A 72,089-nucleotide genomic window follows, 5' to 3' on the forward strand; every position below is an offset into this window, starting at 1 on the left:
GGCCACGGAGGGGATTGGAACGCCTGAATCACATGATCTGGAGGGCGGGGCCAATACTTTGGGCAATATAGCGTATCTCTGGTAAGAAGCTGGCCCTTTTGGTGGTCTGGAATGTTCAGCACACAAGTTTTATTTCATGTATTAGTAGCTCTATGGGCTATTGGAGGACACTGGTGTGGATGTTATTTTGCACATGATCATGAATCCAATGACCGGGAGGGCTGGCCCAATACTTTTGGCGATATAGTGTATATAGTGCCCACAATCTCTCCGAGTCATAGCTCCAATCAGGAGTGGACTGACCATTTGGAAACTCGGGCACTGCCCGAGGGCCCGGGGTCAGTAGGGGGCCCCATGAGATGCCCCTGGTACCTTTTTCATAGGCTTTTTTGAGTTTGGGCAAGGACACAGGGGCCCCATGATCCCCTATTGCACGGGGGACCCATGAGTTGTCAGTCCGCCCCTGGCTCCGACCTGACATTCGGGCCTCAGCCGGAAGGACATTTTAGTGACTGGACCACTTGAATTCAGTGCCCCAGGTATAGCGTCTAGCTGTGGCAAGGGGTATTTCATACTGGAACAGGCCGCTAGATGGCCCCCTACGCTGACAGGCTCCAGTGCCACACATGAGGAAGACACCGACACGCCCACACAGCACCTGCGCCGCCCTCTGTATTACCTCATCGCCGCACAGCACCCCGGGAGCAAGGCCTTGCGTTGCCCCCAGCCAATTCACCGATTGGTCCAGAAGAGGGGACTCTGGGAATTGTAGTCCCCTCCCCCAATCATCTGTACGGAGCGCTCCGGCTTCCCCGCTGCACGCCGGGAAGTGTAGTTTTCAGCGCAGCCCCGCGGATTCTCTCCTCACCGACATGGCGGACAGGAGGCGGCGGAGGAGACGTGCGTCCCAGGACAGCGAGGAGGAGGAAGAAGAGTCCGGCAGTGAGAGCGCGGGGTCCGGAGAACAGCCGGCCCCTCCGGGGAGAAGTGAGAACCGGGAGGTCGGGGAGACCGTCAGAGAAGGAGACAAGTCCGAGTGTGTAAGTGTGCCCAGGCCGGCAGTGTGAAGGGACGGAGATCCCAGGCCGCCCACTTACTCACACACCTACCTACCTTACTCAGCACCGTGCAGCCAATCAGAACTCAGCTCACACCAGTGCAAGGCAGGCTGTGATTGGTTACTGTGGATACTGCACTGAGTGTTCTGGGTCTTGTCTCTGTAGTGTCAGGATATACAGACAGCTGGGTCTAGTCACTCAGTACAGTGGCCATAGCAACTCTCCTGGCTTCTGATTGGTTATTAGGCCCCATTCAGCGGTTTACGCCTGACACGCATAGGGCAGCCCATTCATTTCAGTATGGCCGCCCTACTTGTGGCAAAGTAGCATATTGTGTTGCACATTTTTTCAATACGGCAAGCTGACATGCGTTTTACGGTGTGCAAAAGATGTGCAACAAACAGTAAAGCGTGGTAAAAAAAAGGGCATGTTTTTGCATGCTGCAAAATGCATGTCAGCTTGCCGTGTTTGGCGTGCCATTAACAATGACTGGCGCACCGAACAACATATGCATTTTTAGCGTGTTTTATAAATGTGCGCAGAAACATACAATTTTTAATGTGTTTATGGAACGCGTAGCTGCCCGGTCACCTGCAGCCAGGGCATTCCCTGCGGGATGATCGTAACATCACTGACCTAATAGGACCACATTACATCAACATCATTGACCTAATAGGTCCACGTTACATCAACATCATTGACCTAATAGGGCCGCGTTACATCAACATCATTGACCTAATAGGGCCGCGTTACATCAACATCATTGACCTAATAGGACCACGTTACATCAACATCATTGACCTAATAGGGCCACGTTACATCAACATCATTGACCTAATAGGGCCACGTTACATCAACATCATTGACCTAATAGGACCACGTTACATCAACATCATTGACCTAATAGGGCCACGTTACATCAACATCATTGACCTAATAGGGCCACGTTACATCAACATCATTGACCTAATAGGGCCACGTTACATCAGCATCATTGACCTAATAGGGCCACGTTACATCAGCATCATTGACCTAATAGGGCCACGTTACATCAGCATCATTGACCTAATAGGGCCACGTTACATCAGCATCATTGACCTAATAGGGCCACGTTACATCAGCATCATTGACCTAATAGGGCCACGTTACATCAGCATCATTGACCTAATAGGGCCACGTTACATCAGCATCATTGACCTAATAGGGCCACGTTACATCAGCATCATTGACCTAATAGGGCCACGTTACATCAGCATCATTGACCTAATAGGGCCACGTTACATCAGCATCATTGACCTAATAGGACCACGTTACATCAGCATCATTGACCTAATAGGACCGCGGTACATCAACATCATTGACCTAATAGGGCCGCGTTACATCAACATCATTGACCTAATAGGGCCGCGTTACATCAACATAATTGACCTAATAGGGCCGCGTTACATCAACATAATTGACCTAATAGGGCCACGTTACATCAACATCATTGACCTAATAGGGCCCGCGTTACATCAACATCATTGACCTAATAGGGCCGCGTTACATCAACATCATTGACCTAATAGGGCCGCGTTACATCAACATAATTGACCTAATAGGGCCGCGTTACATCAACATAATTGACCTAATAGGGCCGCGTTACATCAACATAATTGACCTAATAGGGCCACGTTACATCAACATAATTGACCTAATAGGGCCGCGTTACATCAACATCATTGACCTAATAGGGCCGCGTTACATCAACATCATTGACCTAATAGGGCCGCGTTACATCAACATCATTGACCAAATGGGACCATGTGGTCTTATTAGGTCAATGATGTCATAAGCATCCCTGCCCCTTTTGTGTAAATGCAGCTGTGGGGGTGGTGATGCTCATGACATCATTGATCAATAAGGTCACATGGTCTTATTTGGTCAATGACAATGTATTGTGGCCCTATTAGGTCAATGATGTCAGCATCATTCCCGCCCCCTTTTTGTAAATGTAGCTGTGGGGGTGGGGAATGCCCTGGTGGGGATGCTCATGACATCATTGACCCAATAAGGTCACGTGGTCTTATTTAGTCAATGACATTGATGTATTGTGACGCTATTAGGTCAATGATGTCACGAACATTCCCAACCCTTTGTGTAAGTGCAGTTGAGGGGCAGGTAATGCTCTGGGCACAGTTGATTGGGTGGGAAGAACAGCTTCCTTGAGGATTCTTTCAGGATGCAGTCATTCCCAGGGGTGGACTGACCATTTGGAAACTCTGGCACTGCCCGAGGGCCCGGTTTCAGTAGGGGACCCCATGGGATGCCCCTGGTACCTTTTTCATAGGCTTTTTTGAGTTTGGGGGCAAGGAAACAGGGGCCCCATGATCCCCTATTGCCCGGGGGCCCCATGAGTTGTCACTCTGCCCCTGGTCACTCCCACCCAATCACCTGCAGCAAGGGCACCGCCCTCAAGTGAACAAAGGAGAGGAGATTCTTGTGACCTCTTTGACATAATATGGCCATGTGATCTTATTTGGGCAATTACTTTGTTGTAATATGGCCATATTAGGTCTATGATGTCACGAGCATCCCCGACCCTTTTGTGTAAGGGCAGCTGTGGGGGTGGGGATGCTCATGACATCATTGACCCAATAAGGTCACATGGTCTTATTTAGTCAATGACGATGTATTGTGGCCCTATTAGGTCATTGATGTCACTAGCATTCCTGCCCCCTTTGTGTAAGTGCAGTTGTGGGGCAGGGAATGCCCTGGCCGCAGTTGATTGGGTGGGAAGAACAGCTTCCTTGCAGGTTCCTTTCAGGATGCAGTCACTCCCACCCAATCACCTGCAGCCAGGGCACCCCCCCCCTCACGTAAACAAAGGGGAGGGGATTCTCATGACCTCTTTGACATATGTCCTTGTGACCTTATTTGATCAATATTGTTGTAATATGGCCATATTAGGTCTATGATGTCGTGAGCATCCCCGCCCCTTTTGTGTAAGTGCAGCGGTGGGGGTGGGGAATGCCTTGGCCACAGTTGATTGGACAGGAGTGACAGCTTCCTTGCTAGTTCATCCAGACCCAGAAAGAAGCAATCACTCCCACCCAATCACCTGCAGCCAGGGCACTCCCCCCTTGCATGTACATAAAGGGGAGAGGATTCTCGTGACCTCTGTGACATAATATGGTCATGTGGTCTTATTTGGTCAATTACATTGTTGTAATATGGCCATATTAGGTCTATGATGTCACGAGCATCCCCGCCCCTTTTTGTGTAAGTGTGTGGGGGCTTCCTGTGACCTCTTTCACCTAATATGGGCACTTGGTCTTATTTGGTCAATGCCGTAGATGTAATGTGGCCAGTTTAGGTCAGTGATGTCAAGAGCATCCCTGGCCCTTTATTTAAGTGCAGATGTGGGGGTGGGGAATGCCTTGGCCACAGTTCATTGGACGGGATTGACAGCTTCCTTGCTAGTTCATCCAGACCAGAAGGAAGAGATCACTCCCACCAAGTTACCTGCAGCTAGGGCATTCCCTGCCCCCACAGCTGCAGGTACACAAAGGGGCAGGGATTCTTGTGATCTTTTTGACCTAATATGACCATGTGGTCTTATTTGGTCAATGACGGGTTAGGTTAATAATATCACAAGCATCCCCGCCTCTGTGTTCAGGCAGCGCATTACTCTTTGGACCATGCATTTGATCAATTCTGAGTGTTTGTTTGGTGTAAGGAGGGATGTGTGATCTCTAGAGCAAGGAAATCTGGAGGAATGGAGCAGAAGCTTCAAACAACCAGTAATATTTCAGCTCTGTCGGGGCACACAACAGAAGAGGCTAACTCTGGGAATTTAAAAAATAAAAATCAATACACCTCTGCGGTGGGTCCTGTGAGGCACTGCAAGAGTGAAAGTAGAAGGTAAGGCAAACTGTAACTGTTCTTAAAAATGTTTTTTTTCCTACCTTTCCTAACCTGTATAAAAAAAAAATCTGTATATATGCCTGTTTTCAATATGGTCTGGTCACTGATCTAGCAGCTCTGGCTCCCATAGCAGAAGCAGCATAAAAAGCAAGGATCATTACTAAAAATGGGAGCTGTAATGTATGTGTTTTTTTTGTTTTTTTTTAAATGCCAATAAAGCTGAACTCCGGGTAAAAAAAAAAAAACTTTCTTCTAAATACACTACTCAAAAAAATTTAAAGGAACTCTTTGAGAACACATCAGATCTCAATGGGGAAAAATATCATGCTGGATATCTATACTGATATGGACTGGGTATTGTGTTAGGAATAAAAGAAATATAAAATCAAGCGCTGGGTATAGAGTATATAGTAGCTGCTAGCATCAAAAGGTAGCTCGAGAACCTATACACAATAAACGATATAGAAGCTGCTAGCATCAAGTTCTGCTAGTTCTCCAGATCGTTTAATGTGTTAGGAATGTAAGGATGCCCCATCATTTGATGGAAATTAAAATTATCGATCTACAGAGGACTGAATTCAAAGACACCCTGAAAATCAAAGTGAAAGAATGTTGCAGCAGGCTAGTCCATTTTGCTGAAATTTAATTGCAGCAGCTCAAAATGGTAGTTTGTATGGCCCCCACATGCTTGTATGCATGTCTGACAACCTTGGGGCATGCTCCTAATGAGACAATGGATGGCGTCCTGGTGTGTTTCCTCCCAGATCTGGACCAGGGCATCATGCAAAACTTGTGAAAAAGACACAGAGAAAAAATGTCAGTGGCCTCCACCTGTAAAACCATTCCTGTTTTGTGGGTCATCTCATTGTTGCCCATCTAGTGCACCTGTTAATTTCATTAACACCAAAGCAGCTGAAACTGATTAACAACCCCCTTGTCTACTTAACCGACCAGATCAATATCCCAGGAGTTTAATTGACGCTATACTCTGATTAAAAAGTGTTGCTTTCATTTTGTTGAGCGGTGTATATATCTTAACTCCTTAGCAGCAAGCATACGCAAAAATGTGGCCTCTCAGAAGCTGGGCCTTGAGCCCCAAGGAGCCACATATTTGCGTATCCAATGTAAACAAAACGTGCCGAGAGCGCGCACTCCCGGCACATTTACCAGCGCCTCACGAAAAGCTCCCGACCTCTACTCGCAGTCGGGAGCTTTCCAATCATGTGATCGCCCTGACAGGGTATGTATACTCAGTGTTTTTTTTTTTTTTTTTCCCTCAAAAAATAGGTGCAAAAACTCCCCCTTTGAGTCACCCCTTTGTTCCACCTTCTACCCCTTTGAGCACTGCCCCTTGGTTCCACCCTCTAAACATCTCCCAGTACCACTTTTTAGAGAATACACAACCAAGTATCATTTTGTATGGAACTTGTTAATAACAAGAACAGTAATAAAAATAGATCACCTGCAGCCAGTAACAATAGACCCCCACAACAAAATATCACCCTGGATTAGATCCCCAACAGCAACAACAGATCACCAATCAGCAAGCAACGATAGACCTCCCCAGCAATGAGAGATTCCTTCCAGTGACAACAGATCCCCCAGCAGCCAACATCAATAAACCCTCCAGCACACCCCAGCACCCTTTGTCATTACGTTCATTCAGTGCTGGAGGTGCCGGAACTGCGTTCCCACGTGTTCCTGCTGAAAAAGTTGTGTGTATATACTTGCTTTGTGATTCAATTTTATGTGTTTATTTTGTGAGGATTAATTTTCTTGACTATATATTTTTCTTGACAATTTTATATATATATTTATTATTAGCGCAGCACCAATTATTTTTCACTTATATACTTGCCTATTCTGAAGTTGCTTCGGTCTGGTCACATGATCGGGTCCCTTCAATGTAGAGAGGTAGCAACAACGGCTGCAGAACCTGAATGATGACATCACCCATAGGCATACTATGGGGCAACTGTTATCAGCTGTCCCTCCTCCACACTGAAGCCAGTCATGTGTCTGGGGCAGCTTCCGAATAGGTAGGTATACACATCTTTTCTTTCACAGGGTATATAGAATAGTCTTAGAATTGGGGTGGGAACCTTAGTTATAATTTGACTGGAATTACACTTCAGTGGCTGCAAAGGATATAAATCCATTTTGTGGGCATCAGTTGCCTTTGCTGAAATTACCTTGTAAAAGCAGTAGTGACATCACTGCACTGTACTTTATCTGTGCAAAACTGTGGGAGGGGCCTGCAGGCTCCACCCACCATAGGCCACCTATAGAATGTGGAGGAGACAAGACTCTGCACAAGGAGAGAGAGCAGCATTGACCGGTCTTTATTACCGGAAGCTCCTGGACAGAGGGAAAGTTTCACACTTGATTACTGCATAGATCTGAATGAAGTACACAAAGCACTCCAAGATTGGTAAATCCAACACAACAAACACTTTACTCCTGCGCTAGGAAAGGACTCAGTAGACCCAATAGGAATGTTCTGGAATTTTCTGGAATATGCACTGCTTGCTGCCCTCAACAGACCGGGGTGGTCCAAATACACTGGATACAAATGGAGAAACAGAAAAAGGGCGCACTGACCTAGTGCATTATCGTTTAAAATAATTTACTGAAGAAACAAAAATAGGTATCATACTCACAATGGACATATTAACACAGGCATGTCAAACTGAACAAGATGTATGATCCAAACAACATCGATACGATGGAACCCTGGCTCTGAGGAAGAGGTTGTGTCCCCGAAACGCGTTAGCCAGTTGGTCATCCAGGGTTCCATCGTATGGACTCAGATGTTGTTTGGATCATACATCTTGTTCAGTTTGACATGCCTGTGTTAATATGTCCATTGTGAGTATGATATTTATTTTTGTTTCTTCAATAAATTATTTTAAACGATAATGCACTAGGTCGGTGCGCCCTTTTTCTGTTTCTCCATTTGACTCCCAAGATTGGTGGCTTTTTGCAGAGTTCAGCTTTAAAGGTGAACTAATCCTTTAGGAAAGGTGTATCAAACTGGCGGCCCTCCAGCTGTTGCAAAACTACAAGTCCCATCATGCCTCTGCCTTTTGGGAGTCATGCTTGTAACTGTCAATCTTGCAATGCCTCATGGGACTTGTAGTTTGGCAACAGCTGGAGGGCCGCCAGTTTGACACCCGTGCTTTAGGAGAACTTAATCTGGGAAGCATAACATTTGTTCATACCTTCCAGATAGTTTTTCCTGCAGTGTTGGGCAGCCCTCATATACAGCAGGTTTACAAGCTGAGTGACAGGCCTCTTCAGTAAGTGGAGAAGCTGTCCGGATGGTGGATGCACTCATGGGATACAGTGTAGCATGTAGCTGTAGAAGCCTTTTGTGCAAGGGGGGGGGGGGGTATTCTGTGGTGTCTGCGCAGGCTGCTTATAGAGGCCCACTAAACAGGGGAAGTGTGATTCCTCTATAGGCATACACTTGTGCCTGTATTGGATGCAATGTTGTGTTTCATTGTCGAGATCTACTTTCTGCAGTATGGGAGACCACTGGCCTCTTCAGTATTCTACACTTACAGAAGGGGAGTGACATCCGGGTATAATATGTGGCTTTATGTGATTCTGACACATAAAAGGTAGCGGTAATTTGTAAACTGTTCATAAATTGCCGTAACAGGGAATACAAGGAAAATACGTTTTCTTTTCAGTATCAATGTACTGGAAATAAAGAAGCGAGGTGTCTGTATAGTGTGTGAGAGAACTAGAGACTGTGACACTGACACAAACACTGCCAGCATTGCATGGTGGACCAGATTTGGTTCCCTTTTAGGGTTCTTGCTCAGGGGTTGGCCAAGCTTGTTAAATGTAAATGCAAACGCACACAGTCTCCCATAGACATGAATGGGTTTTCTGCTGCTGTACTTGGTATGTGTTGGTGCTATCGTAAACATGAGTACAGCTTACGGCCTATTTAGGATGTAACGTGATGAAAATCGGACCTACCCTCACCCCCAAACAGCCTCTCCCCTGTGATGGTATGTGTGGAGGTGGTTCTTGCATGCAGCTGCTGTCATTTTTTTTTTTAATTTGCATAATGAGTGAATAAAATTAATAAACTACAAGTCCCATGTGCCATCACAGCAGGAGGATTTGAAGTTTTTAATAGAAGGCGTGTCATACCAACACTCATAGTCCATTGACACTTTCTCCAGCTCTTTGGATAATGGTCCATACCTCAGTACAAACAAGTAGCTGGAGGAAGAGCCTTGAATCACGGTTGCAACCCTTTGCAGGCTCATTTCCCCGAAAATAATAATAAAAATATTAAATGCATTTTTTGGTGCAAATGTGTGCATTTATTTATTTTTATTTTTTTATTAAAGGTGGACTTGTCTTTTAATGTGTTGCAAAATATTTTGTAAATGAGCTGCATATTAGTATATTTCATGTACAACCCTCAGAATTATCCATACATAGAACTGTATTGTTTTTAACTTTTAAACCTACACTTCTACTTGCAAAGATTTACGCTGTTTAGTTCTAAATGCACAGATGTGCAGAACTTTTAAGATTCACATTTGGGAAACAAAATATTTTGGCACCTGTCAGGAGTCAGGAAGAAAAGGAATAAAAGCTACAATAATTTTAATGATCTGGTGGTGAAGTTATTATTGAAAATTGTAGGAGTTTAACAGCAAATACACCAAACCTTTATAGGCATGGAATTGCATTTTTCTTTAATAATTATTGTTTCTTTTCTTTTAAAGGAAAGTGAAGATGGTATTGAAGGAGATGGTAAGTGTCATGTTCTGCAAGTAATTCAAGTATTTGAAGTCCAATTTTCTATATAGTACGAAATAAAGGAGTAGGTGCGGAGTGCACATCGCTTTTTTTTTTTTAAGCTATGTTTGGAAACTTCTGAAGTTTGTAAGTTGTTGTGTTTTTTTTGTTTTTTTTTTAATTTCGGAACCTAGAAGATCTTCGGTATATCAATTTAACTCTTCAGTCTTCTATAAAAGTAAATTCTTACTAGCCCATGTTACATCTGCAATCCTTCTGTTGGTGCAAACCCACCAGTGGCGGGATGGCTATGTAAGACATGTTTTATAAAGAAACAAAAAACTGCGCTAAAAAATATACGTGCCAAACAAGATACATGAATAATATTCAAATAATTGCTGCCACTTCTAATAAAATAGGATAACAAGAAACTTCAAATTGATTCAGTAGCGCAAAATAACACATACATTAATCTCAAAATAAAACTCTTAATGTGAAAAAGAAGATGAGTGAGATCTTGGTGTATTGGAGAAGGCGAGTGTCATTGAGTGGGAGGTGATCCTCTTCTTTTAGGATATACATCTTTAAGCTACTCAGCCAACCATGAGAATGGGGGACATGGTGGTCTGGTGAGTGCACGCCCAAAAGGGGGAACACTATATCTATTTTGCACACGTGGTGATTTGTGTTGGAGAATTGGAAGACTTTGTGGGCCTATTAAGGACTTTTTCACATTAAGAATTTTATTTTGTGAGTCTATTAAGGACTTTTTCACACTGAGTTTTATTTTGAGATTAATGTATGTGTTATTTTGCGCTACTGAATCACTATGATGTAAAACATGTTGACTGTTGAAACACTTACCTCTTTGCATGTGTGTTTTTGGCTGGATGTGTGTGGCGATGATCTTTTGCTACTCAGTTCGGCAACAAAATAGCAGCACCTCGCTGATCCAGCCAGCGAGAGAGTGACAAATAAAAAGCAGATAGTGTTGCCTTGCACATTTAGAGATCCTGTCTCTGGCGAATTCTTGCTATATTGCCTAATTGCTCTTAAGTCTCTAACATCAACTCTGTGGAACTTTTGTTTACCAGTTCTCCATGCAAAATTTCTTTAGAGAGTAAAAGGGGGCTTCCAGATTCCAATAAACCCTCCTGCCCGCAGACCCACCGCAACCACCATCCAGGGCTGTGGGGAAGAGATCCTTGTCCTTATCAACATGGGGACAAGGTGCTTTTGCGGTGGGTGGCGGAGCCCCTGTACCCTAAAGCATTCCTCCCATGTTGATGGCATGTTTGAGGAGTGGAGGGAGGTGCTCAATTTCCCCCACTTTCCTGGCCTCCAGGGCTGCCCACTCCTAAACAACCAGTACATACCACATGCCTTGACCACTACTTAATTACTGCTTGCATTTAATTATTTCCTTCTGTGATTTCCTTATTTATGTGGTATTTACAAAGCATATTTGCGGTAAATACCTCATACTAGCAATAGTGAATTGACATTTTTGGTAACACATGCAATATGTGGTTGCGTGGCTGACATAACGCATACAATACCCATTGGGCAGCACAGTGGCTAAATGGTTAGCACTTCCGCCTGGCAGTACTGGGGTTGTTGGTTCAAATCCCAACCACGGCACTACCTACCTGGAGTTTGCATGTTCTCCCTGTGCCTGCATGGGTTTCCTCCGGATACTCCGGTTTCCTCCCACCCTCCAAAGACATGCTGGTAGGTTAATTGGATCCTGTCTAAATTGACCCTAGTATATGTATGTATGAATGTAAGTTAGGGACCTTAGATTGTGCGCCCCTGGAGGGTTAGGGACTGATGTGAATGTACAACATATATATGTAAAGCGCTGTGTAATTGACGGCGCTATATAAGTACCTGAAATAAATAGCGAATTGTCTCCTGTATAATCAAGTGTCTGATTTGAGGTCTGCAATTCTGTATTGGCGATTAGTCCTTAATAGTTTCTGCTGCCTATGTAAAATATGTGGAATATTAAAAATATATATTTGAAAAATACTTGAATACATATCTGTGACTGCAACGTGTTTTTCTGTTCTCAAAATCCTTTAATGAAGGAGGAGTATGTATTCTGTTTCATCAGACATGAAATGTGCTCTGGCTGTCACTTGCTAGTTATTGTATGTGTTCTACCTAAACCTTTCTTCTCATTGGTTGGCTTTTAAGTTTTGTACTGAATGGCTGGAGTCCGAATCAGTGGCTGCATGAATGGACAAGACTTCATTCATTCATCTTGTGTGATTGCCCTTTTGTGTGGTTTTGGGACAAGCGAGAGTTTGGCTTCACAGTCAGCCAGCTCTGCAGCTGCAGCTCTATTGAGATGTTAGCCAGCATGAATGTGTGGAGCTAGCTTGCAGCATTGTACAGTTGTGTGTGTTGCTTCTGATTTTATTCTGTCTGCTTTACCTACAGCTGTGTTGTCAGACTACGAAAGTGCTGAGGAGTCTGAAGTAAGTATCCAAAAACTAATGGTTTTTAAGAGGTTTGTGCATGCTTAGGAGTCATTGAATCTGTTGTTATACCCTGAAAGTCAACCCATCCATGGTCAGTCTGCTTTGGGTGGCTTATAGCTCTCTGGCCGTTGTGTTGTTTCTGACAGTTTCTACACTTTTCCTGTGTAGTAGAATAGTAGTAGTGTATTAGAGCAGATGGAACAAAGCTATAAAAAGGGGGCATGTCTTAGCAGGAGAGGGCAGAAAATGCTTTCTTAGCATCATAGCTTCGTGTCTCAAGGCCTTGGTTGCCACAATCCTAGAACACATCATTATTATTATACAGGATTTATATAGCACCAACGGTTTCTCAGCACTTTATATTATAGTGGGAGACAATACAATAACAATACAGTTCAATACAAGAGGGAATTGAGGGCCCTGCTCCTTGGAGCTTACAATCTAGGACGGAGGGGTGAGTGGTACAATACGTAAAACTGTGGGGGATGGAGTGGTTGGAAGCGTAGAGGATTTCAGTTTTAGCAGAGGGCAGGATAGGCTTCCCTGAAGAGATAGGTTTTTAATGATTGCCTAAAGGTACATAGAGTAGGTGATAGTCTGATAGATTGGGGTAGGGAGTTCCAGAGGATGGGTGATGCCCTGGAGAAGTCTTGAAGACGAGCATGGGAGGAGGAGGTAAGAGAGCTAAAGAGCAGGAGATCTTGCGAGGAGTGGAGTGTATGGTTTGAGTGATATTTAAAGAAAAGATCGGATATGTAAATTGGGCAGTGTTGTGGATGGCTTTGTATGTCAGTATTAGTGTTTTTGAATTGTATCCGTTGGGCAACTGGGAGCCAGTGGAGGGATTGGCAGAGAGGGGTGGCGGATACAGAACGGTTAGTGAGGTGGATGAGTCTGGCAGCAGCATTCATGATAGACTAAAAGGGGGATAGCCTGCGATGAGGTAGGACAGTGAGGAGGGAGTTACAATAGTCGAGGCGTGATATGACAAGGGAGTGGATAAGTTGCTTAGTGGTTTCCGGAGTTAGGAACGGTCGTATCTTGGAGATTTTGCGGAGGTGAAGTCTACATGACACATCATACATAACAGTGTCAGCAGGGGCCCACTGCAGTAAACATTCACGTTGTACGACCTGACACTTTTATACATTTCCCTGAGATTTCTTATATTTCTGATTAGCTCCAACAGCTGGGGTGTTGACTATGCTACAAGGACATTTGTGCTTGAAACACTGTACAACTCCGTCTTGCTCCCTGTACCCGACTGTTGACGGACCTTTCTCCTTCAAGCGTCCTTTATTTCCTTTTTTCTTTCTTTACTTCCCCTATCTCTATTCTCACTCTTCTCTTTCCATTTTAACTCGCCCTCTCTTTCCCTTCCCTGGTCTTGAACATTAACTAACTAGCCAAGGGCCATGAGGGGTATATCCTCTTATGACCTGCTGAACATTTGAGGGCGATTGCCCACTTTATATGGGTCAGGGTGGTCTGAGACACCAGACCTGGTAAAGAGTTTTACATTAGGTTCAATTTTTTGTTTTTTGTTTTTTTTCTGTTGTCTTGTTGCTGATCTTTCATCTACATGCCCCTAAGAGAACCCTTTGGTCACCATGAACAGATAATTATTTTGAAATATTGTATTTTGCAGCTTGTATGGGGTGGAAGGGGGGGGATGGATGTCTATCTTTTCTGTACCGGTTTGTAACTTCTTTCTTATGAAACAACGAATAAACACTATTGAAAAGAAACACTGTAAAATTCTTCTTTTACAAGGGCTTTCCAAGAATGTCTGCCTGTCAGTTCATCAGGCTGACCTGATTGGAAACTTGGACATGCTAACAGGCTTGTGTTCGTTTACACCTGCCTACCTCAGAGTCCAACCAGGACCTAAACATCACAAATCAGAGATAATCTGATGTAAACAAACACAAGTCTGTTTGCTCAAAGAACTATAATGGGCCCGCCGGACACAAACTAAATAGGCACAGATGTCAAAAACCTGAAATCCATCCCGTCAGCTCCAATTCAGCAGGGGGATCTGCTCACAGACCTCCTGCTAAGTGGAACGGAGGGGCTCCGTGTGAGAGCACTTAGGAGCAGGTGAAGTGGTAGCAACCAGTTAGTAACTTTTTAGATTATACCTAATTGGCTAAATTATGCATTTGCTCCCCTTTTGTTTTGCTACATTTGAGACCATTATTTGGTATTATCAGACCATTATGGCCACCCTAAAACTTAAACTATACAGAGGCTTTTTTAATTTGATTGGAAATCACCCAGGATGAGTTACAGATCTCATTATTAGTTAGATTAGCCTCCTTCACAGAGTTGGATTGAGATTTCTAGTAGTTGCATGTTGCTGTGATTGTCAGACTGTATATGATTTGTGAACTCTGGTTGTAGGTGATCACAATGGGAGTTGTGGTGTGGTAGGCTGGTCTGATTGTAGGAAGTCCTAGAGGAAACACAGCACATATATACTCTCTGGCAGCCAGTCTGTTGCTTTCAGTTCTTACTCTCCTGTAGAAGGTTTGCTGTGGAAAGGACATTGTTTTGAAGTTCTCATTTAGCCCTAGGTTGTTCAAACCACAAAAAAGCAGTTTTTTCCATTATATGACTTCATGTAAACCTCTACTGTCCAGGAGCATATACCTATCTACTTTTGCTCCCCTGCAACTCTGTAAGATACCAGATATAAATCATATATAAGCTACAAGAATCATGTCCTACACAAAGATATGCACGGATTAGCCCAGCACTTTGACATGGAGGAAGTTGCATGTTTTCCATACCTGGAAGTATCAGGTATACCCTTCTCCTGGCAGAGCAACAGGTTAGCAAAGAGAGATGACTATATTCTGCTCTTTTCCTTCAGGAGGAAGATCGTCACTTCAGTGAGGAGGAGACCCTCAAAGCTACCTTAAAACCAGAAAACAATGCTGCCGACACAACCAGCACCACCACCACCACCACCACCACAAAAGAGGAAAAGCTTAAGACAAAGGGAGCAGTAACAGGGGAGCGTCAGAGTGGAGATGGACAGGTAAAAATATAATGCAGATTGTTTTCTGAATAACGTTTTTAAGCGTTAGGTTTCTGTAGCTTTTCCTGCTTTGTTGTACATCAGAACTGATCCTCATTCGTTATCTAGCATCACATGCAAATGGGTGGTTCTTAACCATTTGCCGCCCGCCCTATGGCCGAATGGCGGCTGGCAAATGTCATCAGCGTTCCGGGTGGACGCCATATGGCGTTCTCCCGCACATGCGCAGATTGCGCTCCTGCAGAGCCGCGCAGCGGCGCGATCTGTCACCGGATAACAGATCTGAGTATCGGCCCCCGTTGCCAGTACCATGTGACCTGACAGTTGTATACAATGGATGGCTTCATTCATGCCATCCATTGTATACTACTAGGCAGTGAATGGTCACAGCTAATCACATGCACATGTCATGTGATTAGCTGTGGCCAAATCACAGCTAAGCACAAAAAAAAAAAACCCTGAATGAATCGATGTCATTCAGGTAAATGCTTGCTTATAGCAAAGTAATTCTTTGCTATAAGCAAATTTGTGTAAAAAAAAGAAAAAAAAAATACTGATCACTTCCCCAAAGTAGTACAATGTTACTATGGTAACATTGTACTACTTTTGTCATAGTGAAATATGGAAAACAAATCTTAAAAAAAAAAAAACAAATTTATTAAAAAATAATTAAAAAAAAAATATATATATATTTATTTTTTTTTTCATACTGTCACCAGTCAGTTTCCCTGATCACCGCCATGCCAGTTATATGATGATGCTGTACTGCACTGGTGACAATATGTAAAAAAAAAAATAGTGAAACTAATTTTTTAAATTTTTTTCATTTTCCAAAAAATTATGACAAAAAAAATACAACTTCAAAAAACTCACCATGCCTCTTACTGTCTAGTCTGCAAAAAGGGGTCATTTGGGGGATATCTGTACTGTTCTGACATTCTTGGACCTCAAGAAATTAGATTGGCCGTCAGTACTTCAGGATTGATCAATATTCAGATCTATACCATAGTTTGTGAACTCTATAACTTTCCTACAAACTAAAAAATACATCCTAATTTGGGTTATTTTCACCAAAGACATGTAGCAGAATACATCTCGGCCTAAATTTATGAAGAACAATTATTTATTTGCAAACTTTTATAACAGAAACAAAGAAAAACATGTTTTTTTTTAAAAATGTTTGGTCTTTTTTTGTTAATTTACCAAAAAATAAAAACCCCAGTAATGATTAAATACCACCAAAAGAAAGCTCTAGTTGTGTGAAGAAAATGATAAAATTTTAGTTTGGGTACAATGTTGTATGACCGCGCAATTGTCATTCAAAGTATGAGAGCGGTGAAACCTGAAAACTGGCCTGGGCAGGAAGGTGTAAAATTGCCCGGTATTGAATTGATTAATATCCCCCCCAGTACACGTTCCAAAACCGTAATCTATCTTTTTCTTTTCAGCTTCAGATACTCCTGAATGCCTGTTTGTCTATGGACACCTAGGCTTTTATCGAGTTCAGCGGTTTTGACAAAAAAACACCAAAAGCTCCTAAATGTGAGTTTAGGAGCAGCAGTGTGCCTGAGGCCCAAGGAGAGGTCAGCAGTGGCATCCCTAATGTACTTCCCTTGGCAGGTTTTCTTTAAATGGCAGTTAATTAGGTATAACAAAAGACAACATTTTTTTTTTTCTATATTTAGATAGTGGTGAGGGGTTAGAACTGCCAGGTTTTTAGTGTTGGGGAGATTCACGCTCTGTGATCGTCTCCGGGACTGAAAGTGATGGTAAAATCCAAAATGTTGAGTTGTCACCAGAACAGGAATGGAGGAGAAATCTTCCAATGGACTGTTGTTACTGTGACAACTGCCTAAGTGGGGGTTTCCCTACATTCAGAAGATAATCCTCTCACTTCCTGATGAGTCTGAAATATGGGAAGTGAAGGGAAATCACCCTAATAAAACTTTGCAAAAAAACACAGTGATTTTTAACTCTTCCTTGCTCTATCCAAAATTAAAGAAAGTTTCGCCCTAAGATATATTTAGTAGCCCCAAAACACAGGCATTTTTTATTCTATAGTAACCGTAAAGTACCAGTATTCTTTTATAAATCAAAGCGCAGATTTTGTAGATAAGGTATGGCGTCTATATTTGGTATGTCAGCCAACTTTTATTTGGAGCATGTGTTGCTTGTAGAAAAGTTGCAATGGTAGTGACCCATTGGGGAAGATTCCCACTCCTTTCCTGTCATCTCTTTAAGATGGGAAGAGAGGTGAAAATTCCGCAGTAGAAAAGGGCAGTCTCAACTTTCTCTAAAACATAAAAAAGCATTTTTGCTTGGGGTTAATTACGTTCTGCTACAAATATAGTATATGTTCAAATATATTTACTTATAACATTTGTTAGAAATTCTAATGAGAGTAACCATGTCTCATTCCCAGGAGAGCACAGAGCCTGATGAAAACAAGGTCTCCAAGAAGACCCAGAAGCAGTTGGATGACGATGAAGACAGGAAGAATCCTGCATACATCCCTCGTAAGGGGCTCTTCTTTGAACATGATCTACGTGGACACACAAATGATGAGGAAGTAAGGTGAGACTGCAACAATAAATTAATAATTTTTTATTTGAAAAAAAGAGAGACCAGGGTTGTTACATTTGAATAAAGTAGGATAATGTATAGAGAATGAGGTATGAAAATAGGGTTCAACGCGTGTATGTAAATACCAACAACAGTACTTCATATTTCATTAAACTTTGCTCAGCAGCCTACTGATTAGCTTCCATGTAAGTCTAAAGGAGTCATTTTGACAGCAATGTTTACTCAACTTGTATAGGACTACTGAGCAGGAAGTTAGCTGTGTGCTGGATAATTTTGTACCTCACTATACCCCTATCATGTTAATGACCCATTTCCATTTGTGTTTTTGGTTTTTTTTAATGCATGCTGTGTGTATGCTGTGTCAGAATGCTACACCATTTCCCTGCTGCTTTTGTGCTGTGCTGGCTCTTTGAACATAACACCAAATGGTAAAACTGTTTTATTGTTTGGTTTTGTTTTTTGTAACTTCAGTTAAAAAATATTTTTTTTTTTTGTACAACTTTAAGTGCTGGTTTACACTACATGTGTTCCAAGTACTTTTTTTTTTTTTTTTTGCATCCAAAACGCAAAGAAAGTAGGTTACATGGTTGTCAATGGCATGGTTCGCACCACTGCTTGCAGTTCCGGTACATTCTGGTTCCAGAAAAAAAGTAGAACATGCTGTACTTTTCCTGTACACAACTGTACTGGAACACAGTAAAGCACATCAAAAACGCATCAGAATGCATAAAAAACACTGGACCCTAAATGACCCAAAAATCATCATGAACGAATCCAGACTGCGTTTCTATGGTGTGAAGCGGCCCTAAAGCCCTCTCTGAGTTTCTTGGGGGACGCCAATCCCTTCCCATATAATTTGATTTTGTGGCCTATCAGTGAGTGCTTATGGTTTTCATTGCATCTCTCTTTTTGTCTGTTACGGCTACCTATTCCTGAGCTTGCTTTTCTGTGTCAGTTTGTATGTGCAAGGGGAGAAGCAAGGTCTGTCTGCTTTGTTTTTTATGTTTGCCAAGTGTGTATCCTCCTGGGGAAAGGGCTAATACCCCCAAAGTCTACTGTTCCCCATAAACATTTTGAGATTTTTTGTGAGTGCAATTCAGATCTGAATTTTGTACATAAATATTTCAAATAAAAATCTCATAAGTTTGAATATTACTTTTAGACCAAAGGGTCGCCACCCACGCAAGTTGTGGAAAGATGAGGGGCGATGGGAGCACGATAGGTTTCGGGAGGATGAGCAAGCTCCAAAGTCTCGGGATGAACTGATTGCCATGTATGGTTATGATATTCGATCTTGTAAAAACTCGGAGGAAATTCGTCCACGCCGACCAAGGAAGCCAAGGTATATATCGTGGGGTTTGTGATTTTGTTGTCTTTTCCTCTGTGTTGAACATTTGTACTGGTGGTAATGGGTTTGTTACATTTTTTGCTTTGGCCATAAATGTTGTTAGATTGAAAGAAAGCTCTGGCTATTTTTATACCCCACAGCTATTGAAAATACCAACACGTGAACGAAGGGTCCTACAGCCCTTGGCTGCCATAGCGGAGCTAGACTACTCATCCAAGGGCATTTATTGTAGTTGCTTCTCTAATAAAGCTCGGACCCTTCCTCCTTGCTGTGTTGTAGATAGCACCAGGAGCTGTACTGCCAGTCCACGCAACTTGATAAACTTTTGATTCCAGACTAAATTCAAGTGGTATTTCTGGTTGTTCTGAATCAAAACAAGATTTTAGAATTGGAGGAAAATATAAAGATTTTAAGGAAATATTAAATTACATAAATATTAACTCAAGTTATTTTTAAACTTAAAGCGGAGCTCCACCCAAAAGGGGAAGTTCCGCTTTATGCCTTTGTCCCCCGCTCCCCATTAAGGATTGGCACCTTTTGAGGAGCGGGGGTACCCGAATTTGACAGGTACCCGATCCCACTTGTGCTGCGATCGCCTTGGCGTTCGGAAGTGCAAGTTGTCCTCCTCTCCGTAGTCTTCTGGGACACATGACCGGTCCAAGAAGACTACAGGGCCATTCACAAAGCGCAGCGCTACTCGCACATGTGCGATGGGCACCCGGCTGTGGAGCCGCAAGCTGTCACAGCCGGGTGCCCACACTGAAGATGCCGGCACCAGGGAGAGAAGATGGCTGGTGAAACCAGCGGTGGCGAGGACACCGCTGGACCGAGGGACAGGTAAGTGTCTGTATTTTAAAAGTCAGCAGCTACAGTATTTGTAGCTGCTGACTTTTACTTTTTTTTTTTCAGCTGGAACTCTGCTTTAAGTAATTATTTGGAAAACCTACCTTTGTAAGAGCTACAGGTAAGGTTACATACTACAAGCCTCGAGTACTGATATGTCCTGGAGATATTTAGAGAAAACCCAGCGATTAGTTGATGGCAATTAAACTGCAGGCTTCAAGGGATCCCTCAGTGTACAAATAGAAACTTTGCTTCCTGAACTTGGCTTCTTCCTCTCCCACACCCCACTGTTTGTTGTCTGTAATGATAGACAGCCTCACTGACCAGTAGTCAGTAGAAAGGAAACAGAATTAGGAGTGCTGCAAATACAGAAGCTTTTGTTGGAATATTAAGGCCTTATGTACACTGGTCATCAAAAATTCCACTTTTAAGGGTGTTTGATTTTTTTTTTTTTTCTTCTTCTACTAAACGCCCCTCCTTGTTAGCCTGTGTGTCCATGCACACTTAGGTGTTTATAGAGGCAGAAAAAAAAATCACTTGGGTATTCAGAAGAGGAGCATTTATTTGAGAGGAAAAACGCCCAACGTGCATTAATGGTAGCTGTGTTTAGGCGCATTAAGTAATTCTAAGGGCCAGAATAAATTAATATTCTCACCAATAGAATTCATTAGCCCCAAACAGGCATAAACTATCATACAAAATGCGGTTTTAGGTGCCTTCTTAACACTGCTTTTTCCTCCCCTGAAGCAAAAACATCCAGTGTGCAGGAGTGTGTAAGTTCTGTTTTTGTTTTTTTTTTTTTGTTTTTTTTGTTTTTCCTTTTTTTGGTAGACATAATCAATGAACACACATTCACTTTTAAGAACTCTCCTGCATAGTGAAGCCCTTTTGAAAGTAATGAGTTCTACACTGAAACACTCAAATTGCAGTGGAGGGTGTCTATACTGAGCCTTGCACTTCAGGTACTTCATGATCTCTGGTGCTCAGTGTATGCTTCAACAACTCAGTTTTTCCCATTCTCAGTGGTCCTAAAAAGCAGTGTTACCAATTGTATTACACTGTGTACAGCTTCATAACTTCTGATCTCTATTCACTTATTTCATGAACCATTTAAAGCGGAGCTCCCGTCAAAATCTAAAAAAAAAAAAAACAAAAAGTCAGCACCTACAAAAGCTGTAGCTGCTGACTTTTAAAAAACTGACACTCACTTGTCCCTCGATTTAGCAGTGTCCTCACCACAGCCGGTTTCACCGCCCGTCTCCTTTCCCCAGCATCGGCATCTTAAGTTTGGGCACCTGGCTGTGACCGCTTGCGGATTTACAGCCGGGTGCCCACTGCACAGGCGTAAGCAGTACTGCGCCTTGTGAATGGTCCTGTAGCCCTCTGGGACCTGTCTTCAGAAGACTATGGGAAGGGGGAACGACAACTTCTGCCTAGGCGATGGCAGCGGAAGTGGGAGCAGGTACCTGTCAAAATCAGGGTAACCACCGCTCACCCCCGCACTCCCCCAAAGGTGCCAATCCTTGACAGGAAGCGGGGGACAAGGCCATAAAGCTGAACTTCCCCTTTTGGGTGGAGCTCCTTTTTTAAGGATTGTGTGCAACGTTCATGAGTCTTTCAAAAAAATTCTACATATTTTGCTTTTAGAGGAAGACGGTTCCAGTAAATAATAAGATGATTATTCAACTGTCCTGTTCCTGCACAGATTTATCTTGCTCTCTGTTTACCCTTGGTGTACCTGCTTATATGAATGTGCTGCACCCTGTGATTTAAGGCAAAAAGGCTTTCTGGTGACTATAGAACCAGGAAAAGATTGTCAGGAAAGCTTTGCTGCTGAAGATGTGCTCAGCAGGGTAGATGTTTTTTTATTTTTTCTTGTTCCCAGTAGTTGGTGTACTCCTGCGCAAGTTTGTGAAAAATTGTAACTTCTAATTTCAGATACACCAGCCCCTCCAGAAGGGAAGACCAGGAAGAAAAGCCAATCAGGCAATCAAACCGTTACTATGATTCCAATTCTATGCCTCCACCCCGAAACTACAACAATCGCAATACCCCTAGCAACAATAGAGCTGCCTCAAACAGGACCTCCTCACGGCCAGGAGGGTACAAGGAGAATCGTCCTGTTAGTTACCCACCTGAGAACATCGTTGCTCCACCACCTGTTTCTGAGCGAAGGCAGGATTATGGAGGTTACAGAGCACGGAGCGTAGAGCAAGCTCCGCAACCACCAAATGAGGAGCCCCCTGAAACAGGAACTCCTAACAAAGTTGAACCTGCAAATGAGAAACAAGCGGCTGATCCATCGCCACCACCTCCCGATCGGCCTGTGGAGAAAAAGTCCTATTCTAGAGCCAGGAGGAGTCGGATTAAAGGTGGGGAGGCTGGAAAAAGTATAGACGACACTACATTCCCCGACTTGCCTCCTCCTCCTCCTCCTCCCCCTCCACCGCAGATGCCCACTGAGGTGATTCCAGAGCCTTCCCCACCCATACCTGTAGTAAAACCTGGTGGCTGGGAACCTCCTGTAGATGGTGGTTTGACTGGACTAGAGCAGGACATGTCCCAGGTTAACATTGCAGACCAGAACTGGAGCCCTGGGCAACCACCGTACGTTTCAACACGTGGTAAGTGTTGTTTATATTATTTTTACATAGGTCACGGTTTTCCATTTGTATCTATGTGATATAGCCGTGTGTTTCCAACTGAACTGGAAGGTTGACAGTTGTCTTGATATTTGGGAACTGCAATACATTTCAAAAATTGATCATTTAAATCAAGAGTGAGTGATGTGTTTAGCAACATTATAAAACTTAAGTGGATTATTAGGAACACAATGAAGCTGCAAAACTCCTGCCCAAGTACCTGATTGCTTGGAATCCACACACAAGCAAAAGGAATTTGTCTTGCCATTTTGCCTGATTAGGGTGCTTTCTTTTCTCAGCACTTAGTACAGAAAGCATACTGCCCTAAGGATAAACTGGCAGCATCAGTCTCCGTGCAGCCATACAATCCAGCAATTACAGTGCCAATGAAAGAGAGAGTAAAGCTATCCATACACTGAGAGTTTTAGTTTCATTCAGCCTGCACAAAAAAATAAAACCGATTACTCCATCCATTCTATAATGCATAGATGGGCAGATCTTCAGCTCTACCTGTTGTACTTTGACAGCCGGCCCAGTGCAACGGAACTAGGGTGGGAGCGCCTGGGAAACCGAGGAAATGGGATGCCCTGCGGTGTTGAACCAGGTGGATGCCATTTTATTGGTTGACTCCATAAGAAGGCCCCCTAGGCATTTTGGGGTAATCTCTGAGGAAAACCGTTGAATACCTGTTTTTGGCACCCACCATGCACCTCCAAATGGATCTTTAAATTGAGAAGAGCTTCCTCTAGACAATGTTCAGTTGGATATTACAGTGAAGAGCCCTGGGATTGTTGGTGGTAGTGAGTATACGTACGGAGATGGCGAGCAGTACACTATAGATGGGCACAGCCACTGTGTATTTATGAGATACATACTAAATATGAGATGCATACAGTATATGAGAGAATACCTCATATTCAGTATGCCTGATGTCACTCAGCTGGTCCAGGCTGGGGTAAGATCCCGACTTCAAAATTAGGATCTACGCCAGATTCTGGAGCGGCACCTGGCTCAGCGCCTCAGCAATCCACTGAGAGCTTGAGCAACCCGCTCCCTCTCTATAGCCCAGCGCTCCAGTAAGGGCGGGGGGGGGGGGGGGTGTTTGAGCAGTCAGTGGGCCTGTGGTGTCCAACACTCATCGCTTTCTACTCAAAGCAGCTGTGAGAACTCGGTGATCAGTGGTCATGTGATTCTCACACCTAGATCCTGCGAGGGACAGATGCAGCATCGGACCAATGCTGCATCCACCTAGGTCAGTATAAATGGGGGGAAATAAGTCCAACTTCTTTCTCTTTTAAGCCTTGAACTTGTTGGTCTCTGGCTGGTGGGCAACTTTAATGCATAATTATGTCAGTGTGATAGATTTCAGCAGCAAATGGGGCCATAGAAGTTCCATACACAGATATCTTCTATATCACTCGTATATAAGGTACTAGATGGTGGATTGTCCCAAACAATATCCATCTTCATCCATACACACAAAGGACATTGATGCATGGATATATATATATATATATATATATATATATATCTCTTCGGAGGTTGTGTCTGTAGTGGAGAAGACATGGAGGATTGTTTCTAGTGAGTCCTGGACAATGAGGCATAGCAATTGATGATCACCTTCAGTAAGAATTTTGAACATGATCTTTCCATTTTTAGTGTCATTGTAAAGGTCAGCATTTTTTCAGATTTGTAGTTCACCACTGAGAGTATATGGTTTTCTCTAGTCTCCATGGTATTGCAATGTAGGTACATTATTGACTATATTGGCCAACTATTTACAGGGATTTATATTCATATGTTGATTAGGACAATAATTTGGATCTGTCCAGGAGATTTAGATTGACTTTACTTTCAAAGCTGTACATAGGAGAGGTCTCCTTTTTAAGTGGGGACTTGTTTGGTAGGTTTTATAGGGTTGTTATACCTTTTTGGTATTTTTATACTTTTGTGCAATAAATGAATGGGGCATGGCTAATGAAATTTGGTTATTAGATAATCCTATTGCCATTGCATATTATATTATTATTATTTCGATATAAAGTCACCATAGGCTCCAGGCAGGTGAGGTGTTCGTAAGCCTACAATTTTGGTTATACTCTGTTCAGTTCCCTAGAAGACATTCTCTACTAAAAATCTATGGACAGTAGGTAGAGTATTGTACAGTTTGCCTTTTATGATCTATGTTGTTGTCAGCTAGCTGTGCCAAGACCAGGAGTGTCATTGAAGGCTGGACCCTTGTGCCCCTTCCCCTGACACTGTTGTTTGGTCAGCACCCGGCATGCATCTTATAAATCCATCACCAGTGAGGGGTATAGACTAGGACTGAAACCACTAACTAACATAATCAATGGTAATCGATTTATGAAAATTAACTATTTTCATAATCCATTAGTTGGTCAGCCGATTAGTTGGCCTGCATACAGAATGCATTATTTGTTTACATACCAGGAAATACAGTGCAGCACACATACAGCTCAGTACACCATTCATACATGTCAGTAAGCACCTGAGAACTTGTGAATGTGAGGATCAGTACCTCATCGGACATGTAGTTCTGGGCAGGAGACGGAAGTGAGTGATTCTAAAGGCAGAAGTTTGTTACCTTGCTATAGCGGCACTCTATACCAGGGGTGGCCAACCTGCGGCTCTCCAGCTGCTGCAGGACTACAAGTTCCATCATGCCTCTGCAAGTCAGTAACTTCCCATCTTTGCAGTGCCTCATGGGAAATGTAGTTCCACAACAGCTGGAGAGCCACAGGTTAGCCATCATGCCTCTGCAAGTCAGTAACTTCCCATCTTTGCAATGCCTCATGGGAAATGTAGTTCCACAACAGCTTGAGAGCCACAGGTTAGCCACCCCTGCTCTATACTATACTTTGCGGCTTGCAATGGGGGCACTCTGAAGGCAGGAGGGACCAGGAGGGGCGGTGGGAGACCCCAGAAGATGAGAATCTGGGCTGCTCTGTGCAAAACCATTACACAGAGCAGGTAAGTATGACAAGTTTGTATTTAAAAAAAAACAAAAAAAAAACCCCAAACTTTAAACTCTTAAGGACCGCCCATCTGCAACATACTGCGGGCACAGCAACATACTGGTGCGTGGCTGCCTGCTTCCGGGTTTAGGGCGCTCTGTGATATTAAAGGAAATGTGTATTTTTTATTTTATTGTTGTTTTTTAAATAACAAACATGTCATACTTACCTGCTGTGTGCTGTGGTTTTGCACTGAGCAGCCCTAATCCTCCTCTTCTCGGGTCCCCTGCCGGTGCTCCTGGCCCCCCCCCCCTCCTGCAGAGTTCCCCCAGAGCAAGCAGCTGGCTATGGAGGCACCCAAGCAGTCTCGCTTCCGAGCCACTGTTGTATGTGTCCATTTACACACACACACGCATGCACGCACGTGTACATGTGGCTCAGCTTCACCCTTTCCTCATTGTCTCACTGGCTGTGATCTCAGACAAAGAGGACGGAGAATCCCCAGAGAGAGGAGAATGCATGAAGGTGAAAAACCTTGAAACTACAACCACTTTGACTGCACTGCGATGTGGGATTAGTTGGCATTTTAGTTTACTGCCCTAACGTTCCTAATCAAAAATTGATTTCAATAGCACTTGCTATTTTTCTGAACATAAAAAATATTTTAGCTTTGTGGCCATTTTTAAACTTCTGCTGTACTTGGAGTTCAGAATATCTGCACTATGTCAGAAAGCAATAGTTTCATAGACTGAGCTCTATTTCTGTGCAGAAAATGAATTCCTACATTGTGGGAATGACTTTACCATAGTGTATTGATCAGTGTTTGTGGGTACACATGCACTGGGAAAACATGGTGTGGGGGGATGAGCAATTATATCTTAAGGATCTGTTTATAAACTAATCCTTTTAAACAACTTTGACAGGTATTCCAAATCACATGCACATGCCTGGAGGACCTCCACAATATGGCCGCATGGATGGAATGGTAAGTAGCTCCCTTTGAAATTGCCTGGCTATGTAGTCCGCTGGCTGAACAAAAAAAAAACAAAAACTGAACTATGTCCAATCATCACGGTAGGTGTAGATGCTAATTTTCCAAGAACAAGAAGAAACAAGAATTGTAAATGTTTATGTAATAAAGTCGTGCAAGGTAGACCTTAAATGGAACCCTCGGGCAAACAGCCGAATTGAACAAAATGTTTGTGAATAGTTTTACCTGCAAGAATATCTCATTCCATGTGGCCAATCCTGTGAATCACACAGTAATAGCAAACTACACGACCAGGCAGGTTTCAGGCTGACAGCTTCTGAAGTAACAGAGATTAGACAGAGATGTGGCTTTATCTTGAACTACTTTCACACTGAGCTGTGGCAAAAGTGCCTAAAACCACACCAAAAATGCAACACGGGTGTGTTTTTGCCATGGTTTTTTTGCATTTTCTATTGATTGCAATGGGGAAGTGCGTTTCTCGTCCTTTTAACCTCACCAAAAATGCAGCAAGCAGGACTTTGAAAAGCGTACCAGGCCTACAACGGATCATTGTGAAGAGTTCCATAGGAATACATGGGCCACATGTTTTTTTTTTCTTCTGCTTTTTTTTTTTTTTTTTAACACAAAAGTGGAAATAGATCAGTGTGAAAGCATCCTAATTGATTGAAAGTTGAATGAGGAGACAACCGACCTGGGAATATGCCCACAAAGCTGAAAAAGGAAGCAGTGGTATGCATGGCCAACCAGTTTGGAAGATGTGTGTGACTAAAAAAAACTGAACAGTATTTCTACAGATCTTTTGACAGTTCACTGAAAATATGTAGTTCTGTGTCTTGGTTGGCAGTAAAGGCGGCTCCACACTGCCCTATTGTGCTTTTCCTAAATTGCAGCTAACTCGTGGTTTCTGCGGGTTAGCTGCACTTTCCCACAGACTTCTATGAGGTCCTATGATTTTGATGCAGTTTCAGAAAGCACACCAAAGATGCAGAATGCAGGCGTTTTGGTGAGTGTGGTGTGCTTTCCCACGTCTATGGGAAAGCACAGCTAACCCACACTCAACCTGTGGGTTAGTTGTGCTTTGCCAGAAGCACAACAGGAACGCATTGGGGCCGTGTAAAACCATCTCAATAAGATTGATGACGGACTATTGTTATTTATTTTACCTGCTATGAAGGGCGTTCAGAGTGGCCGTGTCAAGAGGTATTCCTCCCAGCGTCAGAGGCCGGTTCCCGATCCTGCTCCCATGCACATCAGCCTTATGGAAGGTCATTACTATGACCCACGTGAGTGCCTTACTGATGTCTTCCGCTCCTATTTATTGCAGAATAACCTCTGGTGTGCTAACTTTTTCTCTTGATTTTCCAGTCCAGTTCCAGGGACCAATATATACTCATAGTGATGGCTCTTCCTCTTTGCCCCCTCAGGGCATGATTGTACAGCAGGAAATGCATCTTCCCCACCCAGGTACATGGTAGTAGAGTTTTTAAAGATACTACACTGAATGACCTGTTAGTTGACAATACAAAAGAGACTGTAACCTTTTAAAATAAAGGCAAAGTAAAAGTAAGAAGAGCTTAGGTGTTTGAATAAGCAGCCTTTGCTCACAATAAGACAAATTGTTTTACTTTAAGTAGGATGGTCAGGGTGGTCGGGGGCCTTATTACAGCATAGGTGTGTTGAGTAACAAAGACCGGAAAGGCAAGTGAATTATTATTCAATGTAATTAAAGACAAGTAAGCATTTGTTGCAGTTTTATAAAAATCAAAGGTTTTATTGCTGGATATACAATATGTTTTTTCAGTTCCATGTATATAAATCCTTCAAATGGCAGTGGGATTTTTGAAGCCTGCTGTATGTGATCTGTGTATGGAGCATTCTTTATCAGTAATCATTTTATAATTAAGAAAGACAGGTGCACTCACCCATTGAATCGACCATATAAATAAATAAAAATTAAGCAATAGCATCAACATATTATAAATGTGACTGAAAAAAGTGCAAAAGACATACACAGACACACCCTCTCATACACCCCCATGTGGCGACAGTATGCAGGCAGTTCCTGGATTATGAATGAATTGATACCATTAAATAGCCCCCTTGCTCACCCGACCTAAATCCAATATAACACCTCTGGGATATATTCCGCCAGGAGCTCAATGATGTCCAGATCTGGGAAGAAATACCCCAGGACGCCATCCGTCGTCTCATTAGAAGCATTACTCGACGTCAGGCATGCATGCAAGCACATGGGGGCCATACAAACTGAGTACCATTCTGAGTTTCTGCAATGAAATTTCAGCAAAATGGACTAGCCTGATGCATCATTTTTTCACTTTGATTTTCGGGGTGTCTTTGAATTCAGTCCTTTGTAGGTCGATCATTTCCATTTCCATCAAACGATGGGGCATCCTTACGTTCCTAACACATTACCCCGTCCACATCAGTATAGATATCCAGCATGAGATTTTTTCCCCCTTGGAATCTGATGTGTTTTCAAAGTGTTCCTGTAATTAGTGTGTGAGGGTATGTGTATATATATGTGTGTGTGTGTGTGTGTATATATATATATATATAAAACACACTCCATTAAAAAAGTTCAGATGGTATGTAGCTCAGTCACAAAAATAAAATACAAATGGGTTCAATCAAAATATGCATAAACTTCTGTGGTCGATTTAGTGGGGAAGCGCACCTGTTTTTTCTAATTACACGGTCTAAGCTGGATATTCAAGCTTTTACAGGTGCTGCTGCCAATTTAGATCTCAGCGCAGGTTTTATATATTTTTAATTGGTAGTCATTTTATACCCCGGTCACATCAGTTGCAACTTGGCATGCATGTTGCATGCCCTGTGACTTTTAAAGCATATGCTAAGTCGGACCCTATTGTCCGCAGTTAGAGTGTCATATCTGTGCAGTTCTGACTTGGTCGGAGCTGCATCGATTTCTAAAGTCGTGCATGCACTACTTTTGTTGCGATTTGCATAGCCATCTGTGTCAGATGTCTTGCAAATCACAACTGAAATTGTCAGGTCACCCAATTTTTGAAATCGTGCAACTTCAAAATCGGCTTTGATGTGACCGGGGCTTATGGCTGAACCATCAGTTGTACCATGGCATTCTACACTTCCTAATATCTACTAATATTCTTGTTAGCGCTTTTTTTTCGTGGGTCTCAAAGCAATATATCTTAGGGCAGATGGTAAGGTGGAAAATAGGGTGCAACTTGGCATATGATTTGCAAGTCGCAGGCCATGCAAATCGCATGCCAAGTTGCACCTGATGTGCCATCTTGGGTCAGCTCAGTAGAATATTGTATCATACTAGGGCCAGTTTTTGACAGGAGCCAACTAACTTACCAGCATGTGTTTTTGGAATTTGCAAGTATACCGGAGGACCCAGAGGGTCCTGAAGCACAGACACCATGCAATCTCGATGCAGATAGTGTCCTGGTAAGAACTTGAACCGAGAACCTCAGTGCTACAAGGTAGAAGTCTTCCAGTGCTGGTACAGGTACTGTTGCAGTGACAAACATCAGTAGTTTGTTTCATACTATTTATGGCCCAACAGCACCGTCGTGTTATGTAGAGCTTGGCAGAGGACATAAAAACCTGTGGGCGGGGTAGGCTCCAGAGAAGTTTAAAATCAAATGTTCCTGTCAATTATATACACACTAGAGCCTATTTGGTCAGTAGTGAATGAAGTTGAAGGCATATTGGATTGTAGGAGGAAACCAGCACAAACAAGATACAAATACTAAACTCCTCTAAGAAATGTCTGTGGTTTGTAATTATTTTGGAATCAAATCTTTTTAAACTTTTTTTTTTTTTATTTCAGGTTTACACCCGCACCAATCTCCTGCCCCCATGTCTACCCCGAACCTTTACCCTGCACCAGTCTCCATTCCTCCAGGCCAGCCTCCTCCACAGCAGTTGCTACCCCCTCCATACTTCACTGCTCCCCCCGGAGTCATTAATTTTGGCAACCCAGCCTACCCTTATCCACCAGGTGCATTACCCCCACCACCACCAGCCCATCTCTACCCCAATACACAGGTGAGCAGGTCTTTATCACTGGAAATTGTCTTTTATTTATTTATTATTTATTTCAGGTACTTATATAGCGCCGTCCATTTATGCAGCGCTATATATATATATATATATATATATATATATATATATATTGCACATTCATATCAGTCCCTAACCCTCAAGGGTGTACAATCCTACAGTTGTAAGAGTACAATCACATTCATACATACACATACTAGGGACAATTTAGACAGGAGCCAATTAACCTACCAGCATGTCTTTGAAGTGTGGGAGGAAACCGGAGTACCCAGAGGAAACCCACGCAGGCACAGGGAGAACATGCAAACTCCAGGCAGGAGGTGACGTGGCTGGGATTCAAACCGACGACCCTAGTGCTGCCAGGCGGAAGTGCTAACCATTTAGCCACTTTATAAATGGTTAAAGCATAAAATAGTAATATGTTGCAGCTTTTTAGTCCTTGGATATAGTGACTGCATTTTGTTTTCTGTTTTTTGGGGTTTTTTTTTGTTGTTTGGTTGTATTTTCCCCCTTTATTGTTATTTGATGATCCTGCCAGTAACACACTTCTGTTTTAGTGTGACTCTCACTCATTGCACTGTCTATGAGGAAGCAGACTTGCCACCATAAGATAGAACTACAAACACCACCACCTCCTCTTCATAACATAGAAAGGCAGGGGTTCTGTAGTCCTCAAATAGCCGTGGACATTGTAACTGATAACCATGCAACACAGAGAAAGCACATCAGCTCATCAGATGTCTGGCCAGGTCAACAGGCTCTTTTTATTAATTGGCACTAAAGGTTACCAATCCTTCCGTGCTGGTAAGAGAAGATCTCCTTTGCCAGTGACTGTGGTCAACTGCACAGAAAGTGATGAAAGTTCCAAACTTTTGCAGCTGTCAGAAGGGTGATTTCTTCACTTTCAAGAAATCTCTTCTCGCTTCCTTTTTGTGTCTTCCGAACAGGAAGTGAAGGGAAATTTGGATAAAATAGATGGAAGTGGTTAGAACCTGTGTCAAGTTTTGAGATTTTCCCTCAGTTTCACTGCAGGTCTTGTGTATTAGACAGACCAGGAAATGAGGGGGAATCTCTCCAACAGGGACACATACAGAAAATAGAACATGTTTGCTTTTAACCCTCCACTGTTCTATGCAGAGAAAATATTTTGAATATAGTTGAACAGATATTTGTGAACAGAATGTGTCTCTCTTCTAGAGTTTTCAGCTAAGAATTTCAGATCTCATTACTGTATCAGTGTGGATAAATAAAGGCTTTTGCATCGACTTTCTCTAAAAAATGTTTTGCTTGAAGAGCTAGTTTCAGAAAGGTGAAAGATGAAGTAATGACACTTAGAGGTATCTGATTATGCTAAGGTGTTTGTTTTTTTGTGATAGGCACAGTCACAGGTGTATGGAGGAGTGACGTATTATAACCCCGTACAACAACAAGTTCAGCCAAAACCTTCCCCGCCCCGACGGACATCACAGCCAGTCACTATCAAACCACCTCCACCAGAGGTAAGATAAAACCTACTCTGTTACACCTTAACAGATGCTACATCACAGCTTGCATTCAAAGGAAACGGTGATTACATTTTATTTATTCACTATCAGCCAGACATTAAAAAAAAAAATACCTTTTGTTATACATAATACATTCTACCAGAATTCATTTGAAAGAAACACTGTTTTTAGTTTGACAAATTATTGGAGTAAATGGATGCAGTCCTCCCTACGTTATGTGCATCATAAATAAGAGCAAAAACAGCGCGGGATCTTTGTTTAGCATGATATAGACATTTATTATAACAAAACATAGCACACTGACATGTTAAAGCTCTGGTCATCAGCACAGGGGTAACGTGAAGACACCATCAGCTGCTGGTATACAGCAGCAATGCAAGGAACTCTCAAGCCAGCCTGGAGAGTGTTTGTTTGTTCTGACAGCTGTCAGAGTGCTGCTGGAGCCCGGTGTCATGAAGTGCTCAGTCTTGCCTTGTGGTGTTCCCTGTCTGATACTGGAAAAGGTTGGTGGGGAAGGGGGGGCTCCTGCGGCACTCTGACAGCTGTCAGAACAAACACTCTTCATGCCGGCTTGAGAGTTCCTCGCATTGCTGCTGTATACCACCAGCTGATGGTGTCTTCACATTATCCCTGTGCTGATGTCTAGAGTTTTAAAATGTAAGTGTGCTATGTTTTATTATGATGAATGTCTACATCATGCTAACGAAGATCCCACGCTGTTTTATCTTTCAGCTTCCTTGATCTTCTCGAATCTGTATTGACCACTGCAGGATCCCACATTGCATGACCGCTGATCCTCATTGAATTTGAACTTTTCCCTGATAATATATCGCAGAAAGCTGGAACTTGTATTGTGCTGGACTGGTTTGGTTTATACATTCTATGTATTAGTGGCTGCATGCAGGAAACCAAGCTCTTCCCTACAAAAAGGGTATATATGACAATAGAGGATGTTCTTTTAAATATCACGAAATCTGGGATACTTGGCATAGTCTGCCATAACTATGACCACTAATGGTAGTGACATTTAGGGGTTTATTTTCAAAAGCTGGAGAGTTCAAAATCAGGCTCACTTCTTTATAGAAACCAATCCGCTTATAACCTCAGCTTGTTCAATTGGATTTTGGCAATAAAAGCTGGAAGCTGATTGGTATCTGTACATCCTCTCTACATTGGTATCCTGGCATTTTTAGGGCCTTAAAGGACATAGGTTGTCAGTACATCAGAATTTATCAGTTTAAAAAAAAAAAAACATATACATACATACACAAACACTATATTGCCATAAGTATTGGGATGCTGGTACGTTTGCCTTTACATACACATGAATTTTAATGGCGTCCCAGCCTTAGTCCGTAGGGTTCAATATTGAGTTGGCCCACCCTTTGCAGCTATAACAGCTTCAACTCTTCTGGGAAGGCCGTCCACAAGGTTTAGGAGGGTGTCTATGGGAATGTTGAGCGTTCTTCCAGAAGCGTATTTGTGAGGTCAGGCACTGATGTCGGGGGGAGGAGGCCTGGCTCACAGTCTCCGCTCTAATTCATCCCAAAGGTGTTCTATGGGGTTGAGGTCAGGACTTTGTGCAGTCCAGTCAAGTTCCTCCACCCCAAACTGGCTCATCCATGTCTTTATGGACCTTGCTTTGTGCACTGGTGTGCAGTCATGTTGGAACAGGAAGGGGCCATCCCCAAACTGTTCCCACAAAGTTGGGAGCATGAAGTTGTCCAAAATGTCTTGGTATGCTGATGACTTAAAAGTTCCCTTCACTGGAACTAGGGGGCCAAGCCAAGCCCTGAAAAATAACCCCACACCATGATCCCCCCTCCACCAAACTTTACACTTGGCTTTCAGGCAAGTACCCTTCTCCTGGCAACCGCCAAAACCAGACATGACCATCAGATTGCCAGACAGAGAAGTGTGATTCGTCACTCCAGAGAACACATCACCACTGCTCTAGAGTCCAGTGGCGGTGCGCTTTACATCACTGCATCTGACGTTTTGCATTGCACTTGGTGATGTAAGGCTTGGATGCAGATGCTCGGCCATGGAAACCCATTCCATGAAGCTCTCTACACACTGTTATGCTAATCTGAAGTTCACACGAAGTTTGGAGGTCTTTAGCTATTGACTCTGTAGACAGTTGGCGACTTCTGCGCACTGTGCGCTTCAGCATGTGCTGACCCCGCTCCCACTTCATGGCTGAGTTGCTGCTGTTTCCAGTTGCTTCCACTTTGTTATAAAACCACTAACAGTTGACCGTGGAGTACTTAGTAGCAGTCAAATGTCTCGGATGGATTTATTGCATAGGTGACAACCTATCACGGTACTATGCTTAAGCCATGGGCCGAATTCCGAAATAATTTTCGTTTGAACTTCGCACCGTTAGTGGGCCATAGCAACGGCTGATTTTCGAGTGACCATCAAATTTGAATGATCGGACATGTTGGAAAGTTTTTGATAAACAAATTTCTAATCAATGATTGGGGAATTGTGCAAGTAATGTAATAAAAAAAAGAAATGAGCTTGAGCCATGACCTGGAAAGAAAAGAACATTCTTGGCCATGAACATTCTTTTGTTTAGCATCAAGTGAAATTGAAGGCTTAGTTGGTCTAATTTTGAAGTCAATGGTGGCACCATCGGATTACAAGATGCACAAATTTCCAATTTTCTGAACAGAATTTGTCCAGGATTCGACCCATGTATGGCCCTCATTCATTTCTCTGAGCTCCGGAGAGCGACCCATTATTTTTCCAATGTTTGTAGAAGCAATCTGCATGCCTAGGTGATGATTTTATACACCTGTGGCCATGGAGGTGATTGGAACACCTGAATCACATGATTTGGAAGGGGTGTGCCAATACTTTTAGCAATATAGTACATATCATAGTTTGTAGATGCTAAAACTTTTACAAACCAATTAATATACACTTTTTGGTTAGTGGCAGAATACATTTTTGCCTAAATTTATTAAGAAATTAGATTTTTTTTATGGTATGTTTTTATAACCGACTCTTAAGAAATAAATTTGATTTATTTTTCAAAACTGTGCCTTTTTTTCGTTCATGTAATAAAAAATAAAGTCCCAGTGATGTTTTTTTTTGTTACCAAAAGAAAGCTCTGTTTGTGTGGAAAAAAAATGTATATAACTTTAATTTGGGTACAGTGTTGTATGACTGAGCAATCGCCAGTTAAAGTAGCGGTCTGCTGAATAGCAAAAAAAATTGCTTGGTCATGAAGGGGGTAAAACCTGGAGGTCGGAAGGTTTAAAAAAAAAAAAACTCTTAAGAGTCCCATATTTTTTCAAAGCCAAAAAAGGCCATTCCCCTTTCTTTCATATTTATAAATGGTTAGCTGCCTTAGTAATATTGCTTACAAGTCCAGGAACCTAATTTTTTGTTATTTCATCAGGAAGTTCATCCAGTTTCCAGTTCCAGTGTGAGGCTGGAGCATTGACAAAGCTTCACCACCATTCCCTGTTGGGAGACTGTCTGCTCATAAGCTGCTCTTGAACCTTTTCAGCTTCATTTCATATCAGTCCTCCTTCCACTGATGCTTGGCTCTGAATTGGCTATCAGGCCTCAGTAGTTATGTAGTAGATGCTGGATCAAGCAGTCAAGCCACAATAGCTGTACAATAAGTGCTGAATCTTGTAGCAGTAGATTTGCAGGAAATGCTGGACTTTAGGACCAGTTCACACTACATGCGTGTCAGTTGCTTTTTTTTTTTTCTGCATCCAAAATGCACAGAAAGTAGGTTATATAGTTGTCACTTTCATAGTTCACATAGTGCTTGCAGTTCCAGTTGCAGAGAGAAAAAGTAATACATGCTGCATTTTTTTGTGCACATAACTTTACTGGAACGCAGTAAAACGCACTGGAATGCACATGTCCCTATTTAATCACTTGATGACTGCAGACAGCCGAATGATGGCTTCACCGCTGCTGGCCAGTTCTGGGAGGGTGTTATATGACGTCGTCCCAGAATGTGCCCTCCCGCGCGCCTATGGAGACAGGTGATCACGTGATGTGGTAAAAGGTAAATCACAGCGGCCTTTTACCACGTGATCAGCCATGTCCAGTGGCACAGCAGATCACCGGTAAATGCAATTGCCGGTTATCTGTTGCACTTTCCTCACACTGTCGCAGCATGGGGAAAGTGCTGCCTATAATCGGCAATTGTCAGAGGAGGGATCAGCACCAATCATCAGGGCACTGATGATCAGTGCCCACCTGTGCCTATCCGTGCCCCCTATCAGTGCCCATCATTGTTGCATATCAGTGCAGCCTCCTCAACGCACATCAGTGAAGGAGAAAAATTACCTGTTTGCAAAATTTTATAATAGAAACAAATAAAAAAAAAAAAGTTTTTTTTTTTTTTTTTCAAAATGTTTGCTTTTTTTTTTTGTTTATAGTGCAAACAATAAAAACACCCAGCGGCAACTACATACCACCAAAAGAAAGCTCTATTTGTGTGAAAAAAATGATAAAAATTTCATATGGGTGCTGTGTTGCATGACCGTGCAATTGTCACTCAAAGTGCGACAGTGCTGAAAGCTGAAAATTGGCCTGGGCAGGAAGGGGGGTATAAGTGCTTGGTAGGCAAGTGGTTAAATTGAAAAAAAAGAGGGGGGGAAAAAAATGATCTAGAATGTGTAAAAATGCAACGTAACGCGTCAAAAACACACATGCGGCAACGCATCTGGACTGTTTCTATAGTGTGACCTGGCCCTTAGAAAGTCACAAAAACTGCTTTTAGCTGGAGCTTGTACAATCAAGTCATTCTTCTCTTGTGTCCCCTCGGATTCCAAAGTAATGTTACAATAGTTTAATAAGTGCCATTCTGGGGGGGGGGGGGGGGTACATGGTCTTTGCCAAGAGACAATCCCAACGTACTTCAAGTTTTCATCCAAGCTACCACTATCCTTTTTTTTTTTTTCGTTACTAGTCAGCTCTTGGCTGTACAGTGTTGTTAGGCAACGATAACAAGAAAATTTGCATACAGGAAAAAAAAAAAAAAGAAAGGAACCCATGGTAATCTGATAATCTGAGTCTTTACATGGCAACCTACCCACCCCTGCCAAGCTATACATCTGTACAGAGTAAGGTCACTACTCATGTAATACTATTCCTGTGTGTTTATTTTGGCTGTGGTTATAATCTGGACATTTTATATTGCTATTTCCAGGAAAATAGAAACTTGAAGATGACAAAAGACAAGGCTAATTCCTGAGCTCCCTATTACAAGACGCACCTTCTTTCCATCTTTTGGATTTCAGACCAGTGTTTTTATTATGAAAAGAAACTCCTTCTGGCCAGCCTGGATTTATGCAAGTTTTCCGTACATCAGAAAATGTCTCGCCATTCACCAATATTACTGTGTACTTTTCTGTACTTTTGGTAGACCATTTCTTATATAATGTTACATGACAGAATGGTTACAGGCAGCCATTTTGTTTTTGTGAGCCTCCTTCTTGTTGAATTTGTACAGTTTTACCATGTAGGAAACAAGTGCTGCTGATTTAAAAAACAAAAAAAGGAAAACAAAAAAAGTGCGGGGGAAGGATAAAGTATTTCTTTTACATAACTAAATCTCCTAGTATTTTGAGTGAAATACCAAATGTTTCCTGTTTAGGATGAATTGTTCTCAGTAAAGACACTGTCAGTTTGCCCATTTCAGGGCAAAGTATTAGTGTCTGCAGATAGCCCACACCCACCAAGGCAGGTATACTAACCTATCTATGCTCCACCACCACCTCCCCCACTCACCTAGAGCACTTTCTATCTAAGCTGAGCTTTCAGGTATCCAAAAGCACAAGACTGTCCCCCCCCTATGAGATCGCGTGGGCCTGTGTGTGGCAAATCTTACTTGGGGGGGGGGGGGGGGGTTGTGATATTCTAGACCTCTTTAAGCATAGATCGCAGAGCATTGGCGTGTGGGACAAAGTCCCTAGTCATCTATAAGGTCCTACCAGAGCAATTCGGACTTTATACAGGGCTGCTTCTTCTCACTCCTGTGGGTAAACATGATGGCAGGAGAACAAAGGGATCAGGAGTATGGGGGCATTTAAGTAAAGCTGCATGGGCAAAGCACAGATTTACGGGAGAGGTAATCTCATGGGGCACCAATGGTATCTGTTCTATAGTCTGAAGGGCCAGGCCATATATGAAATAATTTATGTGAAAGCCTGCGTGCAGAAATGTTGCTGATGAATTCACTCACAGTGTTTGAATCAACGTTATGAAATGCTGAAGTTCACATCTCGGATACTTTTCTATCAGTTTGCCCAAATCCGTTTCTTAAAACTACCTGGCCGTAGGGCGTCTTGATACTTTCAGCCATCTCTGAAATCTAATGTCCATTGAAAGTTGTTAAACTGTTCCATGTATTGTAAGCATTCTGATTTAAAAGAGACGCAAACTATGACTGAAGAAACAAGATTTCTTCTGATCACTATTTGTACAGGATTTGTAGTTTTTAGACTTTTTTGTTCTGTTGAGGTTCTGCCCGTTTGAGGAAAGATTTCCCTCTTAAGGTTCACTTCCACCAGTGTGCTGTTTATATTATGAACTGTACCTTGCAGGATGAACAAAGCTTCTGCTGCTCCAAAGTGACTGTACCTAGAACTGATGGCTGGTTCAAATTGTTTCCAAAACATGCCAAGAACTTGCACTTTTAGAAAAGTTGTTGAAATCTATGAAACAAGTTCTGTCTGTATCTCTGCTAGTTCGTACATTGTTACTCTGTATTTGGAGTCTACGTCAAAACTTGTTCACCCTGGCAAATTTTCCAGATAGGAGTTGAAAAACCTCACATGCTCTGTCTACTCCAAGAAGAAAGCTGCAATCTGTAGCAGATATCTGACTACTTCCAGTATAATCAATAAACCTGTATTAGGGTAAGCGTATGACCTCTTCTGCACACGAAGTCTAGGTTCACACCCATGCAGGTTGCTTTGAGGCGTTTCTGCTTTGCGTTTTTGATGCATTTTGCAGTTTCTTTTGTGTTTTGTTTTTTTTTTGTTTTTTGTTTTTTTTTTGCTAGGCAGATTTTAAATGCAAAACACATCAAAACCGCAATACATGCTTTTCTGCAGCGTTCCCATTGAAGTCTATAAAACCAAAAAACGCAACATTTGCGTTAAAAAAAAGTCCCTGACCCTTTCCAAAAAGGGCACCGGGTGAAAATGCAGAGATGTGAATCTGTCCCATAGGTAATCATGTTAAATAGACTGTACTGCATGTATGCAAAATGCTGCAGAAAACACTTAGGTGTGAACCTAGGGTAACACAAGGGGTGTTTGAGGAGTAGGCACATTATCTGAGATGAAGATTGGGGGTTGGGGTCCTATGCTGGCTATTATTATTAATCACTACAAGTCAGCATGACTCACCCTGCCTTCCTTCTACTCTGAGCTCACTCCCCATCCAACAGAAGCCGCTTGTGGTAGTGCTGGAACATTGGAGAACTGATAGACAAAGTGAAGGACTAGAACCACTGTTAGGTTTTTTTTTTTTTTTTTTTGCAGTCTGTGTCCCTGGTAGGTTTCATGTACACGAGTAGCAAGTTTAGCAGCTTTTGGCATTTTTTTTTTGCTTAAACTCAACTCCATAAAAGCCAAATTGTCCTTGTACAGAGGCGTTTAGCATAGTTTAGGAGCTGCCCCATTTAGGTGAGGTTAAACCTCCCTCTCCTGATCACGGAAGAATCGTGTTCAGGATCAAAACATTTTAACCGCCGCCCGTGGAAAAAATGGTAATGCGTTTTTGCAGTTTCCTACAGCCGGAGATCACGGTAGGCTCGTGTACATGAAGCCTTGTTTGCAATTATCGAAAGTGAATGAAAATCCCAACTTTTGGGCTGTCACCAGAATAGTAAGAAAATATTTCAGTAGAGACACTAGTTCTGGTGACAACCAAGGATTCCCTAACTTTGGAGCAGCTTCCTCTCACTTCCCATTTTGACTATGGGACAGGAAGTGAAGGGAATTCTGTCAGTGTCCTTTACTTTAAAGTAGAACTAAACCTAACTTAAAAAAAAAATTTGTGAGTATTCAGCTCATTGTTATGATAATATACACTTGCTGTTTGCTTGCAGTCTTCTATCAAATGCACACCGGAGCTGCGCATGCAGAGCTCACTGTGCATTCTTGGCACAGTCTGGCTCTACTGAGATGACTCATGCGTGTGTACGGGATGACGTTATCCCCTTGTAGCCAATCAAGGCTGAAAACCTGGCACCTGGAAGTAGCCCATTGAGAAGATGACAGCATCGGCGGGGTCTGTAACCACCACAAAGGAGGAGGGAAATGTTACTGGGAGTTAGGTTCTGCTGTCTGGACAGAAAAATCATGAGCTATCACTGCTGCCTTGCGTTAGGAGGTCCTTGTCCTCCTTCCACCAATTGGTGGTGACAGACCTAAAACAAGCACATATATAGTAAGTACTGTATTAGGAAACCTGATATGCCATGGGACATAGGCTGGATTTGCATCTATGAATTTGGGTTAGGTGTGCAAAAACCGTGTTGTTTTTGTTCTAGTGTATTATCGGAATACATGGTAAATGTACTGTATACGTGCCTTGCCATTCATTCTAAAAAGCCTCCCAATGCACATGTACGGTAAGCTTTAAAAAAAATAAATAAAAAAGCACCCACAGTACAGCGCATCACAACATGTACATGTGAATTCTTTGCATTGCCAAAAACGTGAAGATGGGTTATTTCATGCATGGTGAACCCAGTCAGTGAATAGGTTGCCCTAATGCAACATGCAAGCATTAACGCATACTATTGTGAAAGGGCCCTTAGTATTGCAGCCAGGATAATAACAGCCCTGGAGCCTCTTTTCAAATGTTCTCTAATTTTATTAATCCAAACTGCAGTTAAACAATTGGTATTTGCCCAGTGTTATACTCCGTGGAGCCTTTCTAAAAAGGCACATTAGGATCATTATAGTATGGAAATCCATGGAACCTATTTGAATGAGTGCAGAGTTGAGAAATAAGTAAAGAAAAGTATAGTATACCCAGCAGCCAATCAAATTCTGTTCTATATACTTAGTGCAGCCTAGAGAAAGGAAGCAAATACCTGATTGGTCACTGTGGACTAGTCTGTTCCGTTATTTGCTCCAGTTTTCACTAATCGGTGTATAAGAAAATGGGTACTTTTGTAGATTTTTTTTTTTCAATGTAAATGGTATTAAAAAAGTAAATTTTTTGCAGTTCTGTACTGCAAACCCCACACCAAGAAAAACAAATGGTTAAAAGAGTAAAGTTGACTTTAACCCCCTAGGTCAGTGTGGCCTTGTAGTTGAGTGTTGACCGCTTCCCTGCTGGAGTGTCTTGTATCCTTGGCCTGTGGCTGTGAAAAGCATTACAGGCCACGGTGCAAGCAAATATATTGTATTTTTGTTTATATCTTGCTTAGTTTTGTCTTGAAAATGTCCTTGACCTAAACACACTGTGATGGCTTTATAATTATTTTTTATCATTTTGTTCTGTGCAGGTGTTTTTCTTTTAACAAAAATAAATCTGTATTTTTTGTGAAATGCAAATATAAGTTAATAAAAATGTTTGGAGAGGTTTTCTCCAATAATCATAAAGAGTTGCGTCCTTTTTATCACTGATGATAATACTTCTGCTTTCATCATCCACTGAAGCACAAGATTTTTTCTATCGTAGAATTCTTGGACTGTTTTAACAGTCATTTGCTGGCTTGTACAGAAAACCTGGGCCACCCTTTTCCCCCAGGTTTTGGGTGGCTCTGATCATGCATGACATATAGATCCCTGTATTTGAGCACTTTTTTGTACTATGTACATCATGGATGTAATGGTTATAATGACGGTTATTGTTGTGCCGCCCATCGGCTTTTGTACTTGTAGGCCTATCTGGTCTCTTATTGTCTCATTGGCACCTGTTACCTTTAACGCCATTGTCTTTTGATGTTTGTTTGCAACTTTGCTCCTTTGATAATTTCAGTAAACACTTTGTAAAATAATTCTTGGACTGTTGGGTTATACCAATGGGTACAGGAGAATTTGATAGTCAACAAAAAATCAGTTGGCCAGCCCATGGTAAACCCATCTTCTAGTGTCCTGAGGAGAGTGGGTGTGTTTTATTAAGCTCTGCTGTTCTCTGTTTATTTGGAAGATTTTTCTGCTATCAACAGCTGCTGAAAAAATGATGCCAGATAAATTAAAGTATATGTAAACCAACACATTCAGATAAAAAAAAAAATGAAGGCAAAACATTTTTGCATACATATAATAAATTATAAATCCATTTTTTCCCCTTTTTTTTTTTATAAATGATAACGTACTTCCTGTTTTCAGCTGCATAAGGAGCTAGGGGAGGGGAGATGGCAGCACACTGATCTTCCCATTGAATGACTGTGTGGGGAGGGGGAGTTGTCCGCACAAGCCGAATCGTTGGATTAGCTCCCAGCAGAACCATAAAACTGGCCGTGCTGTGCTCTCATGCCTGGTGGGGTCAGTTTTTAATAGGAAAGCAGAGGGATTGGCAGGATCACCAGGGATTTCACACAAAGGAATCAATACAAAGAGAACAGGATACTTTTTCATATAAGTATCAGGAATATCCTAGATTGTAAGCTCGAAAGAGCAGGGCCCTTGAATCCCTCGTGTTTTGTTTTGTTACTGTATTGCCTCATGTTCTGTCCCCCACTATATTGTACAGCGCTGAGCAAACCTTTTAGCTCTATATAAATACTGTTTAATAATATGAAACATTCAATTTATATATTCGTTAAATCCTGGGAGTTTCTCTATAGTCAGCCGAGTACTGGTGGATTCCTGCCAGATAAGTTAAACCCTGGACGTTTCTTCAGTCAGTCAACAAGCACAGGTTTCCCCAGCGTTACCTTGGTGTTCTCTCTGTGAATTCATAGAGGTTTCTCAAGTCTTCTACAGCTACCGGTGAAGTTAGGGTTGTATATGGTAATTCTGGACAGCTCTCCAGTTCACTAAAATGAGGTGGGAAGCCACAACATATTTAAAGTTTGTTTCCACTTTTGCATTCAAATTTGAGAAACTCCCACTATACAGTGAAGGAAATAAGTATTTGATCCCATGCTGATTTTAAATGTTTGCCCACTGACAAAGAAATGATCAGTCTAAAAATCGAATGGTAGGTGTACTGTAACACCGAGACAGAATAGCAACAAAAAATTCAAAAGAAATGTATGTCTAACACATTATGCACTGATTTGCATGTTCATGAGGGAAATACGTATTTGATCCCCTATCATTCAGCAGCATTTCTGGCTACCAGGTGTCTTTCATACAAGTAACAAGCTGAGATTAGAAGCAGTCTCTTAAAGGGACTGCTGCTAATCTCATTTTGTCACCTGTATAAAAGACGCCTGTCCACAGGAGCAATCAATCAGATTCCAAACTCTGCACCATGGAAAATACCAAAGAGCTGTCCAAGGACGTCAGGGACAAGATTGTAGACAAACACAAGGCTGGACTGGGCTACCAAACTATCGCCAAGCAGCTTGGTGAGAAGGTGACAACAGTTGGTGCAATCATTCCCAAATGGAAGAAACACAAAACAACTGTCAGTCTCCCTAGGTTTGGTGCACCATGCAAGATCTCAACTCGTGGAGTGTCAATGATCATGAGAACAGTGAGGAATCATTCCAGAACTACACGTGAGGATCTTGTCAATGATCTCCAAGCAGCTTGATCCACAGTCACCAAGAAAACAATTGGTAACACAGTAGGCCGACAAGGATTGAAATCCTGCAGTACCTGCAAGGTCCCTCTGCTCAAGAAAGCACATTTCCCGTCTGAAGTTTGCCACTGAACATCTGAATGATGCAGAGGAGGACTGGTTGAAAGTGTTATGGTCAGATGAGACCAAAATCAAGCTCTTTGACATCAACTCTACTCGCCGTGTTTGGAGGAGGAGGAGGAATGCTGCCTATGAGCCCAAGAACACCATCCCAACTGTCAAACGTGGTGGAAACTTTCTGCTTTGGGGGTGTTTTTCGGCTAAGGGGACAGGACAACTGCACCTCATCAAAGGGTAGCCCAGTCCAGCCTTGTGTAGTTCTACAATCTTGTCCCTGACATCCTTGGACAGCTCTTTGGTATTTGCCATGGTGGAGAGTTTGGAATCTGATTGTTTGATTGCTCCTGTGGACAGGTGTCTTTTATACAGGTAACAAAATGAGATTAGCAGCACTCCCTTTAAGAGACTGCGTCTAATCTCAGCTTGTTACCTGTATGAAAGACACTTGGTAGCCAGAAATCCTGCTGAATGATAGGGGATCAAATAGTTCCCTCATGAACATGCAAATCAGTGCATAATGTGTTAGACATGCATTTCCTTTGAATTTTTTGTTGCTATTCTGTCTCTCAGTGTCATTTCTTTGTGAGTTGGCAAACATTCAAAATCAGCAAGGGATCAAATACGTATTTCCTTCACTGTATGTTTGCTATGTTCCTATTCACACAGCATGCCTAAAAATAATGAAAAAATATTTCTTACCTTTTCAGTTGTTTGGAGCAGGATTATAGGATAGAAGAAAGTGAATAAGAGCAGGGTTTGCAGATCACTGGACTGCTGCATTGCCACTTACAGCTCATCACAAAATAGAGGTAAGTATAGCAAGGAGGAGGGTGTATGGTGTTAGTTCACCTTTTAAGAAAAAAATGAAAAAGTGAGATAACCCATTAATGGTTAAAGAAAATAATTGACAGAAAAATGGTTAAGTGAAGGAAGGAGTTAATTTAAGCTTGATAGTGTTAACGAAGGTATAATAAAGTAAATATGAATTAAATAGTTGTATATTTGATCTACATATTAATGAAATAGTCAATACAATAAAACAATACATTGTAATACTTAATGACGTTTTTAAATTAGGAGGGGCTGCAGTTGCTCCTGCTGTACATAGCAACTCCCGACTGTCATTTTGACAGCCAGAAATTGCCCATAGTAACAGCAGGGAAGAGAGACGGGACGTTTTAGTGCGTATTTTCTATGTTTAAGTTCCTCGTGTGGTTAGTGTATCAAACAGATGAAGACCTTGAATAGTGTGAGCAGAAAGAGATATAAGGGAGACTCCCTAAACTAGATGGAACTTTGAAGGCATGATACATACATCAAAATTTCCACATATATAAAAATTGTAGCATAGCACAACATTTACAAACATATTATAGCATGATATCACCATTGCACTGATCCTGATTGATTACAGAGATAATTTTGCAAAGATCCGACGCTTTTCTGAGTCATTTTACTCCTTCTTCAGGGATAACAGAAACTCTGCGCAAAGGTGATATCTGTGAGATTAGAGATACATTTGTTTAGAACACACCATATATGTCCATAAGAGATATTTGTATATTTACAAATGTATGAGTATACTCACAATGTGAAGAGGTAAAAAAAGAGATACATGATAAGTTCCCAATCACACACACAATTAAAAGCAAGGCTCTAATTTGCCACCACCTCCCAGCCAAAGCACCAGCGGGCCTTGGACATCCAGGACCCCCCCCCCCAAAATGGAACACAGGCCACTCAGATCATTGCAAAAGAGGGCTTAAATTGTTAAAATGTTTCCGTAGATAAACTACATGATGGAGAGAGAAGAGGCCATAACGTGTCCCCTAAGAAACACCCACCATTATACTTGCCAACATTTTGATGTTCCCAGAAAACTGTTTGCATCTACACAAATGATCCAAGGGGCGTACAGGCATGGATCTTCACAAGTATGTATCCAGTCTCTCTCTAGGAGAAAGGAAGATGAATGCATTCTCAGAGGGAGTACTGTAAAAGAACGTGTGCCACCGTTGGTAATATCCCCAGTGTAGGTGGTATGCGGTGTGCCTTGAGATGAACGTCTATATGCAGCTCAGTATCTAACAGACTATAAGAATGAACGTTGAACCAATACACAATTGCATATAATTGACAGATTGGAGCAGGATTTCCCAACTGGGATTCTGAGGAACCCTAGCCACAAGTGGTCGCCCAGAGGTTCTGCCACCGTTGCAGCTGATTTATATCCAAACAACGACTTCACTTTTTCTCTTGCAGCTACCACAAATTGATCACGGGGCAATGGTGTGGCATCGTAAGAGATGCGTAATTATGAGGTCCACATTGCCCCGAAAACCAGCCACTGCTCGGAGTCTCTGCCCAGAATTCTGCACGATCAAGCTTAGGTTTCACTGTGGCGCCATATGTGCGTACTGCAACTGTTCTCTTTTCAGTTTAGTAAAATGTGCTCCAGGTCTACCTCTCTCTCTATGTGATATGTTTCTTATTATGAGGGAAGGGGGGATGTATGCTGCTGAGTGCTGTATCTTGCTTAACCTTCCTAGCGGTAATCCTGAGTGTGGCTTGGGGTTAATTTACATTACCAAAAGCGGTAACCCAGAGCCACACTCGGAATTACACTGTAGTGCTTGTCCTGCGATCTCCCAATCCTTACCTTGTCCTGCGACCCCCCCGATGTCCTCCTGCTGTGTCCTCCGGCCGGCATCCATCTTCCGGGTTCCCTTCCCTGCGAGCGTTGTGATGCGGGGGGGCGGAAGCGGCGGGAGACTAAAAAAAGTAAAAACATGACATGCACACAATACATTGTAATCTGTTAGGATTCCATTACTGTATGAAAACTATTTCACCTAAATTTGTCCCTAGTGATTTGTCCTGTGCCCTGCCTGCACTTTTACCGTTCTTTCTGCCTGGAAACTGAGAAACGTCCATGGCGTTCAAAAAGCGTCCCTTTAGGTCAAAAGCGGTTTTAGACCAGCTAGAAAACAGTGATAGTAAATTAGAATTACTTGCAGAATTGAGCGATAATGATTTGTGGGGAAATTCGTCATCAGACACTGAAAGTGACGACAGCGACGATCCTGAGACTGAGCTCAGAGATGTGCAAACTTCAAATTTCAGTGTTTTTAGTTTGATTACATTATTGAATTAAATTTATTATTATTTTTTTGAATTATTATATTATAATTTATGATTTCGTTTTTCTAACTTTATCATACCCGGGATGTTTACTAGACTCTTGTTCAGACAGATTTAAGCGAGTTATTCCTAAGAATTACAGGTCTACAATATAAAACAACAAATTTCCACGCAAAACAATGTACCGCTTTGACATTCAAAAATATTGACATAATTAGACTGCCAGGGAGGTTAAACTACCCACATCCTTGTCAAAAAATATATTAATGTCTGTGATTTGACTTATTTTTATGATGCTGCTGGTTACAGGTGGTGTTGGGTTGAATTCACATTGTTGTGGTGTGGCAAGCCATGTGTTAACTTGCATTCCAGTAGGGCAGCCCATTCATTTGAAAGGCTGCCTAATAACTTACCAAAACGCACCAAAAAAAGTGCATTTGCTGTTTTGTTTTTGTAAAGCAGTGAAACATAATGCATGGTAGTGCATTACAATGTATTGTGGTTACAAAGCATTGCACATGCATTGGGGTGCCCTTAGGAATAATATGCAATGCACCAGCATGCATAATGCATGTTACTGCATAACGTAGGCAAGAATCAAGCCTTATACTACCACTGTTTTACATTATGTGTAGTCTACTTGTTCTCTTGAGGCACCTCTGTTCAAAATTTTAGCATAAAGGGTTTCCATTGTATTATTTGCCCAGGGCCCCATTTTGTCTTAAATTGGCCATAACAGTAGCTGTCAAAGCACATGTCATCTGTTTTGCTGCACTTCATTACCTGCATGACTGCAACACAGCCCCTATACCAGGGCTTGAAATTTCCACTCGCCAATGGCGAGTTGAAATTATGGTGGGGGCGAGTGTGTCCCCCAGGGCCGTCTTGCTGAGCAGGCTCGGAGCTCAGGCTGGATCTGTCATTGGCACTGGGAGCCGTCAGACTGCTCAATAGCTGAGCGCAGTGAAAGCAAAGGAAGGAGTGTGTGCTGTGCTCTCTGCCTCCCCCTTGAGTGCAGTACCCGGATCTGTGAGTGAACAACGAAGTACTGCAACTTCTTATGGGGGGGATGGTGGTGTGTGTGTGTACACGTGTACATGTGTGAGTGTTTGTGTGTATCTGTGCATGCATGTACAATGTGTGTATCTACATGTGTGTATATGTACATGTGTCTGCATGTATGTACATGTATGTGTGTGCGTACATGTGTCTGTGTGTTTGTGTGTATGTATGTACATGTGTCTGTGTCAGAGGCGGACTGACCATTTGGAAACTCGGGCACTGCCCGTGGGCCCGGGGTCAGTAGGGGGCCCCATGAGATGCCCCTGGTAACTTTTTCATAGGCTTTTTTGAGTTTGGGCAAGGACACAGGGGCCCCATGATCCCCTATTGCCCAGGGGCCCCATGAGTTCTCAGTCCGCCCCTGGTCTGTGTGTATGTACATGTGTCTGTGCTCGTGTATTTCTGTGTATGTACATGCATCTGTGTGTATGCGTGTCTGTGTGTGTATACATGTGTCTGTATATGTGTTTGTGCATGTGTCTCTATGCATGTGTGTACATGTTTCTGTGTGTGTATGTACATGTCTGTGTGTGTCTACAGGTGTCTCTGTTTGTGTGTGTTTGTTGGTGGTGAGTAACTCTAAGGCCTGGCTAGTAGCTCAGGACTTGAAATTTTAAGCCCTGACCTATACTATTATAGAACAGGATTTTTCAATCTAAGAGACAGTAAGCCATGCTATGGCTTTTGAGTGCGTGATGCAATGCAACATATATGGCAAGAACCTTTCCTTAGGCAAAGAAGAGATAGCTGAACCCTCCGAACTGAATTGAACGCTCTTCAAGTCTGTATGGCTCATAAATGGTACAACAGTGCCATCTAGAGAATTTTCACCTAGATATTGAGCTGCACTATTATATAGAATGATGTAAGTTTCTGATTGGTTATTATGAAGTACAGGTGTACCTCGCTTTATGAACGCCTCGGTTAACGTGATTTTCGGCTTACGAATGAAAATAATACCTCGGTTTACTAATTTTTTTCACAATACGAAGTAAGTTTCCCCAGGATGCATTGCACCTGAGAGGTTTATAGCGCCAGCCCCGTGCCTTTAAAGTGCACTTAATAAGGAGTTTTGGACAGATAAGACTTTTTTTTACTTTTTTCTGACCTCCAAAACGGATTAATTGGTTTCCAATGCATTTACAAATTTTTTTTAATCATGTCCCTGTACAGTATTTATGCCTTTAAAGTGCACTTTATAAAGAGTTTTGAACAGATAAAATACTTTTTTTAAACTTTTTTTCTGACCTTCGGAACAGAATAATTGGTTTTCAATGCATTCCTATGGGAAACCGTGTTTCAGTTTACGAATTTTTCGCAATACGAAACGTCCCGGAAAATGCATTAAAATCGTAAACCGAGGTACGCCTGTATTTGGAAACTGGCAAAAAAATCTCATTGTATTAAGATGGGCACCAAGATCCGCATATTGGGAGATTGAGCTAGTAATGCAACTACTATCAAAAGCAGCACGGGGAGGAGGGCCCTCCTAAGGGGGGCAGCAAAAATAAATACATTTTTAAATGCCTGCAAAAATCCTACTACAGTGCTATTATGTGTTAGTTCATCACATCAAGAATAATGTAACTATAAAAAACCCATAAAGTTTAATATGTCTCAAAGTGTCTGTGCATTAAAGTGTTACTAAACCCACAACAGTAAAATCAGTCTGTATACGCAGTAAAGCATGCTTGTTATACACACTGTGGAACCTAAGGGGTTAATCCTCCGCATTGTGTAAAAGGGCTGTTTGATCCTGTCTTCTCTGATCTTCCCCTTCTTCTACTGCCCCTAATCCATCTGCTGATAGTACAGAGCTCTAGGAGTTACTTTGTACATGCTCAGTTTTAGTGTACTAAAGAGAGAGAGTTTTTTCTCCTTTGGGAGGGTACATGTGATCAGCACAGGGCCAATCAGCACTGTCCAGACAGAGGGTCAGGGGTTATGCAGCCTCTTAGGACAGTCAGAGCAGAATGAAAACTCCTCCTGCAAGCTTTAACCAGTGCTCTGCTGGACCCTGATAAAAGTCACAAGACTGCTATATACTGCTGATGAGAAAAGGTATTTAGCAGTTTATATTTACTAAAATAATTGCATTTCCATGTTCTGTGTACTGTGGGAAACCAGATATAGTGAATGCAGGGTCCTGGGTTTTGTAACACTTTAAATGGGGGAAGTGCATTACATTGTGCAAAGAATGCCTCCTATTGCCTAATATTTCACGTGTGCTCCAGTGAATCTCCACCATCACACCTGAATACCCACTGACCTTTCGGGACCACCCGCAACAGCACTAGTGTTACAGGGGCTGTCACCGTCCACATCAAACTTAGGCTAGGCTCCTTTCCTCTCATTGATATATCAATATGTATATTTTGGAAGCACCATAGGGAACACAAAGAAAGCTGCCATAATGTAAAAACCTTCAATATTTTGTACAACTCAAAAATCCTTTTTTTTACAAATGCCCACTCACGTTACAGTGATATTCCTTGCACAAAGGTAAAACCACTTGATAGAGTCATAGGATATACCAGGATACCTGCCCCACATACAGCCTATGCAAACAGCTTACTCCTTTATCCTTCCGGGTGTACTACTACATCAATTCTGGGTATGCTGTGTGGGATGACGTCACTTCATGCTCCGCCCCAGAGTGTTTAGTTGTCCTGGCTTTTTATTTTTATCATTATAGCTTTGTTTTGTTATCATATATTCATGTTCACATGGGGCATCAAACATTTTTCTGGTTCCCTTCCTCACACATTGAGGGGCTCCCACCACTATTGTTAACATGTTTAGTGAAGGCAGCGCTGCATTCTTTTATTCACATTTTTATATAGGTGTGGGAACACACAACCAGGGGTGGACTGATGATGTGTACTCACACGATACGCGTTAGGGAAGTGACAAGCTATTTATATCCTGTGTACATGTACCTCTGGTCTGGCCATTTATGAGCAGCTGAACCGTTGTTAGTCCTGGGGCTGTGCTTAGCAAAGGACACATCTGCAAGTGACATCCCTGGATCCATGACACAGCTCCTCCTGGAACGGATGACATCTAGTGGTCGCCCTATAGATGACATCCGCCTGATCCTCTAATACAGTGGCTGGACTCAGCTTCCATCCGGATAGATGACATCTAGTGGTCACCCTATAGATGACATCTCCTGGCTCCAGTGATACAGTGGCTGAGCACCAGGGGCAGGTCTTAAATGCTCCATGCGCTTTAATATGCGCTATCTGGTTAGTGCATTATTTGGCTATTATCATTTCTGAAAGTCACTACTTTTGGTTCTTTACATATTGGAGACTGTATGCACTTTCAGCACATCTGATGAACTTACACTGACATTTTACTGATCCACTATCATATGTGGTCTATCATATGTTTAATCGCTATTTGGGTTAGCGCTGCACTCTCATTCTTTATCAATTACTTTGGAGGTTCCCGAGGTGCCTTTTTGTGCAAGCAGCTACCGTACTTACACCTATACACTGCGCTCGATTTTATATATAGATTTTATATATAAGTTTATTTTAGGGGTGGACTGACAACTCATGGGGCCCCCGGGCAATAGGGGATCATGGGGCCCCTGTGTCCTTGCCCAAAATCAAAAAAGCCTATGAAAAAGGTACCAGGGGCATCTCATGGGGCCCCCTACTGACCCCGGACCCAGTGCCCGAGTTTCCAAATGGTCAGTCCGCCCCTGCACACAACAGTGCTCAGCTGCAAGCCTTTCATTCATTTTCACTACACATATACTGTACCTAGTAGCGCGGTGATTACCCACTCATCTGTTGTCTCAGATTTTTTGCATATACTTTAATACCCATAGAGTATTGGGATACAGCTGGTTTTATTTGTGTGTTGAATCCCAGCAATGGTGAATAGTATTTGAGATATTTTTAAATACCCTATTGCAGGAATTGGGTTCTTTTAATGCAGAAAAGACATGACATGAGAAAAACACCAGTCCTTTAAATTACATGCCTTATGCTGTAGGTTATGGAACAGTATAAGTTTTACAGATAGCATCAGTCATACCAGATTCTCCCTTACACTGTTTTGGATGTGTACATTGTTTATTTTTTTTTTTTATGTTTAGCATTCCCTAAGTACAGCAGCAGTTCGCTAATATGTTTCATTTCACCTCAAAATAAAGGTTATTTTTAGTGAATTTTGGCTATAACATCTGATTTTTTTTTTATTAGGAGGTAACAAGCCTGAAATGACAGTAGTAGCAGTCACAACAAATCTAAAAGCAGTATGTATGCAGCTTTGTTAGGCCTCAATATAAGAGGGAGAGAAGATCCACTTTTTATTTTGAACTATAAATTAAAGTGTATTATCTGAGAGAAATAGCCAGTGACGTGTTTCATTACTGATGCAGGTCAGTGATTGCATGATCAAATCATTTTGTTGACTTCTCATAACCAGTTGGCAAGGCTATGGCAGGATTAGCAGAAGAGAAGGAGGAAAGTTGAGGGGGAGGAGCCGGGAGACAGCCTGCAAACTGAGGAGGAGGACCCGGGAGACAGCCTGCAAGATGTAGAGAAGGAGCTGGGAGACAGCACGCAAGCTGAGGACAGCCAAAAACAGCCTGCAAGCTAAGGAGGAGGACCCGGGAGACAGCCTGCAAACTGAGGAGAGGGACCCGGGAGACAGCCTGCAAACTGAGGAGGAGGAGCCGGGAGATAGCCTGCAAGATGAGGAGGAGCCGGGAGGCAGACCTGCATCTGAGGTCTGTGTGTTGATGGGAGGGGAGGATTGTACTGGGGACCTTGGGGGGTAAAAAAAGTAAAAAAGAGTGTGCTGGTAGGGGGAAAGGAGAGGGGGATGAATTCTAGGTAGGGGTATTTGTGCAGGAAGAGGGGAATTTAGGAATGATAGGGATAAGCTTTGTTCTAGGAGGAACATTTTTTTTTGTGGGGGATTTGTGCTGGGAGGGGGAATTTTGGGGCTCACGGAAGTAAGATTTCTACTAGGAGGGGTGATTTGGAGAGGGATTTGTGCTGGAAGAGGGAAAGGGGTGGTTACGGAGAGGGGATTTGTTCTGGGAGGGAAAATTTGGGGGTTACGAGGGTAAGATTTGCTCTAGGAAGGAAAATTTGGTGGGGGGATTTGTTCTAGGAGGGAAAATATGGGGGGTGAATTTCTGCTAAGAAGGGTGATTGAGGAGGGGGGGAATTTATGCTGAGAGGAGGGATGAGGGACGATGATTTGTGCTAGGAGGGGAGATAGGGGGTGATGTGTCCTAGGTGGGATTGTGGGGAGGGGATTTGGGCTAGGAACAGGAATTTGGGGGGTAGCAGGGAGTAAGATTTGTTCTTGGAAGGGAAATTGGGCATATGCTAGGAGGGTAATTTGGGGGCAGGGGTGGACTGACACCTCATGGGGCCCCTGGGCAACAGGGGATTATGGGGCCCCCCTGTCCTCGCCCACATCCAAAAAAGCCTATGAAAAAGCCAATGAAAGGTACCAGGGGCATCTCATGGGGCCTCCTACTGACCCTGGGCCCTTGGGCAGTGCCCGAGTGCTCGAATGGTCAGTCCGCCACTGTTTAGGGGGATTTGTGGCTTGTGTCACCCAAGCTTACAGGCTGTTTTAATATTTTCTACTGTTTTTAAAAATGTTGAAGTTTTTTTTTTTTGTTGCAAGTAGCCGGTCTTGCCTAGGGCGCAAAATAGTCTAGCTCCAGGCTGCCATGCATACGGTGTTTTGGTGAAAGCAAAGACATTTTAGACAAATGGGTGCATTTAACCTTGTGGCAACAGTTTTGGGAAGGCCCTTTTCTGTTCCAGCATTACTGTGGCTCTGAGCTCAAAGCCATAAAGATGTAGTTTGATGAGTTTGGTGTGGAGCAGGGGTTTTAAACTGGCGGCCCTCCAGCTGTTGCGAAACTACGAGTCCCATCATGCCTCTGCCTTTGTGAGTCATGCTTGTAACTGTCAATCCTGAAATTCTTCATGGGACTTGTAGTTTGGCAACAGCTGGAGGGCTAGCAGTTTGATACCCATGGTGTGGAGGAATATAATTGGCCTGCACCTCAACCCTACAGAACACTTATGAGATGTTTTGGAACACCACCTACGTGCCAGATTTTCTTGCCCCTGATCAAACACTATTTACCTGAAAAGCCAGGATTTCCCTCTGACCCATTTCAAAATCTTGTGGACAGCCTTCCCAGAAGAGTGGAGGCTGTTATACAGGTGAAACTCGAAAAATTAGAATATTGTGCAAAAGTTCATTTATTTCAGTAATGTAACTTAAAAGGTGAAACTAATATATGAGATAGACTCATCACATGCAAAGCAAGATAGTTCAAGCCGTGATTTGTCATAATTGTGATGATTATGGCTTACAGCTCATGAAAACCCCAAATCCACAATCTCAGAAAATGAGAATATTACATGCAATCAATAAAACAAGGATTGTACATAGAACAATATCGGACCTCTGAAAAGTAAAAGCATGCATATGTACTCAGTACTTGGTTTGGGCCCCTTTTGCAGCAATTACTGCCTCAATGTGGCGTGGCATGGAAGCTATCAGCCTGTGGCACTGCTGAGGTGTTATGGAAGACCAGGATGCTTCAATAGCGGCCTTCAGCTCTTCTGCATTGTTCGTGTCTCATATCTCTCATTGTGGCTCTTGATGCACTGACTCCAGCCTCAGTTCACTCCTTGTGAAAGTCCCCAACATTTTTGAATGGCCTTTTCCTGACAATCCTCTCCAGGCTGCGGTCATGCCTTCTGCTTGTGCACCTTTTTCTTCCACACTTTTCCCTTCCACATAACTTTCTATTAATGTGCTTTGATACAGCACTGTGGGAACATCCAACTTCTTTTGCAATGACCTCTTGAGGCTTTCCCTCCTTATGGAGGGTGTCAATGATGGTTTTCTGCACAACTGTCAGGTCAGCAGTCTTTCCCATGATTGTGATTCCTACTGAACCAGACTGAGAGACCATTTAAAGGCTGAGGAACCCTTTGCAGGTGTTATGGCTTAATTAGCTGATTAGAGTGGGACACTTTGAGCCGAGAATATTGCACCTTTTCACAATATTCTAATTTTCTGAGATTGTGGATTGGGGTTTTCATAAACCCCAAGATGGCGGCGGGAGCAGACATGTGTTAGGAGCTCCTGCGCTCCTAGCCCCAATCCGCTGCCATCCGGCCCGCAGCGGACCCCAGCGGGGCCCCTAAGACACTCCCGGCCCAGCCCGACCACCAGGGTAAGCTTCTGGACCTTTTCCCGGAGCTCCGGGAATCGCGGCCTACCCGCGCATCTGAAGCTGGGGCCTCAATTTTTGCCGCGACCGGACCGCATCGCCGGACATCCGCCCGGACCGTCTCCGCTCTGATCACCGGGTACCACCGACCTGCCTGCCTGCCCAGGGCCCTCCCCATCAGCCCTGGGTCCTCATTGACTACCCTGGACCACCAGGAACAGCAAGCAAGGACCACCAAGCTGACAGCAGCCCAGGACCACCCCAGGATACCTGCACGGCAGCACCACCAGAACGGGTAAGCTGCCACCACCGATCCCCACAGACCTGCCAGCCTTCGCAGGGCCCTCCCCACTAGCCCTGTGTCCATCCCTGACCACCAGGAATCAGCTCAGGCCCACTGATCGCTGCTCCGCTGCCCAACCCATACATCGGTTCTGGGCCCACCCCTGGACACCCTGCACCCAGCTACCGGGCACCCAGCTACCGCCCCTGGACACCCACCACCCAGCTACCGGGCACCCAGCTACCGGGCACCCAGCTACCACCCCTAGACACCCAGCTACCGGGCACCCAGCTACCACCCCTGGACACCCAGCACCCAGCTACCGGGCACCCAGCTACCACCCCTGGACACCCAGCTACCGGGCACCCAGCTACCACCTCTGGACACCCAACACCCGGACCACCCAGCGAATCAAGACGTCGACCCAGCGAATCTCCCGGACCACCCAGCGAATCTCCAGCCACCGAGCCACCAACATCACCAGACGCTGTGCCTACCAACACCCCCAGACATCGCACCCTACGACCCCTCCACTCGCCGATCCACCGGACCCACTGAAGACCCCTCGGACGCCAGCATACTGCACTCACAGATTGCAGCTACAGAAGGACTCTAGTGGACTCCTCCACGGTGATACAGACTCTCCACATCACCTCGCCCTGACCCATATCCCTTCACCTCCCCCGACCCGAACAGCACTGCACTCACCCCAGCATGCCACCTGCACTTCTCCTCCTCGTCTTCCTCTCCTCCATCCCAAAAATCGCCTCCCTCTACCCGCCCACCCCCCCAAAACAGCTCTACATTGCCCCTTCACTTCTGCCCTCTCCCCACTACGGCACTCACCACCTCCTCCTGGTACTCCACTCCCCGGTCGACCCACGTGCCACCACTACCAGACCCACACGCTCCTACACCTCCCATTCCCATGCCACCCTCCTCACCCTTCTCCTTCTCCTATCCGCCGGGGACATCTCCCCGAACCCTGGCCCCTCACCACCTCTCCTTCCCTCCAGGGACCCCCCTGCCCCCGCCAGCCGCCGCAACCCCCTCAACCTCATACCTGTGCACCTCCTCCCCGCATCCATCCCCCCTCTCTCGGTTGCACTTCTGAACGCCCGTTCGGTTTGCAACAAACTAACTGCCATCCATGACCTCTTTATCTCCCGCTCCCTCAACCTCCTAGCCATCACCGAAACCTGGGTACAGGCCACTGACACTACCTCCCCTGCGGCACTCTCCCATGGAGGTCTCGTCTGGTCCCATTCACCAAGACTGAGCGGTCACAAAGGTGGTGGTGTCGGCCTGCTCCTATCACCGCTGAGCACCTTCCAGGTCCTCCCTAACCCCCCCTCCCTAACCTTCTCCTCCTTCGAGGCTCACTGCATCCGGCTCTTCTCACCCACCCCCCTAAGGATCGCAGTGATCTACAGGCCCCCTGGATCCATAGCCCGCTTCCTGGATGACTTCGCCGCCTGGCTTCCCTTCTTCCTCTCCTCTGAGCTACCGACCATCATCCTCGGGGACTTCAACATCCCCATCAATGACAACACCCCAGCTACCTCCCAACTCCTCCACCTAACCTCCTCCTTCACACTCACACAATACACTCAATCCTCCACCCACATCAATGGGAACACCCTGGACCTCGTCTTCTCCCACCTCTGTACCCTTAACCACTTCACTAACACCCCCTTCCCTCTCTCCGACCACCACCTCCTCACGTTCTCCACCTCCCCTTCCCCTAACTCCCCCCCCCCAGTGCGCCAAACCATCACCAGCCGCAACCTCCGCAACCTGCACCCGGCCCCCCTCCACTCGGCTGCCGACCGCTTACACGACAGCATCCTTCCACTGTCATGTCCTGACCTAGCCACTAACACGTACAACGACTCACTATCAGCTACCCTAGACTCTCTGGCAACCCTAACCACACGCCACATCAACCCAGACCGCTCCAACCATGGCAGAACGACCACACTAAATGCCTCAAACGTCGCAGTCGTGCGCTGGAGAGACTATGGCGCAAAACCAGGTCCCCTCATGCATTCTCCCTCTACAAATCTGCCTTCCTCACCTACACCTCCTCCCTCCACGCCGCCAAGCAGGCCTACTTTGTTAACCTGATTAACACCCTCTCCACCTGCCCTCGCCGACTCTTCTCCACCTTCAACTCCCTGCTCTCTCCCCCCCCTCCTCCACTCAGTACCTCACTTACCGCCCACGAGATTGCCACTCATCTCCACAACAAGATTGACGCAATCCGCAAGGACATAGTCAACTTGCAATCTACCTCCCCATCTAGCCTCCCCCCTTCCATCACCCCCTCATCTCTCCCCTCCTCTGACCTCGCAACGGCACTGCCCCCCACCACACCCAAGGCCCTGCCTATCGTAACCCCCCCATCACTGCACTCCTTCAGCCCTACTACCACTGAGGAAGTCAGCAGAGTCTTCTCAGAAGCCCGCCTCACTACCTGCCCCCTGGACCCTATCCCCTCTCAACTCCTCCGGTCACCCCCCTCATCCGCTCCCTTACCCACATCTTTAATCTCTCCCTCTCTACTGGCGTCTTCCCCTCCCCCCTAAAACATGCGCACATCACCCCCATACTCAAAAAGCCCTCCCTGGACCCCACTGACCTCAACAACCTCAGACCAATTTCCCTGCTGCCACTCACTTCCAAGCTCCTTGAGCGCTTGGTCTTCGATCGCCTAAGCGCCCACCTGACTGACAGCAACCTCCTTGACCCACTACAGTCCGGCTTCCGTCCCCTACACTCCACCGAAACTGCCCTCCTCAAAATCACCAACGATCTACTAACCGCCAAAGCCAAAGGCGACTACTCTGTCCTCCTCCTCCTAGACCTCTCCGCGGCCTTTGACACAGTCGACCACCCCCTCCTCCTTAATAAACTACTCTCCCTTGGCATCAGAGACACCGCTCTCTCCTGGTTCTCGTCCTATCTATCCCAACGCTCCTTCAGCGTTTCCTACAACGGTGCCACCTCCTCCTCACTCCCCCTCTCTGTTGGGGTCCCCCAGGGCTCTGTCCTTGGACCCCTTCTCTTCTCCATCTACACCTCCTCCCTTGGCAAACTCATACACTCCCACGGCTTCAATTACCACCTCTATGCTGATGATACTCAAATCTACCTATCCATCCCTCACCTCACCCCCACATTCTCCGCCCGCATCACTCACCTCCTAAACGACATCTCTGACTGGATGTCGCTCCATTTCCTCAAACTCAACCTCTCCAAAACCGAGCTTCTCATCTTCCCCCCAGCCCGCGCCCCCCCCCCCCCCATCCTTTCCATCACTACCAACAACACCACCATCAATCCCGCCCAGCAAGCCAAGGTCCTTGGCGTCATTCTGGACTCAAACCTTTCCTTTCAACCTCATATCAAATCTCTCACAAATACATGCAGGCTCCACCTCCGGAACATCTCCAAGATATGCTCCTTCCTTACCCCAGACACCACTAAACTACTAGTACACTCCCTGATTATCTCACGCCTGGACTACTGCAACTCCCTCCTCACCGGCCTACCCCAGTGCAGGCTCTCCCCGCTTCAGACCATCCTGAACTCAGCGGCCAGACTCATCCACGTCACCAGCCGCTCCACCTCTGCCACCCCCCTCTGCCTCTCCCTCCACTGGCTCCCCATTGCCCAACGCATTAAATTTAAATTGCTCACCCTGACCTATAAGGCCATTCACAACACTGCCCCTAACTACCTCACCGACCTGATTCCCAGGTACCACCCTACCCGTACCCTTCGCTCTTCACAGGACCTCCTTCTATCTTGCTCCCTGGTCTCCTCCTCCCACGCACGACTGCAAGACTTCTCCAGGTCCTCCCCCATCCTCTGGAACTCACTACCCCAATCCATCAGACTGTCACCTTCCCTCCTCACCTTCAGGCGCTCCCTGAAAACCCACCTCTTCAGGGAAGCCTACCCCACCCTCACCTAACAGCCGCTGCCCTTCCCTCCTCCTACCACTCCATCCCCCACAGCCGTTTCCTCCTGTGCCTCTACCCCCTCCCTCCTAGATTGTAAGCTCGAAAGAGTAGGGCCCTCTTACCCCTTGTGTACTGTTTGATGTTACTGTTCTGTTTCATGTATTGTCCCCCCTCTATTGTACAGCGCTGAGCAAACCCTTCGGCGCTATATAAACTCGATAAATAAATAAATAAATAAATAACTGTAAGCCATAATCATCACAATTATGACAAATCACAGCTTGAACTATCTTCCTTTGCATATAATGAGTCTATCTCATATATTAGTTTCACCTTTTAAGATGCATTACTGAAATAAATCAACTTTTGCACGATATTCTAATTTTTTGAGTTTCACCTGTATTATTATTATACAGGATTTATATAGCGCCAACAGTTTGCTCAGCGCTTTACAATATAAAGGGAGACAATACAGCAACAATACAGTTCAATACAAGAGGGATAGGAGGGCCCTGATCCTTGCCGCTTACAATCTAGGAGGGAGGGGTTAGTTGTACAAGAGGTAGTAACTGTGGGGGATGGACTGCTAGGAAGAGTAGAAGATTCCATTAGCTGAGGGCAGGATAGGCTTCCCTGAAGAGATAGGTTTTCAGAGATTGCCTAAAAGTGAGCGGAGTAGGCGATAGTCTGATAAATTGGGGTAGAGAGTTCCAGAGGATGGGGAAGCTCTGGAGAAGTCCTGGAGACAAGCATGGGAGGAGGAGACAAGGGAGCTAGAGAGCAGGAGGTCTTGTGAGGAGAGGAGAGTACGGTTTGGGTGATATTTGGAGACAAGATCGGTGATGTAATTTGAGACAGAGTTATAAATGGCTTTATATGTTATTGTTAATGTTTTGAATTATATCCATTGGGCAATGGGAAGCCAGTGGTGGGATTGACAGAGAGGGGTGGCTGATACAGAATGGTTAGTAGTGTGGATGAGTCTGGCAGCAGCATACATGATAGACTGAAGAGGGGATAGCCTGCGATTAGGTAGGCCAATGAGGAGGGAGTTACAATAGTCAAGGCGAAAGATAACAAGAGAGTGAATAAGTTGCTTAGTGGTTTCCGAGGTTAGGAATGGGCGTATCTTGGAGATGTTGCGGAGGTGAAGTCTACAATATTTGGACAGCGATTGGATTTGGGGCTGAAAGGACAGATGGGAATCTAGGATTACACCTAGTACCCTGGTATGAGGGGAGGGACTGATGATTGTGTTATTGATCTTGATGGAGAAGTCAGGGGAGGGGGCACGGGCTGGGGGGAATACTAAGAGCTCAGTTTTGGAAAGACTGAGTTTGAGGAAGTGGAGTGACATACATGCCGATATGTCGCTTAGTAGGTTAGTAATGTGAGAGGAGACTGAAGGGGTGAGGTGAGGGGTAGAAAGATAGATTTGTTTATAGCCACACAGCCGGGCACCAACTCTATAATACTGACCATGGTTTTAGAATGGGATTTGCACAAGCTCAGATGTGATGGTCAGGTGTCTACACATAGGTGACCATACAGGTTATCATTTTCGTGATAACTATTTTCCAATTGTGGCAGAACTTGCTGGAAGCCAATTTTGACGTATATGGTCGCTTTCTAATTTAATTATGTTCATGCATAAAATTATGAACTAATTATGACTGATGTGGTTATTTATCTGATATTACATAATTAATCATGCAGTTAATGCTTTATTTAATTTTAGTCATTTTTAATTATGTCTTTCAATACTCAGGGGTGATAATGTGGGACCCTGCTAGCTAAGGTGGTTTGTTTTAAAGTGAATTTACAATATTTTTACGTAACAAAGTAAATCTATATTTAAATATACAGCATGGTTTTTGTGAGATACTGTGTAATATATTATTCCATTATAGTATATATAAAGCATATATTTTTTTACTTTGTTTTATTCTTCGGATGAATCAGAATGTAGTTTCAGATCTTGTGGTCTGCAGAGATACCTTACGAGATGGGCTTGACAACTGCAATCTATTACTTCAATAGAGTGTGATTAGTGAAGACAGCTATTCTTCCCCCATGTGTTTTACAACTCACCCCACTGCCTGTAAAGAGATTGAACTTCATAGTACTTCATTTAAAGCGAATGTTTGTCTTCTCTTTTAATTTGATTTTAGAGATGCATGTAAAAGAGATTAGATTGAAGCATATAATGTCATTGGTCCATGTCAATGCTTTTAAATCTTTTTTTCTGTTTATAGTGTCTAATTGTATATGAAAATGAGGCAGCCATATTTGCTCACTGCATACACAGGTTTTTCATGCTGCCTTGCCTGCTACCCAAATGAGCCTTACTGCTCCTTCTCTCAAAGCTAGCCTATAGGGGTTGATTTAGTAATGGAATAGAGGCTGTTCACACAGAAAATGTTATGTTATCTGAACTTAATAAATTAGGCGAATCTGTGTTCACTTCAATCAATAAATAATTTGCAACAAAAAGTCAGTTTTTATTCATCGTTGCTGCATATGATTGGATATTCAAAGTGAACACAGTCTTACCTTATTTGTACGATCAGTGAACATCCAAGATGCTAAGTGAACACTCTTTCTTTCTTTCTTAGTAAATCAACTCTTATAAGTCATCTGACTCCGTAAGTGATACACTGCTCAAAAAAATTAAAGGAACACTTTTTAATCAGAGTATAGCATCAAGTCAATGAAACTCCTGGGATATTGATCTGGTCAGTTAAGTAGCAGAGCGGGTTGTTAATTAGTTTGAGCTGCTTTGCTGGTAATGAAATTAACAACAGGTGCACTAGATGGGAAACAATGAGATGACCATCCAAACAGGTGGAGGCCACTGACATTTTTTTCCCTACTCATCTTTTTTTGTTTTTCCCTAGTTTTGCATTTGGCTAGGGTCAGTGTCAATACTAGTAGCGTGAGGCGATACCTGGACCCTACAGAGGTTGCACAGACAGTCCAACCCCTCCAGGATGGCACATCAATGCGTACTATTGCCAGAAGGTTTGCTGTGTCTCCCACAACAGTCTCAAGAGCATGGAGGAGATTCTAGGAGACAGGCAGTTACTCCAGGAGAGCTGGACAGGGCCATAGAAGGTCCTTAACCCATCAGCAGGACCGGTATCTGCTCCTTTGTGCAAGGAGGAACTGGATGAGCACTGCCAGAGCCCTACAAAATGACCTCCAGCAGGCCACTAGTGTGAATGTCTCTGACCAAACAATCAGAAACAGACTTCATAAGGGTGGATTGAGGGCCCAACGTCCTCTAGTGGGCCCTGTGCTCACTGCCCGGCACCATAGCACTCGATTGGCATTTGATATTGAACACTAGAATTGGCCAGTCCGCCACTGGCGCCCTGTGCTTCTCACAGATGAGAGCAGGTTCACCCTGAGCACATGTGACAGACATGAAAGGGTCTGGAGAAGCTGAAGAGATTGTTATGATGCCTGTTACATCATTCAGCATGACCGAGACAATGGCACCCTGACTGCCATTAGGTATCGGGATGTCCTACGCTAGTGCAGTGGGTCCAAACAATCAGAAACAGACTTCGTGAGGGTGGCCTGAGGGCCGGACATCCTCTAGTGAGCCCTGTGCTCAATGCCCGGCACCACAGAGCTCAATTTGCATTTGCTATTGAACACCAGAATTTGCAGGTCCACCACTGGTGCCCTGTGCTATTAACAGATAAGAGCAGGTTCCCCCTGAGCACATGTGACAGACGTGAAAGGGTCTGGAGAAGCTGTGGAGAACGTTATGTTGCCTGTAACATCGTTCAGCATGACCGTTTTGCTGGTGGGTCAGTGATGGTCTGGGGAGGCATATCCATGGAGGGACGTACAGACAACTACAGGCTAGACAATGGCAACCTGACTCCCATTAGGTATGGGGATGAAATCCTTGGACCCATTATCAGACCCTACACTGGTGCAGTGGGTCCTGGGTTCCTCCTGGTGCACAACATTGCCCAGCATCATGTGGCAAGAGTATGCAGGCAGTTCCTGGAGGATGAAGAAATTGATACCATTGAATGGCCCCCACGCTCGCCTGACCTAAATCCAATAGAACACCTCTGGGATATCATATTTTGGTCCATCCGACACTGCCAGGTTGCATCTCAGACTGTCCAAGAGCTCAGGGATGCCCTGGTCCAGATCTGGGAGGAAATACCCCAGGACACCATCTGTTGTCTCATTAGGAGCATGCCCCGATGTTGTCAGGCATGCATACAAGCATGTGGGGGCCATACAAACTACTGAGGACCATTTTGAATTGCTGCAATGAAATTTCAGTAAAACTGACTAGCCTGCTACATTGTTTTTTCAAGTTGATTTTTGGGGTGTCTTTGAATTCAGTCCTCTGTAGGTTGATAATTATCATTTCCATCAAACAATGGGACATCCTTACATTTCTAACACATTACCCAGTCCATATCAGTATAGATATCCAGCATGAGATTTTTCCCCATTGAAATCTGATGTGTTTTCAAAGTGTTCCTGTAATTTTTTTGAGCAGTGTAGGATAAGATAGGCAAGAAGAAGATAGTGCATGCACCCTAAAGGTGAAAAGCTGTAGGTGTGAAAGCACCCTCCATGTGACTGGAAATTGGTTTGGCCCACTTTCTTTCTAATGGAATGGACACAGCGAGCACATTGGAGATGTCTTTTGCAATGTAACACATATTTATGTGAAAATGTCAAATGCTTTAACAAAGTCGAAAGATACTCTATCTACTTTTCTGCCTATTTTAAATCCAAAAGTTACTCCATACACGTTTATGCTCATTTCCAAAAATTGTAATTTTGCAATTCTTTTGTAATGCATCATGGCCATCACATTGTTATTCTCTTTTATACATATGGGGTTCCTTACCAGCATTTCAGAAATCTTTCTGGCTGTGGAAGGCTACAGGTCTGTAGCATCTCACCTCGATAAAGTAAACACAATAGCCCTCATGCATAAAACTGCCTGGGGAAATACCACCAACTATCTTTCAGACCCCAGCATTTGTAGGGTGGTTTGTCAGAACCCTTTACCCATAATTTCAGGAAGGGCTGTAGTAAGAACTAGCCCTCTAGGCTAAGTTCACACTGCTGTGATCTGATTTTGATCAATTATGTAGTGCTAGATGGATGCGGTCTGCATATTGTATGGGACCAAAACTGCAATGAAATTGCACCAAAGTAGTACACAAAGCTTTTCCAGAATTGTTCCATGCTGAATCGCATTGATGTGAATAAAAACTATTGATAACAATGTGTTTCCATTGTCATGCCACACCTGAAATCTCACTAGTGTGAACCAGGCCTAAAGGCAATAACCATTTCAGAACCTTTTTTTAAAAGGAAAGCATCAACATTAAGAAAATTCTTTAAAGTGTTACTAAACCCATGACCCCGCATTCACTATATTTGGTCTCCCACGGTACACAAAACATGGAAGTGCAATTATTTTAGTAAATATAAACTATTAAATACCTTTTCTCATCAGCAGTTAGAACAGTCTTGTGACTTCTATCACAGGTTAACACATGTAGGAGGAGTTTTCATTATCCCTTGATTGTCCTATGAGGCTGCAGGACCCCTGACCTTCTGTCTGGACAGTGCCAATTGGCCCTGTGCTGATCACATGCAGCCTCCGAAGAAAAAAAATATCTCAGGCAGTAAACACCAAACTGAGCATGTGCAGCTTGCCCCCAAGTCTCTGTTCTATCAAATGGATTGGGGACAGTAGAATAAGGGGAGGATTAGAGAAGAGAGGATCAAACAGCATTTTAACACAATGCAGAGGTTTAACCCCTTAGGTTCCACAGTGAGTATGACAAGCATGCTGTCACAAGTTAGGTTCTTGTTTGTGTACTCTTACCTCCTTGCTGCAGTGCTTTTCCTACCCGGATTCCTTCACATGTGTGGTTTGTCTGTGCTCACTTATGGGTGTCACCTGTGTTTTATTTCCTTCCCTTCCATCACTTCCTGGCCCGCCTCCTATTTTGCTTGTTTATATAAGACATGCTCTGTCTAGCCCACTTTGCCTGAGCAGCTTCTTAGTTCCCTGAGCTCCCAGGATACTCCTGTATCCTGTGTCTGACTACCCGTGTACCGATCCCGGCTTCATCCACTGACTGTGCTTGTTTTCTGCCTGTCCTGACCTTGGCTTGTCTACCGGATTTCCTGTTGTCTCCTCCCATTGTACTCTGCTCACGCGAGTGGTCTCCGCATCCTCATCTGGGTGTACCTGGGGGCCGCAACCTGGTTCCAGCTTGCTGCAAGTCCATCCCCACCATCAGAGGCTCTGGTGAAGAAGCAGGCTGGGGCTTAGACTCCGTGCCCTGAGGAACCCAAGTTGGCAATCTGCAAGGGCTCCCTACCGCAGACGCTTGACACATGCTTTACTGTATACAGACTGACTTTACTATTGTGGGTTTAGTAACACTTTAAGTCTTTTACTTGAGTCTCATGTGAATACAATTTAAAGTGGATCTATACTCAAGCAACCTTACCCTTCAAAATGTGCAAAACATCTTAGTTGTACAAATTTTGTCACCATATTGGTAAAGGTACATTGTTATCACTAGATAACTCATCCTGAACACACCATTTATTTATTTATTTCAGGTACTTATATAGCGCCGTCAATTTACGCAGTGCTTTACATATATATTGTGCATTCACATCAGTCCCTAACCCTCAAGGAGTGTACAATCTAAGGTCCCTAACTCACATACTAGGGCCAGGGTAGATAGGAGCCAATTATCCTTCAAGCATGTCTTTGGAGTTTGGGAGGAACCCGGAGAAAACCCACGCAGGCACAGGAAGAACATGCAAACTCCAGGCAGGTAGTGCCATGGTTGGGATTCAAACCAATGACCCTAGTACTGCCAAGCGGAAGTGCTAACCACTTAGCCACTGTGCTGCCCACCATAAATGTAATCCTGAATTGGAAACAGGAGACATTACGATATACCTCTAAAACCTCCTGATCGGCTTTTGTGAGGCTATAAAAATGGAGGGCACTTAGGCTCTATCACGTGCAGAAGTGCTCTACTTTTAATTGGGAAGTATATGCACAAAGAACATTTTTTAATCATTGCTTTACCACAATACTTTGTGCTAATTAATTTCCGTTAGACAGCAAAACTTTGGATTTCAAGTATAAATCAGCTTTTAACATTTTTAAATAAAATCCTTTGGTTTATGCTCTATGCGGGAGTGCTTTTCTTCTGTTTGTGTTTCTCTTGCATAGTTTTCTTATTGTACTAAAGCCTGCCTGCTACCCCAACATCCCAGACTGTTTTTTCTCCCCGTCCATCAGCATTTTGCTTTAGCTGAGAAGGAGACAGGCGTTCAGGAAATGTACCACCTACACACTCACCCACTCTCCCAGATGCCAGTTATCAGTATGAATGGTACAGTGATCATTACTTCTGCTCAGTACATCCTGTGCCCTGCGCCATTCTCAAGATGTATAACTGAAAAGGCAATATGGTATATGGTACAGTTAGAAACAAGGCTAACAAATGCTGTTTTCAAGACAGAGTATCGTAATTTATGTTAAGACCTGTGATCCAATCTGCTGCAATGGATTACTATGGAACAGATTTGCACCTTTCATGTTCAGGATAACTGCTACTTTAACCACTTGCCCTCCAGAAGATTTACCCCCCCTGCTGACCAGGCCAGTTTTTGCGATACGGCCCTGTGTTACTTTAACTGACAATTGCGTGGTCATGCAACGCTGCACCCAAATGAAATTGATGTCCTTTTTTTCCCCACAAATAGAGCTTTCTTTCGGTGGCATTTGATCGTCTCTGCATTTTTAATTTTTTTTTATACACAAAAAAGACCCACAATTTTGAAAAAAAACCCCAATAGTTTTGACTTTTTGCTATAAAACATATCCAGTAACAAGAATTTAAAAAATCTAATTTCGTCATAAATTTAGGCCAAAAGGTATTCTGCTACATGTCTTTGCTAAAAAGAAATCCCAATACGTGTAAATTAATTGGTTTACGTGAAAGTTATAGCGTCTACAAATGGCGGTATATATACTGGAATTATTTTTTTTATATACTGGAAATGGCGGCAACCAGCTACTTATAATGGGACTGCAGGACTGCGGTGGGCATTCTAACACTGGGGGGAAGCGACTAACTGCCAGAGCAATACAAAGCAGCATGCTGGTGCTGACAGGGGAGAAATCTGTATTGTTTACATACAGACCTCCCCCCGTCAGTGTTCCTCGGTGATCGCCAGGTGCCGGCGGGAAATCTCTGGCCGGGACCCGGTGATTAACAGCTGTAGCTGCCAATGGCGGCGTGGGTAGGGCAGCGCGCACGCCCCCTACTCAAATACAAAATCACATATATATACGTGATTTTGTGCAGCCGTGCTGCCCTGTAGCAGTAGTTCTGCTATAGGGCGGTCGGAAAGCGGTTAAAGTGGAGTGAAATTAATTTAAAAAGATCCTAAAGGCCCTCCACAGCAGCTATAGTAAATAAAAATGCAGATGCCCATATCAGATTTTTTTGCAGCTTAAAGAGATACATTCAGTTAACAGAATAAAAAAACAAAACCTGTAGTAAAGTGACATTGCCTAGTAACAACCATCCCAAGACTTTGCAGGCTTTTATTGCATTTACTGCAGGACAGGCAATGGATAGAATGGCTTTTATGTGACAGCCCAGTCCTGTGGGAAGGTAAGTACACTGACAACAGAGATCAGTACTATAATGAGCACTTACCAAGAAGAACTCTTATTGGCAGGGCAGGTTGCTCTCACTTACTGCTAGTCTTAGGCACATTAAATTAGCAGCTCATCTATTATTGTGCACAATGTGGGTCCAGAATTCAGAGGCCCCACCAGACACAGAAAAAGCAATTAGTGCATTATCCGATGCTTGAAGGTGCCTACACATTGGCAGTATTGTTTATAAAACACCAGTGTACTTGTCAGCTTCAATTTCAAAAGAACCTGTCACAAAGGGGAACCTTCCTTCCATCTGGTGGGAATGTCCCAATAACCACTCCTTCTGGATGGACATTGGATCTCAGATTAAACAAATTCTAGTTGTTGATTTCCCAGATTCTCTAATACCTACCCTACATACCCACAATCCCCATTAGCCATTATAAGAAGAGTGTATTCAATACATCTTCTGAATGCGGCCAAACATTGACAACCAATTTTTGGGGAAAAGGTAGGGTGAATTGGATTAGAAAGATTTTGGATATTACGCAGTCAGAACAATTGATAGCCACTTATATAGACCACTATAATAAATTATATGGTATATGAGCTACATGGATCTATTATACCTTGTGAACAAGATGGATAGCACTTCTAGGACAATCTCATCTGGGAGATAGACCCACCATGCCTATGTAATACTAAAGCTTAACTTGATGATTTAGACACTACTTGCTAATGGGAATTCTAACACTGTGTTGGTTTCTATGACAGTTTGGCCAGACTTGGATCTGAGTCCTGGATGTTTTTTCTTATGGTTTTTTGATTGTACATTTTTTTCTCCTACTTGTAGTGTTTTGTGGTTCACATCGCTTTTTCTAATACCACTTTCCAGTTCACTTCTCAACATGCAATTTTATTATCATACTTTTGTGTTATCGACATCACAGAAAGGGACCTGGATTGCTTACAGTGAGGATATTGCATTAGATGTATCTTTTGCTTTTCTGATTTTTCCTTGGTAGTTCAATAATTTTTAGTGCACTTGGATAATGCAAGAAAGTAAAATTTGTATACAATATATGCTGATAATATGTATTATCCATGCCTTATGTTTGGTCTATGATGTTAAAATATGAAAATTCTAATAAGGATTATAAAAAAAAATGTCAGAATAGAAACATGGGCACCTTATTTAGGGACATTATCTTAGAATGCAACCTGCAAGCACTTCACATCTGAATGAAGAGAGACGGGGCAAGCAACCTTACCTTGGCCAAGCTTTCATCTTTACCTTTGGGATGCATTCCATTATCACAACCCATGATTATGGTTCAAACAAGTTAAATAACACAACTCTCATATCTTGCTTTCCAGTTATAATTAATGAAAAGCATGGTTGCTCTGAGAGATTTAAAAAAGAGTGCCTTGTTAGTAAGACCCTCAGCCTACTCTTACCCTGCCTTTAGAGTTTTCCATCACCTTATACAAAGAGAAAAGATGGTTTCCTGCAAATTCTTCATCTCACTTGATGACATTATCCTTTGGGCAGCGGCACTCACAGAGAGTAGTGTATTGTATAATGCAACTTTATATATTTTTGTGTGTGTTCTTGTGCTCATATTATTTTATCCATTGTCTACTGTTAGTGTCAGGAGAACTGGGGTATCAGCTGGGCATAATTTGTGTACTTGCACGTGCTTTAACATGGGTGAGCATGCATGTGGGTACTGACATTTTAGGCGCCTAATGGCCTATTTAAAGCTATACAGGAGTTCAGAGCATTGTTGCATGGTTGTCAGCTTTTGTGACCTGATCCCATGCTTGCTTCTGTGTTCTAACCTGGCTTCGCTTGACTGTGTTTGATCCTGATATTCTGTTGCTGAGTGCGGCTTGTGACTCAACCTTGTCTTCTGCCTGCTATTCCAGTACTTTCTCTACTTGCCTGATACTGACCTTGACTCTTCTTCTGTCTCCTGATTCTGTATTTCTGCCACTCAGTTGTTGCCAACTCCTGCCTGCCTGACCACGTTTCCAGATTCTGCATCTGCCAGCTGCCCATTTGCCTGCTGCAAAGTCTCTACGCTAGTTCTGCACTTGCTACAGACCTGCACTACTTGGAGATTTTCTGGCCAGGATCTCCTACAGGCACCTGTGCCACACTGTGCCATGTTAAACCTGTCATCAACTCCAGGGGAAAAGGGAAGCCATCTCATCAACTTGGCCTTGGCCAGGTACATGACAGTTGGATTCCTCAGAGTTTGGAATTATTATCTCACCTATGTTTGGATGTAACTAATAAAGAAGTTATTTAAATAGAGTGCCTTGGAAGCTTTGAGATATGGGAAAGTTATTTTTAGTTTGGGGTTCTCCGGGACTATAACAGTTCTTATAGCCTTGTTTGGTCTCCAAATGTAGATAAATAAATGCCACATTTGCTACTTGTACTCAGGGGGGCAGCTTAAAAAACCCAGAAGAGACAGCCTCTCATGTCCTCCTGAGGGCATCAGAAGAGAAGATGGAGGTATGGGACCCGAAGTGCTGAGACTGAGTGGTGCCTTACACCAGACAACCCTGGATTTGAGTATGGTTTTTGAGGTCAACTAAGATGTCAAGGTAAGAGGTAAAAAAAAATAAAAGGGGGGATGTAAAATATTGTCTAAATACAATCAATCATATGTATTCTTACTCAAATCTTGGAGTGCTTTTTGTATTTCCTCCAGATCTGTGCAGTAATCAAGTGTGAAATCTTACCTCTGTAGTGCTATGCCCGAAGGAGCCGCTGTAATTTGACTGGTTCTTTCACAAGAATAATGCAGAGGCTGCCATTTTGATGTGCCATTTGGGATTTCTTTTTCAGGATTTTTTTTGCTGAAAAAACTTGGATGGGCGTAGGGTTATATAGGATACTCAAGGTTCACAGAATATTTACAAGAGGACACCTCACTCTCCTAAGTTTCTCTAAATGGCCTCTATGCAGGAATAAGTACAGATGGAACAGACTGAGACCCTTTTTTAGAAACTATTCCAGGTAGGAATACTACCGGCATGTCCACCCAAGCGATACAGCACACAGTCATGAGAATCCTGAACTCAGGTCAGTCCTCACAATGTCACAGGATCACCGGATGCCTCCTTCCAGTATCCACCGGACTCTCTTCAGTGAGGGAGATGCCAATGCCAGACAGTGAGACCCCTTCTAACTTCCACTGGGCACTCTTCAGTGAGCTCTTCAGACCAGGTTCCCAGGTGAGGGTTCTCTAGACTAGCTTCAAAAAGGGATCCTCAGGAGTAGGCCCCTCATCTATGTCACAGCTGGGAACTCGATGAATAAAAGCCTGGGATCCAGATAGCTGCTGCAGATGTGGGGGGGGTAGCCACCCCAAACCCAGACAGGTGGATTCCTTGAAACAAGGAGAAGAGGACAACTGCTGCTCTAAATCTCAAACTATTTATATGCCTCTCCAAACACCCTCTGGGCACACCTTCCCAAGTATAGCCTGGAGCACAATAAATATTCAGGCTGAGATTTGCCTTCTCCACCCCTGTATGTTTCAAGAATCTCTGGAAGGCAGGGCAGAGTAACCAAACCTGCAGTCTGTTAGATCCAGAACAGCCAACATCAATCAAAAGCCGCTCCATGGATTATAGAGGAGCCA

General features: G+C 43.5%; 1 protein-coding gene across 2 annotated transcripts; it reads left to right on the top strand.

The window, feature by feature from the left end:
• Positions 1–811: 811 nt before the first annotated feature.
• CASC3 (CASC3 exon junction complex subunit) lies at positions 812–41,820 on the top strand. 2 transcript variants are annotated; one of them, XM_089674385.1, is made up of 13 exons: positions 812–1,040; positions 9,719–9,746; positions 12,177–12,214; positions 15,093–15,260; positions 17,683–17,834; positions 19,006–19,185; positions 21,973–22,658; positions 26,575–26,636; positions 27,817–27,925; positions 28,008–28,106; positions 30,481–30,698; positions 32,090–32,212; positions 37,404–41,820. In XM_089674385.1, exons 1-13 carry the CDS (start codon positions 873–875, stop codon positions 37,446–37,448), a joined length of 2,076 nt encoding a protein of 691 aa, XP_089530511.1. In that variant the 5' UTR covers positions 812–872; the 3' UTR covers positions 37,449–41,820. The 2 variants fall into 2 exon arrangements, with proteins under 2 accessions (XP_089530511.1, XP_089530510.1); XM_089674384.1 differs by lacking the exon at positions 37,404–41,820 and adding an exon at positions 32,951–35,304 and having other exon boundaries at positions 814–1,040.
• The last annotated feature ends 30,269 nt before the right edge of the window (positions 41,821–72,089 follow it).

Source organism: Staurois parvus, unplaced genomic scaffold (genome assembly GCF_062004578.1).
Source record: "Staurois parvus isolate SC_StPar_1 unplaced genomic scaffold, SC_StPar_1.0 ptg000151l, whole genome shotgun sequence".
Lineage (NCBI taxonomy): Eukaryota > Metazoa > Chordata > Amphibia > Anura > Ranidae > Staurois > Staurois parvus.

Bases quoted from the DNA above. Each gene is read 5' to 3' on its own strand.
- CASC3 (XM_089674385.1), top strand. From the start codon at position 873: ATGGCGGACAGGAGGCGGCGGAGGAGACGTGCGTCCCAGGACAGCGAG. The intron at 19,186-21,972 runs GTATATATCGTG...TTCTAATTTCAG, and splicing joins CGCCGACCAAGGAAGCCAAG to ATACACCAGCCCCTCCAGAA. The intron at 32,213-37,403 runs GTAAGATAAAAC...TGCTATTTCCAG, and splicing joins TCAAACCACCTCCACCAGAG to GAAAATAGAAACTTGAAGAT.